Here is a 72,089-nt window from a genome sequence, read left to right as displayed (position 1 = left end):
TTCACTACCTTGATTATTTAATTATGATGTACATTTTTGTCTATATTTTTCGTTAAGAATTTAATTGTAGGCACAAGAGATCAGTAAGTAACTTGCATTTCTTCTCAAATACAACACTGAGGTTTCAAAGTAATGTCACTACTGGAGTAACTTCATGTAACAAACTGCAAGATGTAGGATGGTGGAATTCCCTTTTGTCCTCCTTCCCTCTTTCCTTCCTTTCTTTTTTCTCCCTTTCTCCTTAAAATTTTATTAAGTATATTTTAATTTCAAAAATAAATATATGAATTATTTCTCACATTATAATTTCTATTTTTTTTTGTTTTTTTTTTTTTGTTTGTTTTTTGAGACAGGGTTTCTCTGTGTAGTTTTGCACCTTTCCTGGAACTCGCTTTGGAGACCAGGCTGGCCTCGAACTCACAGAGATCCACCTGCCTCGGCCTCCTGAGTGCTGGGATTAAAGGCATGCGCCACCACCGCCCGGAGCTAAAAATGTTTTTAAGTAAAATAAAATTACATTACATCCTCTCTTCCCTCACCACATTCCAAATCTTCATGTGTTCACCACTCACTCACTCTCAAATTGTCTCAAATAGTATATATAATATACATATGTAATGCATGTAACAGATACATATACTTATATTACAAATATATTTTCTTTATGAGCACATGTCCATATTCCTATGTGTATGTATATATTTATTTTGTTATTGTTTTAAATATCTTTAGTATACCCACTCATATTTCTTAGATCTTTTTATGACAAATTCTTCTAAAAGTTTAGTTTGCTTGAGATTAAAAAGAAATCTTTTAATTAGTTAAGTACTAAGTTCTATGTATTTGATTTGGCATAAGACATATTCTACCTCTTTGTCCAAATCTGTGCTCTATTTCAAACTAAATAATTGCACTCTTTTTCAAATGCACATCCAGTTATTTATACAGGAGTTTTCTTCCCCACTGACTTGCTTTTTAGTCTTCTTTAAATATTTTAATACATTGATTACTCTATTTTATATTATTATATTATATTTCTATCCTTTTGTAACACTGCAATCTTGCTTGCATAACTTTACATGTACTGTAATAACTGGAAGTCTTGAAGTGATGTAAAATGAATTCTGCAACTGTTTCTATTTTTATTAATTTGTATTTTGGGCCTTCTAGGAAGTAATTATTTCCATAAATATTTTACAAATAGCTTGCTTGACATAGTAATAATCTTTTGGTGTTTTCTCAAATTAGACATATTTTTCTAAAATTATAAATATTTTTCAAAGAGTGAAAGAATATGAAAATTTGTGTTTAGGGAAGTAAAAGAAGATATTGAACAAGTTATAGAAAAATGAATGTGATCCAAATATATTATATGAAACACTCCAAGGCTAAATAAAACTTTGTTTTAAATTTTAGAGATGTTCAATGAAAAACATTGAATTTATATATTATTTATCTAAGATAGAAACTTCTCTGATTTGGGACCCTGAACTTCTGAATGTATTATCTATTTGTTTAATTCATCTTTAATATCTCTAAACCTTTCAGAGTTTATATGCTTAAGTCAAAAAAAAAAAATCCTTGTCCCCTTAAACCTTATGCTATTCTTTAATTACCATGTAGTGTGGAATATGTTTAAATCCCACTGATATATGTTTTCATTTCATTCATAATCAGAATTGTAGTGCTCAACTTTTCAATATTTGCAGCTTTCCCATAATCTAGTGATGTTATAACTACATAATATTCAAGGTGGTCAGAGTCATATTTAAGTCACTTAATATATGTAATGTCATTCATTATGATCCACAATAGGGTCTATTTTGGAAAAAAAACCATAAATTTTATCATTATTTATTGAAAAGGTGTCACTCATAATCAATTACAATATGTTTGCTTAGGTCTATGTTTAAATTTATTAACTTTTACCATAGAGATAGTTATTGAATTTCTGTTTGAGGCATATATGTTTTTAGAGTTATGCTTAAATGTCCCCTACTTTATTACATTATACTTTTCATCAAGGAATGCTATATTCAACTCTATAATATAATAATCTAGTCATATTTTCCATACTACCTGTATAGTACATATATTCTCTTATATTGCTTTCCAACTAATATGTATTTTTACATTTAATGTACATTTGTTAACAGATTTACCCATTCTGATATTCAACTTATGATTACTTATTTAAATATCAGAATGCATAACTGATGACTTAATTATTAATTGATTTGATCCTCTTGATTTTCTTCTTGTCAGTCTGCTTTGGTGTTAATATTGGTATTTTAATATATTTCTTTACTTCATATTTTGAATAATTGATATAATATTGTTTCAATATATTTCTTAATTTCATCCATATTTTGAATTGTTGATATTTTTATATTCATGGTTTATTTTTATTCTTTTTTTCTTTCATTGTTTTTCCTAAAACACTATACACTACTCTTAAACTGACTGACTCCTTTGTTTTTACTATGATGTCATGTATTTCCATATTTTGCACTGCCTACTTTTCTTTCTCCTATGTTTATCATATATAGTGTATCATCATACTTAGTAGTTTAAATTAAGCAATCACATCTATTTAAAAAATTATAGGGACATAGATTGCCTTTCTGTATTTACCATGATATTTGTTGTGTTTTTCTGAATATTTGAAGATCTTAATTTATATTCATGTGTGCTAGTGACATATTCTCTTTGTTTTCTTTTATCTAAAGATGGCATTGGATTATTTGTTTATTTGTTTTTCTTAAATAATGTTACTGATTACTGATGTATCAGTAACATTAGTTCTCTGTGCAAGATACATAACAACAAAAAAACCATCAGACAAGGAAACAGATCCACAAACTGCATATCTATAATGTCAACTATTCTAATACTGGGGAAAGTATAGCATTAGTCACTATAATCCTTGGTTTGCTTGGTTGCTGACCCAGGGTCTCATGTAGAACAAGCTCAGTTCAAACTTTGCTTGTATCTGAGGCGAGATTTGAAACTCTACCACATTGTTACTGATATTGCAGGCATTTGCCAGCATGCCATACTGATATTCATTTTCATTTTATACCAATGTATAAGATGACAAGATGTTTAATTAATTATTTTTATGTTGGTGCATTAACAAGTTGATTGTACTATCTTTGGTTCCATAAGTTCTTCAGTATTGCTTTCTATTTTAATGATTTTTTTTTATGGTTTTCAAGCAAAAGCAACAACAAAAAATACTATGAAGTTGTCACAAGAGTGACTTGCTTATCTTTTTTCTCCCCTGGCTTTCCCACGTTTAGAAATTCTCCACTCACTTTTTTTTAGATTTTTTTTTCTTAACCAATGTTATTTTCTTTCATTCTAAAACCCCACACTTATATGCCGAGTGTTAGGTATTGCCTCATATGGCCCAGGATGCCCTTCCTTATTTTAACTTCTTAGATCTTGACTTTGACTATTTTACTACATGTCAGAGGGTATCTTTTGACTTTCATGTTCCTGATGTATTTTTCTAGATCATTTTCTATCCACTCTCAAGCTCATCCAAATACATATATATAATTTTAGAATTACAAATTCTTACTTGAAAAACTATGATTTCTCCAGTGATTCTTTCACTGTGAATGAGTTTTCCTTTTCTTTTACTAGATGTATTCATAATTGCTGCTTTATATTAATGTACACTCAGAAACTTGGAGGTAATTTAAGAGTAAGTTTGTTGATTTTTCTGCAAAACTGAGAATGAGTCAGGACTTTCTTTCTGACCCTTCACCTGTTGAGTAACTGAAATTTCATTCTAGCTATTTAGAGTGTGGATCCAGGATAATCATCCAATGCCCATCCTGTGCTTGTGCTAAGAAGTGATTGCTTTGGAAATACTCAGGTTGTACTTGAACTAGGTTCCTTTCCTTGATTTTTGGGGTCGCATGAACAGGAGGTTTTCTGCTAAGGTTTTTCACTGTCCTTTACCATGCCACTGCTATCATCCTGTCCTCCATCTTAGCACCCAAGAGACGGTCTCTGTCCTCTCTCTGCAACTTCCCAGTGTTTCCTGCTTTTAAGATACCACTTCCTTCCAGAATCTACCTTAATTGTATTTGTAGTTTTTAGCTCCTAAGTTTGTATTTATTAGGTTTTTATGAACTGCCTTGATTAGTCCAGAGAAACAACTACAATGTCTCTCTGAATTAAGGTAATACTTTCAAAATTAACTTTTATATGTATCAGACAATACAATTTTATTAATTTTAATTAAAATATAATTTCATGTTTCATTCCTCCAACCCCTTCCACTTTACCATTTATTTATCATTTATTTTTCTTTATTGTTATTGCTACCTATATATTTACATATACATGTAATAGTATATCCTGCTTCATGTTGTCTGTGTGTATGTGATTTCAATGCTGACCCCTTTGTATTGAATAAGCAAATTATGGGACTCATCTCTAGCAAAGACTAATTCTCCCTTCTTCTCTTAGTAGTCAGTTAAGCTATACTTGTCTGTGGGTACAATGAAAAGTTTTAGAATGCAGTTAAGATTTATTTTTGTTCTAGTAAAGTGGTGTTAGTAGATTCTCTTCTCAGATCCATGATCTTGACTAGATTTTTTAAATATAAGTAGAATTTTCCTTTTATTTAGTGAACCATATGTTCAATTAGAAAATAATTAGCTACTGCCAAGATAAGATTTACACTATTCCACATTTGAATTTTTTTTGGGGGGTGGGGTTCTGTGTTAGTTCTTGTAGTTAAGAGTTAACACAGCTATATAGGACTACTAATTGCTCCCCTTTTTGGGCAGCTTATGTATGTAGTACTTTCTTTTATAAACACTAGACTGCAGGAAAGAGGTTTTTGGTCAGATCCACCTTGCATCTTTAAGTCCTGTGTTGTGTCTTCTCCAGTGATAGATAGGGTCTTACCTTCAACATCCGAGAGGTAACCAAGGGCAACAGCAATAGCCTGTATGTTTACTAGAACTACAATTGAACTGAAATGGAAGTTTCTCATGCCCAGGATTTTCTTATTAGCTAGTCTATAGCCCTAATGGGGTGTATTGCCAGTAACTGCAACAATACAGATTCCCAACCCCCAGCTGATATGTCAGGAAATATATGACTTTGACCATATAATTGTGGAAACTGATTTTTGTTTTTTTCCCCTTACAAGTAAATAAGGACACTTGGTTAGGAGTGATGTTTGTGTTTATGCTTCCTGCAGTAATTTGAGCTTATAGACTACCAAGATGGGGAACTACCAAGTGTGGGGACTCCCTGGGTCACAATGACTTGAGACATATCTGAGCATGTTTATGGTAAAGATGAATGGTACACTTCTTTCTTCAAGATTATGATTTCTAAGGCCCTGATAATAGTGACTTCTGTGAAAATAAAAGTTCCTCAATATTTAAGGCTGTCTTTCATAGTAGGTAGCACAAATAGAGACTTTCTCTGACATTAGACTGAGCATCTTCTATCATTTTAGTTTTTCAAATGTTGACTGTGTGTCTTTTAGTGGGTATAGTTGAATTATAAGAAAATATCTAAACAAGAACTTTTGAATCTTAACAAAATTTAAGGCATTGCAAAAGCACCAGTGGTGCTCTTAAAATATATCTTGTTATTCAATTTTATATTTATTTTGTTCTGCCACTCAGAGCATTTAAAATTTTCCCTTTATTTTTATTGCTTATTATATAAGTTTTGTCTGATCGCACACTCGTGTATACTAGTATATGTATGTTCTATCCTTAGTACTTCATTTAAGTGAATATATTTTCACAAATATTCCTGAGATAATGTGATCTCAATACTTATATATTTATTCACTTTCTAAGCAATAATAGGATCCTTTGAAATAACTCTGACCATTTTGTGCCCTGGATGTAATGCTGCATATTCTTTGCTCTGTCTTCCTTCAAAATTTGGCCAGATAAAATTGTGGCCAAGCTTACCATTGTTTTACAGGAAACAGAGCAATGTTTACCCAGTGAATTCTAATCCAGTGCCCTTTCTGTCATATTGAAATATTTATATTAAGGAAGTGATTCTATTCTAAACCGTGATGTTTTGACTCACTAAAATGTTTTGATTCAAACCTAAACACCAAATTAATTCAATCAGACATACAGTTAGATATTTTCTCTGATTATCTGAGTAAATAGCTACTAACTCATATTCTATTTAGCATGTAGTTGTCTGCTTATTTGTTAATGAAGATTTTAATAGTTGCCTGCAAAAAAAAAATCTGATTTAGATGTGTTTTCACTTGTTTTTGAACTTTATTTTGATTTTTTTTTCTAATATATATACTTTCTAACCTATGAAAGTTTTCTTCTTCTGAGTCCAACTGCAGATGGCTTAATTGACTTCATAACTTAAGTGAGTATGTCTTTCATGTCTGGGATTAAATAACATTTAATTTTCTAGCTCAACATTCTAATGCATCTTAATATGGTTTTCTTTTCTTCCCTCTTTAGTTATTTCAAATTATAGCTCACTGAATCTTTCAAATAACTCTGTTATTTTAAATCATTATCTTGTTTGCTGCTTTTGTGGTTTTAAACATAAACGTCTATTTTTCACCATTTTTTTTTGGGGGGGGGGCTGTTTTCTGTTTCACACATGTAAAGCAAGCATTTCATGAGGAACAATGTTCCCAGCCCATTTTCGACTGTGCCTTTTAATTTATAAAAGTACATCTTCTACATGAAGCATATCCCCTTCGCCTCCGTGTTCTCCCTTTCTCACCTTCCCCTCTCTGTTATTCTCTAAACATTGTTCCCTTAGAGAATTCATCTCTACTTTCGTGTCATATGTTTATTGATACATGATTTTATGCATCCGTGTAATATTTAGAAAGCACAAATGGATAAAACGTCTTCCTTAAACAGACTCACTTCAATTAATGTTATTATCTACAGCTGCATCCATTTTCATGCAAAGGGCTTTGTTTTTCCATGCGGCTAAAAAGAATTACAATGTCTTCATCTGTTTCTTTGTTGTTGACATCTAGGTTAGTTTTGTAGCTTAGCTATTGTTAAAGTATTGCAATAACTGGTGTAAAAATACCTGTACTACATATTAACTTGGTATTGTTTCAAGTAAAGACTTTTGAGTGGTGCCTTTGGGTCAAATGGTATATGTATTTTTAGATTTTTGAGAGACGTTCACACTGACTTCTACAGAGGACTTACTTACTTCTTTACATTGTCACCAGGAGAGTGACAATGTAAGGCTTCTTTCCACATACTCTCCCAGAACTGATGGTTATGTGTTTTCAGATAAAATAGAATCCAAATACAGTTTTAATTGGTTGATTGTTGATAATATTTATAATGTGTGGATTTGGGGTCTGACTGGGGAAGACCTCTCAGTTCTCAGTGTGAATGGAAACAATCCAGTGAGCTCTAGTGGTCTAGATGAACGAAAAAGGAAGAATTTAATAAGACATCTTTGTATAGGCGCTCTCCTCCCATCCCTCATCTCAGTTCTGGATTGTATTTTCTTTTTGTTACTGAACTTAGACAACAGAATTCCAGGTTCTTTAGCTTTAGATGCTGGAATTTATACTTGTCAACCTCCGGAGACTTCTGGGACTTTTGACTCAAGTTGACAACTTCACTGTAGACTCCCCTGATTCTGAGGTTTTCAGATCTAGATGGTGACAGACAACTCCCTTCCCTGGTTCTGTCAACTACAGAATTCCTATTTTGGACTCTCTCACTGTTAGTGGCCCCATGGTTAAATTTCCCAAATATATCTTCTCATATATTCCTGTGTCTCTGAAAAGCTGTGAATAATGCAATCTCAGTATTACAAGTTATATATGGGTACACATATATGTACAATGTGAATATCTACAGACAAATTAATATTCATTTAAACTATTGCTGCTCTAGTATTTATTTTGACAATTTAAGAAGCAATCATAATAAAAGAGAGATTCTCAAAAGAATGGTGATAATTACTTGGGAAGAATAAGCCTTGGAAAAGGGAATATATGTGTCGTAGAAAACTGTAGACATATCAGTTCTGGTTTTATAGCTGGAAACAATTAATAAAGAAAAAGATTTCCAATACTTCACCAGATAGTGTCAATCTGAAAGGGTTAAGCATGAAAAAGAGGAAGGAATATCAGTCCCAGTTGTAACATTCTGTAGCTTCAATGGCTAGTCTGGGAAGAAAAACAGCCCCAGGGGAAAGCCCCCACAGCTGTACTACCCACCCAACCCCCATCCCTCCCCCAACCATGCTGATCTTCAGACTAGCCAATCATGTATTTCCCCCCCCCATGTGCTGATCTTCAGACTAGCCAATCCTGTATGCTATGCTAATCTTGTGGGTTTTGCCTTTAAAAGATGCTTGCAGCCCATTTGCGCAAAGATCATTAAAATCCTCTTGCTGATTTCATTGACTGGTCTAGAATCCGAGTTTCTGGGGCACCCACTTGAGAATATTTTGGGTCTGCTGATCAACCAGCCTAGCCCAAAGCATCCTATCTCTAGGTTCACTGAGTAATTCTATTTTAATAAACTCAGACACAAAACCACAGAGCAGAGGCCCTATGTTCTCTGTACTCTGCATTCAATGTATGTGTATACATGTAGCCTCACATGGAAACATGTGGACACACATGCATCACACACACACACACACACACACACACACACACACACACACACACACACACACGGCAGGGGATGGGAGGGAGGGAATGAGGGAGAGAGGGAGGAAGGGAGAGGAAGAGGGAAATGGAGAGGGAGAAAGAAAGAGGGACCGTTCTTCACAACTCTCTGGCTCGATTTACTTTTCTTACTAAAGTTGACAGACGTACTCTGCTTTGCTTCTGAAAATGTTTGTGTTTCTTTTAGATCTCCCAGTGTACTGTGTCTCTCAGCTGTAACTTTCTCTTCCAAATGATTAAGATTGGGATTGCAGTGTACTTCCTGAAATTTTTAAGATATTCAGAAACACTATTTACAAGATGTTTGAATAGAGCTTCAAGTAATTATAAATTAATTTTTCTTCTTTAGACTCATTGTCTTGAAGAATTCTTTAAATATAATTCACTAGAAAGGCAGTTTAGATTCTCAATCAAAATGTATATTGGTTTGAACCTGAAATGTTGAAATTAATGGCAATATTTATAAAATTGAAGATTGGCCCTACGCTGCAAAATTTTCAAAATTGTGATTAGTGGTGAAAAGATTACTTAGATTAAAATTTTGAGTTTTATATATCACTAAAAATTCATATAGATACAAACTATACATGATTACTGACTGTCTTACACCTTCACAACACAACTCCACATTAGCATTTCCCCAGCATATATCTCTGGAACAACTTATCTAATTTATAGAAAGTTAGGTAAAAAGAAAACTGAGAAATAGGTATGATGGAGGGAAATTTTACTAAATATGATCAGTTAATTTTTACAATGTATATATGCATGGCTATACATTTTATCTGTTAGCTTTTCGAAAACCATATTCACATTTACAGTTATTTAGTAGAACTAACCCATACCTTATTTTGAATTCTGTTAAGAGAATTGCATTATGAGTTATTGAACAAAAATGTCAAGGATAGTCCTAAAACATAGAAGATTGACTTTGTTCATTTTCATCTTCCAACAATTGCTGTATCCTTGAGTTTATCATTCTCTGCTTACAGTTAGAAATGTAGTCACTCCATTTCAAAGCAATTGAACCAAGTCCTCCTACTTGACATCACATGAATCACACAAATGATAGTATGGAAGCACAAGTACAAACAAATTCCATTCTGCTAATTGGCTTCTCTTTGCATAGTGTGTTGGTGTTACAAAGAATATGTAGACGCATTTACCATTGCTTGTCTTTCTGACAGGCATTAGAAAGTGGGGAAAAAAATAGACAATTTTAAAGAGCAAGTAAATACTTTTAATATTGTTCGTGAATTCCAGGCACATTGTTTCTATAATGTCAAACAAACTTGAAAGACATAAATAACATATGAACAATACACATTCCTATAATTTAACACCTGTCGCCTATGAATAGGCTGTGGCATTTTCATGCTTAAGTGTGTACGAATGCAATATGTTGCTGTTTCCCTCTTCCCATGGAATGTCTTGAGCAATGCTGAGTGCATTTTGAACTTGGCTGTACCATGCCTGTTCTGAGGCTCCAAATGTACTTTTTTTCCACTCAGGCTCATGTTATCTTATATGCTTTCTAAATTGTAAATGTCACAGCACTGTTTAAATGTGACTACTGCAACAAGGAGAGAGTAATCATAGGTTAATAAAGAATTTAGCCTCCATCAAATATTGAGAAATATTTATAACTAGCTAAACATATTTGAGTGTAATATTCTTACAACTTGTTGATAATAAATAGAAAATGTTATTGACAAAAACTTGCACTGCCCTGGAGGCATACAGTTTACTTGTACAGAGGGTATCATTCTTTGAAAGAACTGAGACCTATATTAAAATACACTCTATTTTACAAGATGTTGACTATTTCCTTTCTTCCTTCATATTTTCTTTAGGTTTGAGTAACTTTTGATGCAAAAGGATGTGCTTAGAGTACAGATTCCAAAGATATTGGAAAGATAGAATGACACTTTCAGAACATTATGTAATCTTATGAGCTTTATTATACTCTGTGGCCCTGAGAAATTCATAGAAAAATCACCAATTCTTGGTTTTACCTTTAAAATGAGAATAATATGAAAACAGTTACAGGTCACTACTAATATTTGCTGAGCATTTACTAAATCATATTTCAGTATTAATAATAGCTGGCTTCATGAAGTGCTTACAAAGTTCCTCATACCGAAGTGTACACACCATTCATTCTCCTAACAATCCACTAAGAATGAACCATTACCTTCATAGAAAGGAAAAGGGGGCACTAGGAAATGAAAGAACATGGCCAAGGTCACAGAAGAAAAGGAACAAATGACTACCAGCAGAGAAACTTTGTATTCTTTTCTCTTTTGCTACACCTCCTCTCAAGTAAACACCACCTTGGGATGATAAGAGCACTCTGGCTCTTAGAGCTGATTTTAAACCCTTGTAAAATAGTCTTTAGATGTGTTAATAGATTCGCTTTAGTTCTTCTTATTTAGTAAAGACATTTTTTGAAAATACATAAAATTTGCTTTTAATCACAATGTATTCTTCTATTAATCTTTATAGTTAAGGATTTGGAGATGGTGCTTATTAAGAAAGGTAAATTAAAGTGCTTTGGTACTGAAGCAGAACAGACCATGCAACACTAGCATCATTCCCATAGGCCGGTGGATTGATTCTTACTTGATTTGAGGGAGGTATTCTGATTGCCTGTCTGTTTACTATTTTATCAAGCTTTGTGAAGACTCTTTCAAGTACAACTTCAAGGTTAACATGCAAGGCCCTTGTTCCTGGTGGTCTGCTAGCCAGCTTGTTAGGTCATGAGACTTTTATCGTAACAATCACAGAGGCACAGAATAGTGCCATTTTTGTAGTTACCTTCTGCCTTTTCCTCTTTTTCTTAATAAAGATGCTCAAACTCATCCTTACAACCTGCCAAAATATACTTGTGAATAGAGGTGAATTTCAGAGAGGTACTTACTGATTAGAAGCCACCCCAATAGATGGGAAACACCCATAACCTTCAAGAAAGTAGCTACCCTCTGCATTGACACTCCTGAAGTTAGACTTTATTGTAAATTTTTTTGTTGTTGTTATTTTTTTGTTTTGTTGTTGTTGTTTTTCGAGACAAGGTTTCTCTGTGTAGTTTTGCACCTTTCCTGGAACTCGCTTTGGAGACTAGCGACTTGCTGGGATTAAAGGCACGTGCCACCACCACCAGGCAGCTTTATACTTTTTAATGCCTTTCTCTGTGACAAGAATGTTTCATGTACTTCTCACCTTTCCAGTTCCTATGACTCTCAATAAATTTCATTGCTGAATTCATAAATGATCTTTCTTATTCATTGATGATCATATCATGTGATTAATATGATATAGCAATTCCAAATTGAGTGGTTCCTTGCTGGTTTATTCTATAGGTAATATACCATGTGTTCTATAATGTTAGATATATCAATTATTTTTAAATGTATTTGGCTGTTGAACTCCTAATTATAACTTAGAAAACAAACATGCTCAGATGTATGCAGGGAGATAGGAAATAGGAGTTAGTGAAAAAGAGGGGAAAAGGTAAAAGAAAGGACCACAAACCTAGTTGTAACAAATACCTCCACAGCAGATGTTTCAAGGCTGAAACAGAAGGGAAGAAAGCCAAGAGAGCTGTCTAACCTCACACCAGTGATATTTTTTTCAGTAACTATAAAATGTAACACCATTTCCTTTTTCTTTGCTAAAGTTGGAAATTAATCTTGGGTACTTTCCCTCTCCACCTAGAGAGTTGTTGGCATCAGAAACTCAACAGTTATTTTGTTTCAGTTTTACAAAAGAGAGAGACTCATTGAAAGTGCAACTTACTTGCAATGCTAACATATTTTCTTTAACACATTTCCAACATTTTTTAAAGAAGTAGTTAATGCTGAGAAAAAATGTCCCTTGACTCTGTAGAAAAGCAGTAATTTTTATCTTCTATTCGTGATAATACTGTTTCAGAGTCCACTTGTTTAGACTCCAATGTCCTCAGATTCTAAATCTTTGTCTGTTTCTCCAAACCTTTGATAGGTACACATTTGGGGTACAATCCTTCTCACTCATCCTGTTTTTGTGCTTTTTCAGATCTACTCCACTTGTATGTGATCCCCTTAAAATCTCTCTTGCTACCCTCTAGATTCTCTATAGTTTCTTTAGTTCCTACCTCAGTTTCTGTCTTGGTTCTTTTGGTGATAGACTGTGATGTAGAACTGGAAGCTGAAACAAATTCTTTCCTTTTGAGCTTGATTTTGGTCATGGTGTTTTATTACAGTAACAGAAACCATAACTTAGACACCAAACAAAGCCGCAACAAATGACTCTATGGTTCCACTTACTGTACAGAGAACACAATAGCATGCTTTGTTACGGTTGTTGTTGAGGGTTCTTGATCTCTTTCTCTTTGATTCAACTCCCATACCTCATTTATTCTCTCTCACATTTGCACTGATCCCCTGGTCCTCGGTTCTGTCTCAGTACTAGGTTGTGAGCCTTCATCAGTAATTACTATCTATGTACCATTTATCTGCTATTATATACTAGACTTCATATAAGCTAAGGGAAAAGTAAATATTCATACATTAGTGTTAGTGCAACCAACATGACTCAGAGTTGAAAAATTCCTATTAGCTAAAAACATTCTTAAAAGAATGTAGAAGGCAAGGATTGTATAACATGTCTAGTATCATTGCTACCATGGCACTCTGATGATTTTGGCTGCTGTACAGGACATACCTAGCAGACAATAAAGACATGGAAAATCATAGGTAGCTTCCCTGCCTAAAAAATGTGTTGAGCCCTAATGCTTTCTGAAATTATTATTTATTCTTTATTCAATCACACTTTTATGTTCTGTATTATTGTTTGACTACCAATACAAATAATCTCAATGCTGAAATTTATTATTGATAAGCCTTATACATCAGTAAAATTCCAAAGCACAATAAACTTTTAGAGTATAATATTAGGAGTTATTGATTTTGGTGATCTCAAATTTAAATTTAAATTTATAATTTATAATTTAGACAAAGCATAATTTGAATTCAAAAACTGAAAACATTAGTTACTAATCTTAGACTCTTCATAAAATTATTTTTAGGTATCTCCATATTTTATGTATATTATTTTGGAAACAATTTTAATAGCAGATGCACCTATAGAATTTCAGTCATGCTAGTGGGCCTATGTGTATATGTTTTAGATTCTATATAGAACTTCTTCAGAAATACATATTTAAATTCTATATGTATAGATAAACTGGTAATGTATACATATTTAACATTCATAGAAATTGTTATAATCAACTTCAAGGTAACAATTTCATTTAAGAAAAAAGTTTTGATAGACTTTTTGGAGGCATGTGAAGGAATATTCATTTCTCTGAAATTCTTGGACACAGCAATATTCTTGAGAATAATACAGTTCTGAATGCTTTGAAGATTTTGTTTTATGACAAACAACCGTTTGCAATTATTATAAAGCGGAGAAATGGAGGGCAATCTTAAAATAAATAAGAATTATATTTAATTGGCTTGTTTTGACTTAAAAAGGGAATAGCATAATTGAAAAATAATTTTTAAAATAATGGATATGGTTCTGTTTACAAGGAATATAAATTATGGAAACAAAGGAGAAGATGGGTAGCACAGCTTGATAAAAATTTAGCCAAATGCATTTCTCAGCAGCAGAGTGATACATTATACAAAATTCAATATGTTTTTTTTTTTTTTTTTGGATAGGTACTCTGCTTGATTCATTGTCCTAATATAGCATAAAATGTATATGCAACAGAATGTGAGGAGTCATATAATTACGTGTTTTCCATCATTACTGATATAGGCATGCCTTTATCTCAGGTCTACCTAGAGCAATCAAGTAGGATATAATTACTGACATTTCCACTTGTAATTGCTGTCTTTGAAACCAAAATGTAAGTACAGCATGTAAACAAAGAGATGTCTCATGTTTAGTAGATACGTTTCCAAGTAGAAACAAGTGGGTCTTTATTCATGGGAGCAGTGGCTTTTCTGTCTTTGCCCAGCTATTCAAAATCGTTTACAGTTGTTGCCTTGATGATAATTTAAGCAAGTGAGACAGAGGGACACATACAGTAGGATGTGAAGATGTCAGTGGGCATGCATGCTACATTGCAAGCAAACAGGGCTCCTAAGTCACCTGTGGCAGGGATTTCTTAACTTTTGAAGGGGGAAGCAGGGTCCACATTTACAATATGTCAATTCAGTCTCATTTAATTTCTCTCCTTAAAAGCTTTCTCATTGTCTTCTAGGTAGTGCGAACCTCAAGAGAGTTCATTAAAAGTTTATCAGAGCTGGCAAGAGAATATGGCAGAGAATCACTGAGGTACAGACAAATAGTTATCAGTGATGGTTAATTTCAGGTGCTTCTTTGACTTTATTGAGGAACTATAAAGAATTTTGGGTGTGTCTGTAAAGGTATTTTTAGAAGAAATTGGTGGGTAAGTTCATTGACTCAGTGGGTCAGTTCCTCCTGTGATTTAGCTAGGAGCTCAGGCAGAAATTAAAGGGCTCTGTAAGAGACTTTTTCCCCTCCCTCTTAGCTGGAAACTGGGACCTCCTCTTGGATTTCATAATTTTACAGTCTCTTACCTCTAGATGCCAGTGTCTTAAACAAGAATATGTTGATCTGGGTTCTCAGTCCTTTCATTCTTGACTGGGAGTTAACAATGAAAACGTTCCTGGTCTATAGACCTTGAGACCTGGACTCAACTGCACTACCAACATTCCAGTGTCTCCAGTTTATAGATGATTTGCCATGGGAATTCACAGCCTCAGTAAGATTATGTGCCAATTCTGCTGATAAATGCCTTCTCATCATCCATCCAACTATGTATATATGCATCTTTATACTGTGTAAATATGTATTTGCCTATTGATTCCATTTTTGTTATTGATCCAAAAGATTTATTGCACTGTTTTAGGGAGGTAGCAAGAGAGTCAGAAACAAATTCAATAGAGTAGCTCATGTCACTATAGTCATTAGGTGTTAGCAGATGGGTACAAGCACAGGACATGGCCCTCAGAGGTGTTGGTGTCAGGATTTTGTATGCAGGAGTCTCCCATGCCTGAACTAATTATTGAGAAGAGTAAATATCTGCTTCATATGAAAAGCCTCTGTAAGGTGAAGGACACTATCAACAGAAAAATATAGTAGCCTTACAGAATGGAAAAAAAAATTCACCATCTCCACATTTGACAGAAGGCTAAATTCGAAGTGCATGAAGAACTCAAGAAACTAGACATCAACAAAGCAAATAATCCAATTATTTAATTTAATCCAAATTAAAATGGGGAATAGATCTAAACTGAGAATTTTTAATAGAAGAATCTTAAATGGCTGAGAAACACTTAAATGTTCACCATCCTTAACCATTAGGCAAGTGTAGATCAAAATAACTCTGAAATTCCATTTTACACCTGTCTGAAGGGCCAAGATCAGAAACACAAGTGACAACTCATGCTGGAGAGGATATGAAGCAAGAGTAACACTCCTCCATTGCTGGTGAGAGTGCAAATTTCTATAGCCACTTTAGAGAACACAATGGCTGTTCCTCATAAAATTGGGAATTGATCTACCTCAAGGTCCAGCTATAACACTCCTGGGCATATAACGAAAGGATGCTCTACACTATACCAAGACTACTTGCTCAACTGTGTTTATCACAGCTCTATTTATAATAGCCAGAACATGGAAACAACCTAGTTGTTCCTCAAATGAAGAAAGAATAAAGAAAACGTAGTACACTTACACAATGAAGTTTTACTCAGTTGTTAAAAACAATGACATCACAAAATTTTCAGGCAAATGGATGGAACTAGAAAAAAAAAATCATCCTGAGTGAGGTAACCCCAAACCCAGAGTTTTATAGGCAGTAAAGCAATGGCAGGGAGAGGCTTGGGGTCTACAGACTATATAGAAATAGACTCAGGGTTGGTGCTATCCTTGGTCAGCTTGCAGCTGCAGAAAAATTATTATCTCTTTCAGCAATTGTTGTGGTTACTACATTTTTTTTTTTTTCTTTTTCATGAACCTGCCAGTTGTAACTTTTAGTTGGCTTCTCCTACCATATGGGGACATCTGGTGGTTTTGTTTTTGTTTTTGTTTTTGTTTTTGTTTTTTGTAACTAGAACTAGGCCCAAGGTCAGGGGTTTAAGGGCACATCATGCTATGTCAGGAGCCTATATCCTGTTGGGTCTTTTCCTCAACCTCTCATGGCTGTGGAATGGCCAAGGCAGGGGTCTAGGCAAGGGCCTGGGTTCCTTAATAGGGCTTCACAGAGACTGAAAGGATCAGGGAGCCTGCATGGGTCTGACCTAGGGCAGATATATATATGCAGATGTATATATATACATCTGCATATATACATCTGCATGTGTATGTTATGGTTGTGCCGCTTGGTCTTCTTGTGAGACTCCTCACGGGGGGGGGGGGGCAGGGGCTGTCACTCTTTTGGCTGTTTGGGGGATCCTTTTCTTCCTGGGTTGCCTCGTCAAACCTTAATATGAGGGAATGTGACTAGTCTTATTGCAACCTAGAATCCCATGTTTGAGTGATATCCGTGAGAGGCCTGCCCTTTTCTGAAGGGAAACAGAGGCAGAGTAGATCTGGAAGGGAGGAGAGGTGTGGCTGGGACTGAGAGAAGAGAAGGGAGAGGAAACTGCAATCGGACATAATATATGAGAAAATAGCATTTAAAAATCTGCTTTATGATATTCTGAGTGGGCAGTATTTCCAGTTTCACTTTGTTTGGTTGTCTTTCTGCCTACATCCTGGTCCTCTGGTGTCCACAAACACATGGGAGGGCAGGAGGAGTGATTGGGTAGCCTTCTACCACACAGGCTTCTGGAGGTCTCCCTTCTGCAGCAACCGCACAAGTCAAGGAAGGCTATTCCACCAGAGGATACAATTGGAGCTCGTGGGATCCTTGCAAACCTAGGCCAGGAAAAAAAAACAAATCCCTCAAGGCAGAGCCCTGCTTCTGCCTCCCTTCCACAAGCCTCTCAGAAGCCTCTCCAGCACTGCTAGGTGGCATGCAGTGAGCCTGTGTCAGCAGCCAGAAGAGGAAAGGCTCTGAGAAAGAAGAGGTATTTGAAAGCACCAGGGTTTGGTAAAGACAGGAGCCAACCTTTCCAATATTGGTAAAGGCTTTGGCATCCTTTCTCAGCTCTAAGAATGACCGAGATGCAGTGCAACCCATACTCACTTTTTAGTACAGAACAGCCTATTCTTATTGGTTCTGTCTATCTTGAAAACTCTAGCACATGTCCAGCTTTGGGAAATGGATACTTTAACCTGATGAAGAATCTTTCCTAGTTGATATGTCAAATAATAGCTTCCCGCTGTGCTCTGTAAATACCATTCAGCAAATAAGACTTAAGAGACTCGGGTCTGATCTCAGTTGTTCCTGTGTGCTTTGAGCATTTGTTTAGACCCTATTAAGTATCAATTATTTGGTTAATTATTGAAGCCTTACTCAGAAACTAGATCATAGTCTCTACTCCGAAGCCAAATCTGACTCTAAGGAAAATTAGTATATTTTTCTATCCCTTTCCGTCTAAGACATAAGACGTACCAGGCTGTTGTATCAATTATGCTGCCCTAAGCCTCCCACACTATCATTAAATGTGAGAGAACTATGACAAAATAATGAGGAAGTTGTGTTTTAGTTATTTTCTAACATTATCATATATGAATTACAGTATCAGTTTCACATAGCTTGATATGGCTTTCCTTTCGCTTTTGTTTCATAACAGTTTTTCTTTAGAACACTGGGTTTGTCAGTAAGTCTAAAAGGAAATGTATTAAGCCAAAATGAGTAGAAATATTCCGGAGCTAAAATATACAAATTGATTTTTAAATTGCTTGCATCAAGTTCTCTGAAGTAAGCAGCTGTGTCGTTTTCAAGGTAGTGAATTCTTTCCACTTTTACCTTTAGCAACAAATGGTATGGGTATAATTTCTGGGTGTCCCCCCAGGTTGCTCTGTCAGAGGTTTGTGTTGAAGCTTTAATAGCCTGCTGGGTCAGGCATACAGTAGTTAGGCTGCTGTGGGTATTGTCCTTCGAAGGGATTCCTGTAGTTCTGTTGGGATCCCTATCAGTTCCCTTGGGAGCAAGCTCTTGTAAAAGAATGAGCTTGGCCCCTGGGGTCTTCAGCTTTTCCCTTTAACATGATCTCATGGACACATGTTCCTGGCATGACCATGCCTCTCAGGCCAAACAGCTATAGCTGACTAATTTTGGAATTTTAACTTCTAAAACTACAAACTTTATAGCCTTTTTTCTTCTGTAAAGTATTAAACTTTTTGGGTACTTCATATGTGGTCTTTATTTTGCTGAAGACTGCATGCAAATTCTTAGCACCGTGTCCAAACTACCAAATCTAACTCATTCCTTTCCTCACCATTTACTTCCTATACTGTTTTGGCTTACTTTTCATCTGCCCCTTTCAGGAACAAGCCATCACACTTGTTCATATCTAATGGTAAATTACTTCACTTTAGACTTTTATGGGTAATACACTTTTTTTTTTCTTACAGAGAATTTCTTCATTGTGAAAATGGTTAGTAAAGCTCTGTTAAAAAAAAAGAAAATGTGAATGGCATGCTACATATAAGAAGGTTTTTTTTTTTTTTTAAATAGAATAAAGATTTCTTTAGATAGTGTATTTGACCTAGAAGAATATGTTTGTTCAAGGGAAGTTTTCCTAAGTTCCTCATGGCAAAATCCCCAAACTCTAACATAGTAAAGCCATAATCCAGCCTCTACAAAATACATTTGTGTATAGTGAAAAGAATTTTAAGAATTGGTAGGAGGCTGGGTGGTGGTGGCACACGCCTTTAATCCCAGCACTAGGGAGGCAGAGGCAGGCAGATCTCTGTGAGTTCAAGGCCAGCCTGGGCTACAGAGTGAGTTCCAGGACAGGCATCAAAACAACACAGAAAAACCCTGTCTCAAAAAAAAAAAAAAAAAAAAAAAATCTTGCCTGGAAGTCAGAGGGAAAGGACAGCCATTTCAAGTAAACAAAGAAGTCAGGCAGCACATGCCCTGCCAGGATTTGTGTGTGTTCAAGGCCACATTAGGGAACAGAACCAAGCATGGTGACGCCTTTAATCCCAGTACCAAACATAGAGACCTGGATGTCTGGACAGACAGACAGATGGTGCCAGAGCTGTATAGGAAGAGGAAGTGAGGTAGCTACCTGGGCTAAGAGTCAATGAAAGGGCAGAAAAGCAAGGCAAATACACATACATACATACACACACACACACACACACACACACACACACACACACACATGCCTGGGTAGACAGGAAGTAACTCTCTTTGGAAGCTGCAGAGTTGGTGAGATGAGGTTACCTGCTGACTTTCTGTATTTCCCTAATCTCTCTAAGGCTTTAACTCAAATTTCTTGCTTTGTGTTTTTACTTAATAAGACAATTTAGAAATTTGTCTATACTTCGTTGCACTGTTTGGTACCTCCAGAAATCCAGACAAAGTACTTAGTCACCATAAAACACATTTGTAAAATGTAGGACTATAATAGCATTTCCAGAATGGCTGAGAAATTCTCAAAATCTACATAATGATCTAATGAATAATAGACATGGAGTTAGCTATTTCTACCATATTAGATTAGCTAAGTGAGGATGTGACTTTTGAGTGGAAGTTTACAAATAGTAAAAACATAGCTGGATTCTAATTGTTTCCATGGTTACTGTTGAGCCAACCTGATATATGGTATTTAAAAATGACATTGTTAACATAGTTACATGATGCGTGTTTTCTGAAAGAGACTTTTGTATCTGAAGAAGATAGAACATTTTTGAGAAATAAATCTGGCTAAAGGTTTCCATGCATATTTGAAGATCATCACATCTAAGTTATGTTACCTTAAAATTATATATTTGAGGTGGAGAAGTAGATATTTCTTAAACAACATACGTTAATTGCAGGGTTTTCTGGATTGAGTGTCATAGGAGAAAAGGAAAGTGTGTAAGAGAGAAGAAAATAAATTAAATACCTCTTTGGCTTCATGTGGAGACAAGAAAAACAAATTTAAATGCCACCTACAGGTTTGTTTGTCTAGATAATTTTATTTATATTCTATGCTGCCAGTCAAGTTCTTGGTGGATAAGCTATGTAATTAAAAGGAGACAATAATAAGCTACACTAGGTAGCATCATAAAAATATGTAACAGACAGATTGCAAAAAAATATGATGGGTAGACCTAGTAAAAGGGATTCTTTTCATTCACATCTAACAGCTTTTCCTGAGATGAATGAGTGATGCTTTGCAATCCATGTGCCTCGTTTGGAGGTCTGTGTAATAGTTGGCATAGCCTTCTTTGTCCTAGTTAGGAAACATAGGTCTTAACAGACCAGCATGCACAAGTTCCCACTGAGCCTCTAATAAGATACTCAGGCAGTTAGGATAAACCATTGTAACTCCTTAAAGCTCAGCATGTTAGTGATTGCTGCCATTATCATGCAGTTATATTTCAAGCCTTTGCGTTATCAAGGCTGCTCTTTCTACAAAGGCACAAAGGTGTTTTCCCACAACTTGAGATGTTAAGAAGGCTGGCAGCCAATTGCTACAATGTTGTGAAACAAGATCAATTGTTCAAAGATGCTGTATTCAATGATTGCCCAGAAACTGAACTGGAGAAGGTATGTGTGCAATTCTGAAACATCTTGGGTCAAGAGAAAAAGTTGTTTCTGCAAGGAAGGATAGGATCTCTGTCTCTAAAGCACAAGTCAGGAGAAATGGAGATTTTGAAACCATGAAGATCTTTAAGATAGAAAAGTTAGATTTCAGTGAGTAAATGAATTGAGTGGAAATAAATGAATTTGCCATTTTGTAATTACAAATGAAAATTATTGTTTTCAATTACGAACAAATGTAAAAATGATAATACATTTGAGGAAGGACAGAAAGACAGGGGAAATTGGGGGAGATGAAAATGGGAGAATAACAGGGTTGAAGCCTCCTGCTAGCTGACATTCAAGAATCAAAACATTTACCAGTATTTGCTGGGAAGGATGCCTACAGACAATACTTCCCTGTTGCAGAGACACTTTCAAACAATAATAGTAAAGTAGTAATGAACCACGTTAACACGTGAGCCTTCATCTTCTTCAGTACAGGCTTCCTCTGCCAGCTGTTTGCTCTGAAGTTACAAATAATAATTAACTTCTGTTTACAATAAAAGTATCTTAACTTCTCCCAAAACTTCTGCAAACTTGGGTCTTACCTTATCAATCATGATCCCATTCATGCATATAAGGAATCACCCTTCCATTTCTTTCCCCCAAACAGGAAGTAACATTTATCAAATCTTTGATAGTCACTTCAGAAGCCACCAAAACCACATGGTTCAATCAAGAGTCTTAGAAGCCCATACCTAATCGTGTGGGTGTGTACTATCTTTTTCTAAAAAAGAGTGTTAGCCCCAAGCTGAAGTCTGTTTTCAATTTCTTTCTGACAAATGGCAGTTCTGCTTCATGCTGCTTTATTTTGGAATTCTTTTCTATGTCAGAGTCAAGAATCCTTCATTACCCAAGAAAAAGTCTAAAAATTAGTCCTTGGTTGGTAGAAGTGGAGGAGTGCCTCAGACCTGTCTTACTCTCCCTGACAGTTGTCATCTATAGATATATACCTTGCAAGTTTTTGAAGACTCTTTGTACCATTACAATTTAAAACATTTGGGTTTTTACTGCTGGAGACTGAACACAAAGCATCACCCATGTTCAACACTTTATCAGCAAGTTACAGTTATTGCATGTCTACCACATGCATTAATTAAACCAACCAAAACAAAGCATGTGCTACCATAATAAAATTCCAGTATCAAATGCATTAGTATATTTTACCTTTGTCCTTTGCTTTCTTGGTTTTAAATATTAAAAGATATAATTTTGACAAACATTTAAAAAAACTATCACTCTCAATATATTGGCAAAATTGAGTAAAACAAAAATTAAGCCAAGAATGTCTGATGTGTAGGTCACAGAAACAGATTCTTCAGAGGCCAAGCAAGCCATAGACAAGTAGAAATTTAACACTAATAAATTATCAGCATTATTTCTAAAAACAAGAGAAAATTCTGTACTGACATGATCTTCTCATTTAAACTCAAATAAATTAAGTTTACAAGGTAACACAGGGCATCTTCTTGTTCAAAAATATCTGTGTCATACTTAGGCTTGAAAAATGCCTGTTTCCTGACTATTATCCAGTCTGGAGGGGTATCAACATCTCTTAATATAACTATTTTCTAACTTCTACTGTAAAATTACTATGTGACTGCCATTACCTAAATTTACAGTGTTTATTTTCTCATTTGAGTAATGAAGAAATTGAACACAGTAGCTCATTCAGATTATGAATCCTACTCTAGGTGTCCACAAATCCTGAATTTTTTTATTTGTTTAGTTTTACTTCCACTATATCAAATGCCTTAATAAAGGATTTTGCTGTGTATTTTATTATGTTGATTTATTCCACATTCAAAGCACTGAAAGCCACCTACTGTTCGCAAATAGATAAAACTGAGTTGATATTGATGATTGCCTCATGTTTCCAAAACTGGTCAGATATTTCTAAAAATTCTTCCAGATATTAATTTCTAATAAAGGTTTTTCCCACAGTGACACATAACATGTGTCTATAGAATTTTAGTCTCTTATTTAGTACAAATTAGTAAAGAAATTACTTTGATCAATTATAGCTTTCACATACTGCATGGGGGGGGAGATTCTAAATTTGTCTAAAAAGCATTTTGGCAAATGCTTTTTCTCTGGTAGAGTTTTTCAGAGGGTAACTTAAGGACATTCCTAGATGTTGTTAATCTTTATCCCCTATCTTTTTCTGTTTCAGCAATGGTAAATGCACATTTTAATCTTGAAAGCTTGGGAAATTAGGAATATATTTTAGAGCTGTGATTTCACATCATTTTTCAAAAAGACATGTAAGCACTGAGAAAGTTTTATATGTGCACATAAGGTTTTCTTATGAAAAACTTCAGATTTCTTGATAACTTATTGAATTTTACACAATGACATTGGAAGTTCCATATTTCTTTTAAATGTATTCATGGAATGTGTGGTCTTCTTGTAATTATCCTGCAGGAGGCACAGTTATCCTAAGAGATGCACGTGTGTTCTTTCCTTTGGCTTTCAGACCGTTACCAATAATGGGCTGCAGAAATTCAAATTTCCTCAGTAATCTCATGATGTGAGGAGGAAAAAACCTGATTCCATGTACAACCAAGAGGGGAAGAAATTTCACAAAGTTATGTCAACTCATTAGAACACCTTGTAAGAGATTAGAGTTGAGACAGTGATGGGTCAGTGATGAGCTAGATCATACTCTTGCTCAGGAATGCTTAGCTGTGCCTACCTCTTGCCTTCTTTTTCATATTCAACTTTATTTATGGACCTTGAAGTGGAAACCAATTTTTAAGTGTGCCCTTGTGGAAAAAAAAAATGATAATGTACCATCTAGTTCTCATGTTACCTGAACCACCCATCATGAGTGAGGTGTTATCTGACCCCCAACCCATAAACTTTAATATCTCAAGCAACAATCCATCATCCAATGGAAGCGGCATATATGTGACCATGTCCTCAAGAACTATGGCCTCATAATGCATCTTCTGTGATTGGTTGATTGAGGGAAGAAAGACTAGGGATAGTTTATAGATATTTGCTGAATTTTGTGCAGGCACCACCTATAAGTGTCCAGGTGAGCATAACAGGACCATTTTTGGACCAATTTCAAAGGAATATGGTAAATGAAAATCTTCTCTGTGGACAGAATTGAAGTCAGTGCATATGGTCAAGCATTTTTATTGTGAGAATAAGTGGCTAGGTATGCAAAGTATACAGATTTGTATGATCTATAATTGGGCTGGATGGTCAGGAATTTGGAAATGTCTGCTAGGAAAGTAGATGAGAAAGAAACTGGGGGAAATAGAACTCTTCAAATGAGCAAAGGATAAGATAGTTGTGTGAATTTTTAGTATTTAGTATTTAGAATATTTAGTAAATATTCACTAAAAATGATAACCAACAGAGGAGAAATTTGACAGTCAAGTGAATAGAATGCTTCTTTCTATGAGCTTATTCTCAGCAACTTTCTCAGCTGTCCCTGTCATTGCCCAATGGCCATGAACAGTGTCACAAAGGTGCTGTGGAATGTTCTATATATTAAGTGTGTTGCTCTGATTAGTTAATAAATAAAATATTGATTGGCTAGTAGCAAGACAGGAAGTATAGGTGGGACAAACAGAGAAGAGAATTCTGGGAACAGGAAGGCTGAGTCAGGAGCAGCTCCCGGCAGCCACCATGAGTACCAACATGTAAGCCATGTGGCAAAGTATAGATTTATAAAAATGGGTTAATTTAAAATGTAAGAACTAGATAGCTAGAAGCCTGAGCCATTAGGCCAAACAGTTTATTTTATAAGTGGGTTGTGGGACTGCTGGAGCTTGGCGAGAACTAGAGAAAAACTCTCCAGCTACACAAAGGTGCCAGAGATGGTGTTTATGCATGTATTGCACTCAGAAAGACTGACCTTTCTATGACTGTTACTAATTTTCAAACCTACCAGCAGCTAACATGGCCATTGAGCCTCCAATAAATGCACTATTTTCCAGAGTTGGGGGGCAGCCATTGACCTGTTGGCATGTTGACTATATTGGGTAACTACCACTGCATAATGAGCAGTGCTTGGTCCTTACTAGAATCAATATTTATTCTGGGTATGGGCTTGACTTCCATGCATGTAGGTTTTCTGCCAGAACTACCAACGATGAACTTACATAATGCATTGTCCATGGTCATTTTGTCCCATACAGCATTGCTTCTGTCTGAGAATCTTACTTCATAGCCCACGGAGTCCTTCAATGCCCCATTCTGATGGAATTTACTATGTTTCCATCCATGCTGAAGTAGAAGACTTAATAGAACTGTGCACAATCTATTCAATGAAGTTACAGTCTCACCTAGGTTGCAATAGCTCTGAAAGCCTGCTGTGGGTTCATTCAGTGCCATGGAGCCTTCATTGGTACTTGGTAGACTTAACTCAGAAGCCATAATGCCAGATGGTCATGGTCTTGAAAGCTACCTTTAGATTGTCTTCCAAGTTCCTTTCACATGCTCAAGTACAAGAAACTGTAAATCAGAAATAAATACAGTGAATAAGGATTTATTAGGGGAAAATGAGGAAAGAATTTCAATTCTCTTTCCAAATTGGATTGTAGAAGTATTTCCATACCTGATGGTCTTTTATGGGGTTTATGTTAAGAAATAAATGGAGATTGGGATAATCTCTACTGAGATAAGTCTATTTTTAGTCCACTGAGGGTTGAACCTAAAAGGAGTTCACATTCCTTGTGCATGCTTCCTCTTAAAAGTCTTATTCTTGTTCATTCAGAATAGGTATCTTATGTGCTATGTGTCTAGTTCATAATCCACTATAGGTTCTGCTATGGTTTCCAATGGAAAGCTAACTCCTGTCTCAGGATGGGAAGAATTACTTAAAAGGCTATACATGCTCTGAATCAGTATCCAATGTGTGATGTTGCTTCTCCCATACTGGGATTTATATGTCCAGAAAAAGAGTATGTGAATTGAAATGGTACCATTCACAATCTCTCTTGGTGATCTAGCAAACTCTTTGTTTCCTATTCCCACAATCATATGCTACACCGTCCTAGAAGCCTTGTTTCCAGAGAAGGCAGACTATCTTCCAGAGGCCAAAACACACATTTCATTCAACTAGAAGTTAAGATTTCCACCTAGTCTCTGGGTTCCTAATATCTTTATTCAGACAGATGAACGAATTCGTGTTAGCAGGCATGGTTGATCCAAGCTACTATAGGGAAGTTGGAATGCTACTTCCTTTTTTTGTCTTTTGTTTGTTTCTCAAAACAGGGTTTATCTGTGTGCCCACTGGGGTTGTCCTAGAACTTGCTCTGTAGACCAGGCTGGCTTCAAACTCATGTAGATCTGCCTCTGCCTCCAAGGAGCTGGGATTATAAGCGTGTGCTACCACTGCCTAGTGGAATGCTACTTCACAATGGAGGTAATGAAGAATATGTCTGAAGTTCAGGGTATACTGTATGGTATCTGTTAGTATTATCAATCTTGTCATTAAGGTCAGTGAAAAAGAACACTAATATCCCAAGAGTGAAGGTATAGATTAACCTGTGGTTAAAGAGCTAAGACTGTTGTTGAGGTCGAGAGTATACTGAAGCAATAATTGGAAAATGTAGTTTTAATATCAGCTAAGACCATATACACAGTTTTTAAAATTAAGTTTGTAATATCCATGAGTGATTTTGCCAAGAATATGTTTATATATGTATACATGTAAAATAAGTAAATATTTGTACTTTATTCTATTTATTTACTGTATAATAAAACATCTATTGAAGTAACATCAGCATTGTAAAATCTATATTATATTTAAGTCATGAGTGTTAAAAGGCAGAATTATTTTTAAAAAAATTCCTTCTATTCTGGTTCAAGGACAGTATTTTTTTAGTTGCATGGGATAGTTTTATCTTATTAGGCATACTTATGACCTTATTACTGACTATATTTGGAAATTAAGTGCAACATAATAAAATACAATTAATTGAGTATCAAGTTGGTAAGGGATGGACTTGTTTAACAATTTGATTAGATCTGGTGTGAACTAAGAGACTTATATCTGGGTGGGTCTGTGACTGCTCACCAGAACAGATTAAGTTAGAGAGGAAGGCTTTCTTCAAGAGTATTTGGCACGTTTAGCAGTGGCCCAGATACAGAATATGTGGGTGAAAACAGTGTTGTTTTGTTTGCCTAACTTCTAGGAGAGAAGGTGACTGCACTCACTCTTTCTTTGCTGCTGCTGACATCCTCTACATAAATCAGAACTAGATTTTTCAGCTTTGCAACAGGAAATAAATACCAGTGGTTCTTCAGGAATCTTTCAGTCCCTCAATTCCAGATGGGGACTGCTGAAGCTTAATGATCTGAGAAGCTCCTTGCATTCTGGCCTCTGCAGCATGCTTTACTACAATTGGCCTACCCAGCCCATATTGCATAAACATGCTAATACATTTTTTTCTAATAATTTCCACCAATTTTATACTTTAGAGAACTAATATGGATATTTATGAGGACTTTTTTATTTATTCATCTTACCAATGTGGTTACATTGAGTAAATCCCCCTTTTACAGATTTTCACTGTATTTTTGTCTCTTCTTTTGGCCAACTGAGGACAGGTGGTTAATCTTAGTGATAGACAGAAAATTGGGGTGCCCTCTCTGGGGTCATAGTATCATTAATAAAAGAATTTAGAAATTGACTCAAATGGAAGATCAAGGACAATTTTATTAGTCTTTAAAATGAAAAGAGTCATGGCAGGCAAGCGGGAAACCTCAGTAGTGACCAGGAGAAGGCGAAAGGAGAAAAGAAGGAAAATAAACAAGTATGTCAGTTAAGACATCATGGCTGACTCCCCGTGGGAGACATTGCCTCAGAGGAGATGGGAATGGGTGGGTGGTTTGGGGAGCAACAGGGAGGAGGGAGGACAGGAGAATCTGTGGTTGGTATGTAAAATGAATAGAAAATCTCTTAATAAAAAAATTATTTAAAAAAAAAAAAGACATCATGGGAGTCAGACAGGCAGCCACACTACAGAGATGGAGTCTTTAGAGAAAGAGTTAGGAAGCACAAAATGTTGAGAAACCCCAAGGTGTTAAGTAAAACAAAACAAACAAACAAACAAAACATAGTCACAAAGAACTACAAAAAAAAGAAGGGTGTTATGATTTTTGAATGATTCAGAAAATCGAATTGACATAAGAAGCTGCATACCTGCCATCTGTAAGGTACTGTATTAGGGGGTGAGGATTCTGGGAAGAAAAAGTAGAGTATCTTAGTAAAGGACGACTTGTTTTGCCTATCCCTTTTGTAGATTAAGATGAGGGAGCTCCTTTAGGGCTGGTCTCTTGACTAGGTGGTTGACCTTCTCTAACTGGATTGTTTAGTCTCCACCCAGGCTAGAGGTTTTATTCTCTTCACTAGGCATTTTTCCTTAAGGAATCTTTATGGTTATTATCACTCTAGAATGTTAGGGCTGCCAGAGCCTTGGTTCTGAACTTAACAACCCTTATACCATTCCTGTGGAATCCATGTCTATTGTATTTGTCCTGTAAAATATTGAGAATGAAAGTTAAGTAAGCTAATGGGATTTTATAATGTCTTTAACATGATGCATTTTCATCACGTTTTCTTCCTTCCCCATCACCACCCACATAAATAAAAATTCCACTCTGCTATCAGCTGATCTTCCAATAGCTCTCCTCGACTGAGTTAAGTTGTTTGGGGGAGGGGGAGGAGATATTGGAACAGATTAGGGTCTTTTTTTAGATGCATGGAGATTATTAGTACATCATGAGTTATTTCCCTTCCTATGGCTCTTGTGTCTTGAATAATGCTATTAAAATTTTATAAAAAGTCTCATAAGTTTAGTAATGAAATAATAAACAACAAGGATAGACTTTTTTTTTTTTGCCAATGACAGGCAGGTGTTTATAATTGTTCCTTAACCCAGAGATTGCTTTCCCTTATTAATTATTTTGTGTTGGCTAAGCAAGCTGAGGATAAAAGGAATTATATAAATGTTAGACATTGGGTCAATTCTTTTTTCTTTCTTTTATTTTTAAATGTTTTTTAATTGAAACACAGTTGCATCACTTCCCCCTCTCTTCCCTCTGTCCAGCCCTTCCCAGTTAACCCTTTCTTTAGCCCCATCCCCTCACCCTCAAATTGATAGCCTTTTTCTCTTTTATTATATTTATACACACACACACACACACACAGACAGAGAGAGAGAGAGAGAGAGAGAGAGAGAGAGAGAGAGAGAGAGAGAGAGAAAGGATAAAGAGAGAGGGAGAGAGAGGGGGAGGATATATGTGTATGCACAGAAATATATAAGTAGAAACTGCTGAGTCCATTTCTGATATTTGTGCGGATATGTTTTCAAGGCTGACCACTAATTCTTCCCTCAGAGACAGGGAGCTCAGGAGCTCCCTAAAATGTTCCTAGATGCAAATTCTCTTAGAAATTTCTTCAGGGCAGAAACTCCTGAAACTGCCATATGTTGTCATCTGACCTTGTGAATAGTTTGAGAACCAATCTTCACCTTCCTTTATAATTTACTAATCACACACACACACACACACACACACACACACACACACACACACATCCTTGTGAAAATAGGAAAGGATTCTCTGCTAATGATAAATAATTAAGAAGATCTCTTAGAGAAGAATAGTGCCTATTATCCTTCTTCCTCTTTTCCCTTTGCAACCAGGACTGTTCATGAGGAATCTTCAACCATCAATGGCATCATCAATTCAACAGCAGGGGTAGCTGCTCTTGATGTGTCTCACGAGATTTGTCTGTGTCAGAAATAACCAGTTAAATACCTATGTATTCATTTGGATGTGGAATATTATCACCTTAACAGCTCTTCCTCTTAGGCATACATTCCAAAACAAAAATGAATGATTACTTCAATACAGAATTTAACCATTTCTTCATTAAATTATGTAAGTCACCAAATATATTTATATTACAATTATGAACTGATTTTTAACATTTTTTAAGTCCAGAGAAGGTATCTTAGAAGATATAACCTTTGATATGCTTATTGAAGTAAAATTAATACTTGTTTTTAGTAATCTACATTTAATTCCAACACAGAATATTGCTGTAAATACTAAAATCATTATTGTTTCAATAGAAATTCTTAAAAGAGAGTGAAAAATTGAAAGCACACCTTTAACTTTTCATTCATGTTTCACTGAAACATCTGTGTTTTTTAAGTAACTAAGTAACAGGCCTTATTATTAAAATATCAGTATAAATAAAGAAAAAATAATGTATATTTGCCCATAGTTAGTAACAAAATAAAACAGATAGGAAAAGAGGTGATGATTACTTCCATTTTTTAAAGCCTTTTAAAATATGCTTGAAAGCATCTTAAAAAGATGGTATATGCTGTCTAAATTGAATGAGAATTATTCAAATAGAATGTGCTTCTAAGGTGATACACATACTGTAATTTATTTTTCATGGTTTGTACTTGGGAAGGGAGCTACAACATTAAAAAAATAAATTGAACAAACAACCTAAAAGCCTTAGTTGATGTCCTATAATTCAGAGGAATGTTTGAATCAATAACAGCCAAATCCCTTATAAATGATCTTTGGCATTTTGGAAAGAAAATAACATTGATAAGAAAAAAAAACATAGAGATACAACCATCTAACTTATTTAATTTAGGTCTATCAAGAGGAAGCATATATAATTCAGAATAAAGCTGAGAATGTACAAAGTTATAAATAGTTTGTTAGACAACATTAGACCACAGGATGGAAAGAGCCAAAATTTAATTTAGATTTTTTTTCTCCACATTTAATAAAACAGTTAAGAGACAGAACATTTGCTCATTCACAGACATCATTTTCTGTACTTTGCAAAGTCATTTATCTCTGATCAAAAGAAGATTTACTTTTCTAGTAAGTTTTAAGTAGCAATACTGCTGGTTGTTAAGAATGTTACATCTGGTATTTAAATGGTAAATTTTTATTTGAGTAATTGCAATTACTATGTAGGACTGCCATTAAAATTGTACTGCCTTTTGTTAAACAATAGCAACTTAAATCTATGGGATCAATATTAAGTTACAAAGCAAAAAAATCTGTCTGACACACAGTTCAGAGCCTGTCTCATAGAGATAGTTGGCTGATATTACCCACTACACCTTGCAGGAAATGCAGTGGAGTGTACTAAATAAGAAAAGGTAGGCTGGAATCAGCTCTAATAAGTTCAAGTCTCATTCATACCATTTGAGATCTTGGGAAAGTTACGGCATATCTTTTTCCTTTCCATTTGCAAGCATATGAAAGAAATAATAGTGCTCATTTTTGTGACCCAAAAGTCCATGTAGTAAGTGCAAGTGAATAAAATATGTTCATTACTATAAAGTGTTATCTAGACAAACTTAAATAATATTGTACACCATACATATAAGGGTAAGACATTTTAAAAAATGACTGAGTTTTATTCTTATATACCTGAGAGATTAAAGGGTTTGTTCTACATGTAAAAATGTTCAACTCCTTTGGAGATATCCAGTTATGACATTACTAGCAATTGGACACATCAGTTGGGACTGTAGAACAGAACTGTGTACTATAATTTAAACAAAATGGTATTTGGAGTGAAAAGGTTATACTGAGAAATAGATGAAAATTGAAGTATGGGTCCTACATGAAATGGCTAAGATTTCACAGTTGGAATAAAACATGAGACTTCTGATCAAAATTTGAAGCAGAGTTTATTAGCAGAATTATTTTGAATGTTGTAAGGACTCACCTAAGTCAGCCATCATGGTGATTCACAAAAATCTACTGTCCATCATAAATATTGCCTCCAAGTCATGGTGTTTGCCCTAAATCTGGATGTGATCATTTGAGGAAGGGCTTTTTCACTTCCTTTACATCACATTGGCATCTGGCCATATGGTTGCAACTTCTCTCTTGTAAACCACAGACAACAATTCTTGAGATGTTAGACATGGAATGTTCAGAGAAATTAAGAGAGATGAGAACTTGCACAGTATATGAAAATCAGGATGATGTCACAAAATTGAACAAGAACAGCAAAGTTATGGAAGGGATGGAAATTTCTGAAAATCTGAAGTTACTTGTAGGTCAAGATGTAACTTTTGTGTAGCCTCTGGATTCTATTTATTCTCATAATCTTTGATTCTTGTCTGGGATTTGACCTGAATTCTTTCCTGTCTATTTCCTTCTAATAGCTTATATGTTAAATAGTTGTTTCTTCCATTTTTCTGTGTCTCAAATTTCCATTTTTTTCTCCTGATTATAATTATAATAAAACTGTCTTTGAAGGCTTGTTATTTCTCCATACCAAAATTATTTTCTGTGCAAAATAAGAAATAGAATTATTCCACTTCAGTCTACTTCTCTGCCCAATATTCTTCATATCTTAAATCTCTTTTTTAAACAGAAAAAATACAATGTAGAAACATTGAAATTAGATGATTTGTTAGACATGTATGTATATAGATAAATAGGTACACAATAAATGATAGATAGATTGATGATAAAATTTTATGATAATGTGTTCAATATATTGTTATACAATCTATATGAAATAAAAAGTATGGGAAATTATTGGGAGCTGTGAGGGAGAACTTTGATAGACCAGAATTCCTTGTGACAGAGGTAAAGGATCTTGGGTAAAGAAAGGATGTTTAATACTCTTTTCTCTGTTTCTTTCTTGTAATTGTAGCAGTCTACAATCAGCATTCCTGCACACACATATGCAGGCACATATACTCAAGCCTGGGTTCCATAATTGACACATCTTCATTGTCTTTTCCCCACATCCTCTAAGCGATGCCAGTGATTTTGCAATATAAGCAAGCAACCTCTGGAATTTTGTTATTATCCAAAGCCTCATTGTGAGCCAATCACAGTTTAAATGATAGTATTATCCACAATGATAACACACAATTCGCAAGTGTTCTATTACTGGTGGAAACATTTGGTGTAACTATCCATCTATTCATAATAATGAATCAGAAATTAAGAATTAGTGAGTTTTTTCTCCTGGTTACCTATCAATAAGAAGATACAGGATGCTCCAAGACCATGTGCACTACTTATTTTCCTGCTAGTGAGATTAAAGAAAAGCAATTAGAGTGTAAAAGGGCTCATTTTGGCTTATGGGTCAATAGTGATAGACCCTGTGGTGGGAAAGAAGCCACAGCAGGTGGCAGGACAAGGAGCTGTTGATCACATTTTCATCCACCCATAGGGAGCAGCCAAAGGAAACCAGAAGTGGAGTGAGGCTAGAAATGCTCAGCATGTCTCCTTCATGATGTCCTTCTCCAGAAAGGCTGCCATCTCCTAAAAACTTCATAAGCTCCCAAACTGAGACCACCAACTGAGGCACAAGTGTGCAAACACATGAGTGATATTTCTCATTCAACAAACCACCACTATCCAGGAGAATGTGGTAACAACAAGCTCAGTTTATTCAGGAAGAGGCAAGCCTTATATACCCTCCACCCCACCTTGGGGGAAGGTCTGATGATATGTATCTGCTGGTGTGACATGGCTGCCTCTCATTGGTCCAGGTCATCTCCAGATCATGTTTCAGCTGTTGTTGCTAAGGCCCTTAGGCAGACCCAGGATGGCTCTCAGAAAGTATCTTTTTTACTTGTTTGAGCTGGATGGCCTACAAGCCTGTTAGGGATCAATCATCCCACAGGAGACTTTTGAAGTCAGAACAAATTCATTTCCCATTATGAGATCTTCATAAGCCTACGGATGCTGGGGAAAGATAGTAGTGGTTTGTTGAATGAGAAGTATCACTCATGTGTTTGCACACTTGTGACTCAGTTGGTGGTGTCGGTTTGGGAGCTTGTTCTAATATCTTCTGCAACAGGTTCACCTACAGAAGGCAGCTGCAAAGGTGACCCTACAGGTTTTATTGGCTCTCAGACACCTAGATCAGAGTCCTCCCAGAGATATAATGCATATATGGCTCATTGAGATACAGAAGGCTACTGCCTAAAGCCCAGCACCTGGACAGCTCTCCAGGACTGATGCTCTTCCAGGCCTGGTAGTCAATAATTGATTCGAGCTTGTTTGGCAAGTCAATGTAACACAGACAGAATCCATTATGCTGAGCACTTCCGAGGTGGGGTCAACACTAGCTCCCACTGAGCATGTCCTATAAAATAATAAAAAGGGGTGGATATGAGAGGCAGCCATGTCACACCAGCAGATACATACTCATCAAACCTTTCCCCAGGGTGGGGTGGAGGGTATATAAGGCTTGCCTCTTTCTGAATAAACTGAGCTTATTGTTTCGAAATTTTCCTGGAGTCTGTACTGTTTGACTCTGCGCCTACTTGGCCCCGCCCCCAAAGGGAACAATAGCAAGGACCCTGCTACAATCTCCATCATCTTTAAGTCTCAAAACTATTAAAAATTTCAAATCCAATGTGTCTTCTCAAGTTCAAATGAATCTCTGTTTTTATTTTTCTATTTTTTCCCATTTTATTGAAAATGTCTTTTTTTTTCTCACAAGTATATGGGAGACTTTTCATCTTTTGATAACTAATTTACTGTCTTAAATTTTTTATCATAAAAGTATTTCACTTCATGGTTAGAGTTACCTTGCTATAATTTATTTCATGCTAATATGAAATGTATTATTTCCCTAATTTTATTCTCAATCTGTTTGTAATTTGTATATAGGCTTGTATATAGGCATGGTAATGATTCTGGCAACTTAATTTTGTATCCAGTTACTTTGCTGAAAGTTTTTTTTTAATCAGTTATAAGAGTTTCCTGGTAGAATTTTAGTGTCACTTATGTATATCATATCATCTGCAAATAATAAATATACCTTGACTTCTTCCTTTGCAATGTGTGTTCCCTTGGTCTCCTTCAGTTGTCTTATTCTCCTAGCTAAGACTTCAATAGGTCTGGAGAGAATGGAAAATCTTGTCTTTTTCCTGATTTTATTGGAATTTTTTGAGTTTTTGTCCATTTAAATTGATGTTAGCTGTGGACTTGATGTAAATTACTTTTATTGTGCTTAGGTATGAATGCCTAATTTCTCCAGGACTATTATCAGGAAAAAGGGTTGAATTTTGTCAAAGGCCTTTTCTGCATGTAATGAGATCACCCTATACCAGGCAATTCACAGATGTCACACTCCTAAGAACTGAAGAGGGCAACAGTAACAAAGGAACAAAAACCTATTGAACAAAGGCCAGGTACCAGCACCTAGAACTACAATCTTCCCAAACCTGGATGCCTAGATGCCAATGTAAAAACATAATCAACAACAGCCAGGAAAACATGTTTCCACTAGAACCTAGCAGCCCTTCTGCTTCCCAGGGAATGCCTGCTGGAATCAGCTGCTGGAGTAAAGTAACAACTGGGAGGAGAGAATTTAGGAGGGGTGTGATCCATTGGAGATGGGATTGGAGGAGAAGAGAAGTCTCAGCAAGCTGTCTGCTTTACATCTGCGATATGACTAGGGAAGTTGATATGGAGGACAGGAAGGAAGGGTAGATTTCTACAAATAGCCTACCTTGTTTCCTGGCTGTAATGTTAACACAATTTCTCAAATGTAACTCTCTCTAAATAAAAAAAATGCATTTCTTATATAAAACAGCTCGAAAATATCCATTACCTTTCCAGTAGAGAAGAATAGGTGGGTCGTAAGAGAATATTGGAACAGAGCAAGACCACATCAAAGCAGAGCAATCACCAAACCTTGAAACTCCAATCTTCTATATAGTGTTTCAGTTAGGAAGAACTTAGGCAACTTCTCCAGTTTTGCTACCTATGGCATGTATCTCTCTTGGGTTGGTTCCACTCCCTCTATGCAGCTTGACTTGGTTGATGTCCCATAGCTCTGGCATCTCCAAGATCTCTAACTCAATCAAGGCTTCACCTCCACAGCTTTATACAATGCCCTTCAGAGCTTCCTTGCAGTGACTCCAATCCAGCTCTATATTCTTGGGTCTTCACAGCTTTCTAAAACCATGGAAGAGGACCGCATGATTTATTCAATCTTGTACATTTCTTGTCTCCAGATCTTGCAGCACATGGATGACACTATAAAGGTTAGCTGTCAGACTGGGAAGGACCTTGCCCCTTATTCAAAAGACCAAAATGCAGCAATTTCTGTATATTGAAGTAATTGCATTCTATAGAATCAACCAACCATTTAGGCCTTTTATTTCATTAGTTGAAGGCTGTTGGATCTTGCCATTAAGGAACAGTTCCTGTTGTTCAAGAGGAGGCTTTAGGCTTCTCTCCAATGACATTAATTTCTTTAACAATTATTTTATGCATTTAAGCACATGACTAGGATGCAATGTTAAGCTTTTTAGTGTGAATCTCCAAACTGCACATTTTCATTTTTTTATATGCTGTTTTCTAATGTAACTAATAATTGAGAGTAACTAATAATAACCATGACACAGGCTTAGCCCATTACTTTGCAATTCAACCTTAGAACGTTCTCAGGACATGTGTAGAATGTATCAAGATTCTTTAGCAAAATAATAGACAAATAGCTTCTAGCCCTGTTAATAATGGAATACTCATTCCCCTCAGAAACCTCATGAGTTAGGCCTCCACAGTCTGTTGTGCTAATACCATCTGTCTCCTTCTAGGACAGCTCATTGCTATCACCTTCAGGGCGCAATCTCCTTCCTACATGTTCCACAGCCTCCCCAAACAGTGCCACCACCTGGAGACCAACTGTTCAGATATATTAGCATAGAGAGGACATTTTTCATTCAAACCCCCATACAGTGGAGAGTTTGTAATTAAAAGTTAATCATTAAAAATATTGGAAATCTGTAGTAACTTTGACTAAGTTAATGTATCTGCTTTTAGCAATAAATTTTGAAGTTAACTTTAAAAAATTGTAATTTTTTTTCAAATTTTTTACTTCAAATTTTATTTTTTTATACAGATATTTGTGTATCAATTTTACATATCGGCTATGGGTTCCCCTGTCCTCCCCCCTCCCGCCCTTGCCCCTGCCTTCCCCCCAGCTCTCCCACTCATTCCCATCTCCTCCAGGGCAAAGTTCTAACACATAGTAACCTTGTTTGAGGTTTATTTAAAATTGAAAATGCTCTGTAGAGTTCATTGATTACATCGTCTAGTATTTCCAAATACAATGATTTCATACCATTTATATATAGTAGATAGAAATAAATAAAAATCCCAAGTTCAAAACTGTAATCACACACAAAAATAATTGTAATGGTAATTACTTGCTGTTATTCTTGCATAAGTAATAACATAAGAGATAAGAACACTGAATCTGAAGCTGTTAAAATATTTAGAATGTGTGGATACTGAAGTAATAGGTTTTTAACAGAATTCCAGACATAGATATGTGCATAGATACTCCCATGCAAAAAGAGGGTTAGTATTTGCTGTTTACTAGTTTCTATAAATGTTTCTCTTCATGTGATAATAGGAGTAACCTTAAAACAATAAGTCTTGTTTATTTTATAGTGCACATCTCTTGTTCCTCCTTTTCTCTTTAGAACCTTGTTACCCCCATATACTAATAAAATGTGTATAGTCACTTCTCCCTGATCTTTCATTGTTTCCTGAGCACCATCTTAGCACATGTTGTAGAAATATAAATTCTAAGAGAAACTTTTCCATTTTCTTCTCTTAACTTGCCATCTTGTCACAACCTACATGTGTTCTTTCATCCATTATGGCCATTTCACTTTCTTTAAGAAGAAAGAGAATGACTCTCATACCTTATTAACATCATGAGTAAGAAAATGAAAAGAAAAGACAGGAAACATAAGATCATAATTGGAGTTTTTACATTTTCTATATTCTCCACCTTGGGCTTATTGCCATTTTGTGGGACATTTTCTACACTCCCAAATAAAATTATTAAATGCTTATAGAAACACCATTTTTTTCTAATGAATGTCCTTTATTTTTCTCTTCCATTTTTACGTTGTCTGTTATTTTTTAATGTACATTTGCATTTTCAAATGAAGCTAGCCTACCATAAATCACTGTCACAGAATCTTTTCTTCACCCCCTACAAATGTTTGGGTAACATGGTATTTTTTTTTTCTCCTATCATTCACTTGAATCCCTAGCATTTAAACATTCTGCTTGACTATGTCCTACTTGCAATTCCATAAGTTTCTATCATAATCTCATTGTGTCAGAAGCCCAATGTTTTGTTTTGTTTTGTTTTGTTTTGTTTTTTAATCAAAGTTTTTCCTTTTGTTCTCAATCTGTTTCTCCAAAACATTGCCAGGTAATTATTTACAATGAGTAATAGTAACTCTTTCTTCAATTAGAGTTATTTGAAGCCATTCATGAATGTTTAAGATCCAGGAGAAAGGAAAACTCATAGTCAAACATTGATGTATGTAATCACGCCTGTATATGTGAGGCTTTCTTGCTTTCTCTCTCTTTACAAGATCTTTTTTAGACAATTAAGCTTCACCTATAACCCAAGCTAGCATTAAAGATGTTGACTTCTTGCCTCAGCCACCTAAGTGCAGAGATTATTACAGGTATATGCTATCATATAAGCATGACTCTGACTGCAAAAACATAATTCACTTTGGATAAGATATTATTTTATTCATATTTCTCTTAGGTTTTTGCTCTGTACTTAATTCTTAGTATTAACTGACATACACTGAGGTTAAAAAAATTAGAAAGTTCTTTAATATGAGAAGAGGAGTAAGAATTTTATATAAAACTTTCCTGTTTGTAAACAAGGGGCTATTAGATGTTCAGGCATGGTTAAAATTAGCAGATTCAATGACTCTTCACCATTCTAATTGCCCCAATGTGTCTAGATCAATGCCTACACTTTAACAAAGAAAAATAACCTCATTAAAATAATCACATACTAAGTATAGAAACTCTAGTATTTGTCTATTATAAAAGCTGCCTTGGAGAAAAGAAAACAGTTCTGATACCATCAACATTGCAAATAAGCCTTACTTGCAGTTATGAATAACGGATCCCATTTATTTTTATCATTATTTGTTTTATTACTAATAGTAGGCTCTTTGTGCCTACCCTCAAGAATGATAATAGCCAAGGAAATAATCACTGTGAGAAGCTCAGACTATACATAACATTAACATCATCACCACATATTAAATGTAATCGCAATAAATTATTATTACCCTCAAACAAAGTCTTTGTCCCAGTGTTCCAGAAGGAAGAGCAGGTTTATCAAATAGTTTCTGCTTTGCAATGAAAGGCAATCATTAGCAATTTAGCTAGACCACTTAAACTTATTTAATAGTCAAAAACTGTTAAAGTACCTTAGAGATTTTGTAGTTAAAAGAATTAACCTATCATGTAATTAGACATGTCTGAATTACAGTCCTTTTTCAGTGATAATACTTATACCAGAAATATTCTCTGGGGAGAAAAAGATTAGTATTCACATTAGTGGTAAATTCATTATGAGGACCACATTTACTCTTGTGATCTCTCATCCCTGAAGGATAAGAGCTGTATAGATGCACATGTTTGCCATTGGAAGGTGAATTTTTGGCTTGTTTATAGCTCAAGGAATTTTTTTAATCATCATAAATGCATGATATTAATTTTAAGGAAAACATTTATGTGTTTTGAATTATTCCTGGGCCTTTTGGAAACGTAAAAACAGTACAGAGTTACCTTGGTAAATATGCGCAAGAAGTCACTTAGAGATATGGCATCCTTCATACAGGCTTTTTGGAAGATGGAGTTCAATACCCCTACCCAATCTTCATTCTTGAAGACAATTTTCTGAAACTAGGTGTAAGAGCACTGATAACTTCATGACATTTTATAATACTCCCACACCACTCATGTACCTTTTCATAATATTTACATACATAGGAGTACAAATGCAAATAATCTCATAGCCTTTTTATGCTTTTTGCCTTCTAAGATTAAAAACAGAAACCAATAAACTTATGTCTTCACTCTATAAGTTCTCTCTAACATGTCTATTTCTATATTCTCAATGCTTGATGCTTAATTGCTGCTATTTGCCATTGTGAGTGACATAAGTCATAGATTATTGATTTTAGAAAATGTTAAATGAATGTTCTTCCACCTGTTTGACTTAGGAGAGCCCTGCATGGCTCACAGTCATATTTTTATTTAGCAAAGTAACATAGACTATTCATTGGCAATGAAACTTCTAGTTTACAATTCTTTGAAGTACAGTTTGCTCTTATCAGTTAACTTTTGGAATTTATAACTATCTTAACTGGTCAGTGAGGAGTTGAAGAGTTCCTTTATACCTGCAAGTTTCAAGAAGCTTTGAACTTAGATAACAAAAAGGGATTTGAAATGATTGAAGGAAATGGAGTAAAAAATGCCCAGAATATAAATTATGAGTTATTTTTTTAATAAATAATGCTCATGATGGTTCCAATCACAGACACAGATACCATACAAGACAAAATCCTCTCAGAGAAGGTTCCACAGGAGAATGTACCTTTGGATTTTGGATGCTGTTCATTGTCTCTTGGGGATTCTTCTCAAGTTTGGTTAGAAATCTGCTTGTTGTAAGCAGGTGACTTTTATGGTAACCACAGGGTTCTGATTCTACAGACATATAGAATGCACGAAGTAAAGAGTCAGGCAGAGGATTTTAGCCTTGTAGCCATCTCTACCGGAAAGTTTCCTAGTGGAGTTATAGATGAGGAGTTCCAACTGAGACCTAAGGATGTTTAAACAAACAACAGTTTTTCATTCTTGCCAGGAAAGCTACAGGGAGTGTGAAAAGTCATCTTGATAAAATAACTATGCAGAAGTATAGAAACAATGCTTCCTAAGATTCTAGAGGCCCAGACCTCACCATGGTGTTCACAGTATGTTAGACATCATGATTTAAGAGTTAATGACTAACCTGCTGGGTTATGGTCTTTCTGGGATCAATTATTACTTTTGACTTCTCTATTTCTACCTTTTAGAAAAGGCATGTTTATCCTTTGCCTTTCTTCCTATTATGTAAATATGTAATTGGGACAGAGATATTGAGGAGTAGGTAAGAGCACTTAACTCACAAATATGAAGACCTGACTTTGGAGCCTAGAACTCATGTAAACATTGTTGGGCATGACTGTATACCTATAACCCAGCTGGTCAGGGGGCTGAAATGGGCAGATTTCTAAGTATTGTTGCATCCAGCATAATTCCATGCTCAGTAGGAGATCAGTCAAGGAAATAAGGCAAATAGCAATTAAGCAGGATACCCAACATCATTGTCTGTACTCTTCATAAAAAGGTGCACAGACACTCAGACACATAGACACATGTGTGCACTTAACATACCTCTTTGTCTCTCTTAAACCCATACCCACACCCATGTCTGTACATATTCTACACCAGCAGCTCTCCATTTCTCTGTCTTTCTGTCCCCTCTGTATCTGTTTTTCTGTCTGTTGGTCTGTCAGTCTGTCTCTTCAACCCCTCTCTCTTACATAGACACATGGAAAATATTTTTAATTGTTACTTTAAAAGTTATGTTTATGGGTTCAAATGAGAACATTTTTCCTTAACCCTCAGATGAGATTTTAGGACAGGGATTTCTGAATGTTACATATTCAAATTAAGACAAAGACTATTAGGTATAAAATCAATTAATTTTTTTCATTGTAAAAGGACAAATGTAAAAGTTGGGAGGATGTGATGATACTATATTTGTAAAATGTGATTTTATTTGTATATTAATAAAGTTGCCTTGGGGTCAGAGCAAGCCATAGCAGAGGCTGGGTTGTGGTGGTGGCCGTGGTGGTGGTGGTGGTGGTGGTGGTGGTGGTGGTGGTGGTGGTAGTAGTGGTGCATGCCTTTAATCCCAGCACTTGGGAGGCAGAGCTAGGCAGATCTCTGTGGGTTGAAGAACACAGCCAGCATGTCAGACACACACCTTTAATCTCAATACCAACCATAGAAGACCTGAAGGTCTGTACAGACAGGCAGTGATGAGGAGGTCATGTGGCTGGGTTTACAACCAATGAGAAAGCAGAACAGAAAGTCTATAAAAAGAAAACACACACAGAAGTAGGTCTCTTGTGGAGAGGAAAGACAGCAGAAGCAGTGAAGGGTAAGGTTCTCATCTATTGCTCTGACCTCTTAGTTTTTAATTCTGTGTCTCTTATTTAACAAGACGGTTACATCTACAGGAGGCAAGACAGAAAGATATGATTTAGGATGATTTAATTATCTTGTTAATGTTAATTAAAAGGCCTATTTAAAGAAAATGAATGTAAAATCATTTGCTTTTTAGAGTATTTGCCTACACGGAGGGTTGAGGTAAAGAGGTTTAACAGCGATGCATGCATGAATAACTGATTGAGTATAATTATCTAGGAGATCACTATGTGTTAAAACCGAGTATCGCAGGCTAAAAGCGATGTTCACCCACAAGTTTGAATTCAGTACAACTAAAAGAAAGAAATGAAATGCAGTAGAAAAAATTTGAGGTGTGTTAGGTTGGAAAATGACCCTCTTGGTAAAGTGCCTGAAGCATAAGAACAAGAACCTGAGTTTGTATTCTTGATGCCCATATAAAAATAGCTAGACATGGTGGCAAGTGCCTGTAGCCATAGAGATAGGAGTGCACAGATAAATGATTGCCAAAGTTCATTGGTTAGCCGGGGCAGACATATCAGCAAACTCCACGTCAGTGAGACAATGAATGAGAACGGCCCCAGAGGCACTTATATTTGAGTGACTGGTTCCCAGTTGGTGGGGTGTGTAGCAGAATTGTTAGAAATTCTTACTAATAAAATAAACTCAAAGCCAAGTATTAGGCTGAATGCTGGAAGATCAGAGACACAGAACAAGCCACAGCTTCCTCACCTTGCCAGTTCCTCAGCTGGTCTTGTTTCCTCAGACTGTAGGTTTCTGAGTCCTCATCCAAATGAATCTCAGCTGAACTGTGCTGCTCCAAAGCCTAAAAGCTTAACCAGCCACATGCTTCTAGTTCCTGGTCTTCACACCTTATACACCTTTCTGCTTGATAGCATCACTCTCTGGGATTAAAGGCTTGAGTCACCATGCTTGGCTGTATCCTTGAACAGATGGCTTTCTGCCTCTGGAATGTTAGGATTAAAGGCGTGTGCTACCACTGCCTATCCTCATGTTTAATATTGTGGCCGTTCTGTCTCTGATCCTAGATAAAGTTATTAGGATGCACAATATTTTGGGGAACATAATACCACCACATTTCCCCTTTTTGTCTAAAAATTTAAAAAGCTTATAACTAATACAGAAAAACTATTCAATAAGTGTATACAATATATACAGTCAAGAACTGCATTAACAATCTAGTCCACTAACATTTGACAGATTCAGACAAAAAACTCCATTATATATATTAACAATGTCCAGTCCAGTAACATTTGATAAACTCAGACAAAAATTTTCATTACTTATCCTATTTAAAACAAGTAGTTCCTTTTTAAAAGTAGATTCAAAAATTGACCATTTTATCTTATCATATCTATATTCTTTTTTGTTTTCATAATAGATTCAGTATATCTTCCCCTTTTTCTTCTTATAGTAGATTCAGTGATCTACCCATTTATCCTATTATTCTTTATCTTTTTTCTCAGCTACCTCATATCTATATTCTCTTTTTTTTCTTTTTTTTTTAAATAAAACCTCTGAATCTAATCTTCTTGCTTAGCTTTTTTCCTGAACATTAACAACTAACAAGTTGTAACCAACCATCATAAACAATAACAATTATCCAAAAGCCATTGGATGATCAAAACACACCCACCCCACCTCTTGGGAATATGGGCGTTGGTTGTTTTCTTAAAATTACTTCCTGCTTTCTGGGGGTGAAGACATCTTTAGGGGAATCCTGAAAAGAAAATTTTGGAATTAATTGTCAAGTCCTGTATCATTTGTCTAGTCGCTACATAATGAGAAGGTGCAGGGCTTGTTTCAAGTCCTTGTTCAAGCAGTCTGTCAGGCTGAGTCATCTCAGCTAGTCATCTTGAAATTGTCCTGAGCAGTTTGTAGTCCAAAGTCAATCTTTCCATGGTGTTAATCAGCTTAATATCTTTATCATAGTCCATGTGGAATCATCAATTGTGGGCTCCTGTCATCTTTTTGAAGATTTCAAAGTTACTGTTAGGCATGGTCATGGTTCCCTGCTTTTTTTTAAAATTTTTTAAAAAATTTTTATGTATTTATTTTTTTGGTGCCCCCTCTGTGGTTTGGAGTAATCACAGTCTGATAAATATCTGTCACTTGGAACCATGAACGTTCTTCCCCAAAGAGAATATCTTCACAGCAATTTCAATTTCTCCCCACCATTTGTCTTGCCAAACTTTTCCAAACTGACCTTTTCCGATGCTTTCTTCTAACATGATGGTCTTGGCAATTCTTCTCTGAACAAGCAGCAGTAAACTCTTTGTCCCAGGTAGCAGCATCACCTCAGTCATCAACATGATGAGAAACAGCCTGTAACTAGGAGCAGCAGTCACCATTTCTGGCTGTGTCCTGGCCGAAGCTTTTCTTTAGCAAGCTTCCTAGGCTGGCCTCAAACTCGGGATCCTTCTGCCTCTGCCTCCTTCAGTAAATCCTACCAGTATGTGCCACCACAACTGGCTGAGTGTAACTTGGGTCTGAGCTGGGGCCCACAAGGCCACAGGCATGCAGCTTTTTCATGAAGTCGTACCACGAATGTTGGGCACCAGATGTAGCAGAATTGTTAGAAGTTCTTATTAATAAAATAATCTTGAAGCCGAGTATTAGGGTGAATGCTGGAAGATCAGAGACACAGAACAAGCCACAGCTTCCTCACCTTGCCAGTTCCTCAGCTGGTCTTGTTTCCTCAGACTGTAAGTTTCTGAGTCCTCATCCAAATGAATCTCAGCTGAACTGTGCTGCTCCAAAGCCTAAAAGCTTAACCAGCCACATGCTTCTAGTTCCTGGTCTTCATATCTTATATACCTTTCTGCTTGATAGCATCACTCTCTCGGATTAAAGGTTTGCTTTCTGGGATTAAAGGCTTCAGTTACCATACTTGGCTGTATCCTTGAATAGATGGATTTCTGCCTCTGGAATGCTAGAATTAAAGGCATATGCTACCACTGCCTATCCTCATGTTTAATATTGTGGCTGTTCTGTCTCTGACCCAGATAGCTTTATTAGGGTGCACAATATTTTGGGGAACATAATACCACCACAGGGGTGTTTAAAAAGGATTAGAAAATGTTATCTTATTGGAGGAGGTATGTCACTGGTGGTGAGCTTTGAGGTTTGATAAGCCCACACCAGGCCTAGTGTCCCAGCCTCCTCTCTCTCTCTCTCTCTCTCTCTCTCTCTCTCTCCCCTGTCTCTTTCTCCTCACTGTGGATTAAATGTCTCTTTCAGCTACTGCTTGCTGGCCAGCACATTTCCTACCATGATGATTATGATTTTTAACAGCCTGGGAATCCAGCTCTCAAGACTGCTACCCAGGGTTACTCAGAGAAAGACTTCTAAAGAGCAGGGATAGAAAGTTTTCTCATATATAAATATTCACACACCATCTGAGGGAAAAATAAGAAAGCACATACTCTTTCTGATGGTAACTTTCTCTTTTACTTCACCTTTTTTGATTGAGAAATTTTTTATTCATTTTACATACCAACCACAGATTCCTCTCTTCCCTCTTCCCAACTCTCTAACCTCCTCTCACTAAACCACCCCTTATTTCCTCCTACAAGAAGGTAAGGCCTCCCATGGGAAGTCAGCAGAGCCTGATACATTCAGTAGAGGCAGGTCCAAGTGCCCCCCTGCCCTGGCACAAGGCTGTGCAAGGTGTCCCACCATAGGTATTGGGCTCCAAAAAGCCTGGTTATTCAGCAGGAATGGATCTTGATCCTATTGCCTGGAGGTCGATTAAAAAACTTTCTCTCTGAAAATTCTCTGTCTGCACACAGACACATTTCTTTACACATAGCTATATATTTCTCTACTCTGTTACATCACATGCTACTGCATCATTCATTCACTCTTTGCTCATTTACTCTCCATGTTTATATAATGTGTTAATTCCATGACATGACACAATCATCCACTAGATATATTATTGATATAATCTGGGATATTTTCAGATTTAGAGGATTGTAAATACTGCTACAATGAAAATTCTTATATATGTACTTCATTGATCTCTCTCTCTCTCTCTCTCTCTCTCTCCCTCTCTCTCTCTCTCTCACACACACACACACACACACACACACACACACACACACACTCATTCACTGCTCTGCACTGCTCTTTTACATGGTTCCTTCACATCCCTCCTGTCACAGCCAAACTCTGCACAATATGAGTTACATTTTCATGGGCACAAAGAATTTCTTGAATAAACAATCAGAGACAGAGCCAAACTGATACGCGTAAGGAATCACAAGGTTTCTCTCAGCTTAGGAAGGTCACATTGACCTTCCAGTGAGTAATGTTTGACTAAGCACATAGCCTGAGTGGTTAGCATTCGCAGACAGAAAATGACATTGAAATTCAGGACTTAACAGTAACAATTAGTTGGCTAAAACTTGAGTGGTTGGGGTATGTGCAGAAAGAGAATTACTGCAGGGGGTTATGTTTACCAAAGTTGCTTCATGTCTGACCTTGATTTACCATTAAACACCTGGGAATTTGCCCTTGGGTATCCTCCACTAGTTTGTTTTGAATTTTTCTGAAGTCCAAAATTAGCTGTCTTTGTAATTGAGAATACTGTTACTTTCCTGTGTCAGTTATGAAAATTATTCTAATATTATTAGAATTTTACAGCTTGAGTAGAAATCATCTTCCTGACTATCCACAACTTTAAGTGTGCCCATAGATGTAAAACATACCACCAACTACCCGTGGACTGTGGAAAGAACCCCACAGCTGGTTTTTTTTTTTTTTTTTCTTATTTATTTTTAGGGATGTAAGTGGTGGCACTGGAGAACCTTACAGACAGAAAACAGCTGGTTTCCACAGCCAATGGCCCAAGAGACTTAACCTAGTGGGACTCCCTAACAGAGTTATTCAGGGTGTGTCACCCTGTTAAATACTAGTTGTCACCTGATGTATATGTTTGGTTATGCTTACCAAAGTTGCTTCCTGTCTGACATTGATTTAGCTCCCCCAACCTCCCACAATGGTCTTACTCTCTGAAACTATAAGCAAGCTCCCAATTAAATGCTTTAGTTGCCTTGATCACAATATATCTTTCATAGCAATAAAAATGTAACTAAGACAGCAAGTGCTTGCAATCCCGCATATAGAGAACAGGATAAATGATTGCTGAATATCTTTGGATAGCTAGTGCAGATAAATCACTAAACTCCAGATTCAGTGAGAGATCTTATCTTAAAAGTAAACAAGGAAAACACCCAGTGTCTACCTTTAGCCTACACACACACACACACACACACACACACACACACACTAAACACAGGCACAAGCATATGTGAACAAAAGTAAAAATAGATAAATGAAAAGTAATAAGTAAAAATTTAAAGTTGAAACAGAAAGCAATTTTGGTTAATAGTAACATTATGTTTGTAAATATAAGAAAGCAATACTTCCTTATTATTATTCTGCCCCATTAGTCTTCCTTCCATTTGAAGAAGGCATTCATAGATTCATAGTTTTTGAAAAATTCAAGGTGGTACAGAAGAATAGCATTCTAGTGTACACTTTATCATGCATGTGTTTTTCATCAGGAGCAAGTTAATATTAGGATGTATTTGAAAATGTATGAGGCCTGCATTCATTTTGACAAAATTAGTCATAAATATATTTGGCATTTAGGAAGAACGACCAGCAGGATGAGTACCTAGCACTTTGAGGAGAATCCCACTTAGTGATTTTCACTCCAAAATTTTGTGTGTCTCCTTTGAAAATTATCATTATTACAAAATCAAAGAAGACTAAGAGAAGCATGATACTTTAGTTTTGTGAAAAGTTGCAGAATATTTAGTTTCTGGATAAGTGTACATTCCCACAGTAGGTGATGAATAGAGATGAAATAGAGAAGCATTTTGCTTAGGATCAGCTGACTGACACTTGTGGGAAGATGTAACCAGGACAGGGAAAGGAGGATTTTACTCAGCATAAAAAAAAAAAAAATCAATACAGATTCATATTCTAAGATGGTACCTGGGAAAATGGTTATTTCTAACTCGTTGATATTCCTCTAAAGGAAACCATTTTATCAATGTTCAATATGCCTTTCATTTGTTTATGTGTGTGTGTGTGTGTGTGTGTGTGTGTGTGTGTGTGTGTGTGTGTGTATGTGTGTGTACATAGATACAAAATGTATATATCTATAGCACAAGGTTGCTTTGAATTTCCATTGCAGAGAGGGTGAACTTGAACATCTGATCCTTCTGCATCCATCTCAGAAGTTCTAGGATTATAAGTGCGTGTTATCACATCTTAGTTATTAAATGCTTAGAATTGAACCCAGGGCCTACATGTTAATTTTGATTTGACATACACTTTCAACAAAAATTTACTTATTCGGTTTCAATTTTTCTTATGGAATTTGAGGTATTGAACTAGAATTCCTTAGTCTATTTGACATTTGACCATTTGCAATGTTTATGTCCATTTATTAATGATGCTGTAACTATGTAATATCTGTGGCTTATCATCATTCATGATTATGTATGTTGTAATCTTTATTTTTATGCCAATTTTACTCAAAGTGTGATGTATATCAACTTATGCTTAATGCTTAAAAAACATTAAATAAGAGTCTAGCATGATGAACTGGTTCTAAATTCAAGTTTTTAATTAAATTAAGGATTAGTCATGGACAAGAATGTCTACCAAAAAGAGAATCTAAAAGAATATAAGAAACTCAAAAGCAGTCCATTACATCTGAATGATACACAGATGCCTCTTAAGCAAAACTTGTCCAAATGCTTTTGGGGGACATCCTTTCTAGAGGTTAATTAAATACATGCTGGGTATGACAGTGCTTTAGTGATGTAGAATATCATGAAGGTTATTCTTTTTGAAGGAGTTAATAAGAGTTTTCTAGAAGATACTGCTTGCTTTACAACAGAATTCTTTATATTCTTGTTCTTAGAATCTTTTTACCTGTGGATATTCTGTGATATTCTCTGACCTACATAATCAGGAGCTGTGATGAAGATGTAACCAATATGACTCACCATGATCTGATTATTTTTGCTGTATGTCCAGTTGTGGTTTTCTGTGATGATCTCTGTTTCCTGTAAAGAAAAGTCTCTTTGATGAAGGGTGGCAGCTATACTTATCTACAGTATTCAGGATAGTATGCAGAAATATGCTGCTCTAGCAAAGTACAGTAGTAGATTCTCTTCTAAGATCCATGTCCTCATTATTCCTAGGATATTGGCTAGGTTTCTAGTTTTAAGGATGCTTTCCCACTTGATTGGACCTTAAATGCAAGCAGATAAAGAAGAAGTGAATAATGGCATTCTCAATAGACATGCTAATATGGAAGGAGTAATTTCACAGGGGCCTACCCTTAGACAAAGAACTACAGGCAATTAATGACTACCAGGAGAGGGATGGACCCTGTTATTGGTCACCCAATAAGGAGTTGTCAGCTCTGAAACCATATGACACAAACAATAAAATGGAGTCAGTGAGTTGTAAATATATATTTATGTGTATGCATGTGTATGAATATATATATACATATATATACATATCTATATATATTGCAACAATAATAACAAAAGAAAAATAGGCTATCAGTTGCAAGGGGAGGATTCATAGGGATCTGAAGGAAGGATACCAAGGAGGAACTATAATGAACAAAAGGAAGGGGAAAGTGATATAAATCTATTTTGTTTAAAAATGTATAAAAATCTAAACAGCATTGGCCAGAATCCTACCTCACCATGAATTAGTTTGTGATTAAGAAATGGTGCAAATAGGGCATGGAGATCTTTGTGGAGACAAAAGACATCTAAGAGTGCAATCTTTCAGGAGATATAATCCCCCCAAATCTTCTTTCTGAAAATATACTGTGAACAATCACAAAATAAAGTTTACTTTTTTGTTTTAAATTATCTTCAGCTTTCAGTATGCATCTTTCCTTTGGTTTTTGGCCATTATACCACTTTTATCATCAGTATAAACATGCTAACATTGAAAGTCTTCAAAAACCTAAGACAGTATTAAATAAAATGTGTGTTCCTTTAACTTAAATGACACATAAATTAAAAACAACAACAACAACAACAAAAACATGCCTTAAATATTTGGTGATTTTCAAAAGTATATTCCAGAAAAAGATCATCATACACTCTCAAGAGGAATTTCCACAGAGGGATTTCAGAAATGTTTTGAGCAACACCATTGTACTCTGAAAAACTGTGCAAACTCTGAAGGTTTGTAATTTCAATGAGAAACATCATTTCAGTTTTATGTTTCATAATAGACTTGCAAAGTTCTTTTGCTTGACTTTACATTCATTCTCTATATCCTTTTACTCTAAATTTGGAAGCCTATCAGGAGATATGCTACTTACAGCTGAGATCCCCCAGAAGGAGCCCCAAAATATGTCTCTTTTACAAATTAAAAAATGAAGCTAACAAAAATAAATGATCATTCTATATGGTCCCACCAATAATTCAACTTCAAAATGATGTTCCATTTGGCTTCATTAACACAAGTTAGAGGAAGCAATTGATCTCATTATATTTCTATACTATTCAAAAAAAATAACATTTTTAAAGAACATTTTCCTACATGTGCATACTGTATCTAGCCTAAGAGGTCACTTTATTTGGTCTGCCATTGTACATTAACTATAATATCTAAAGAAATAAGGCTTCTATATTTTCAACTTATCCTTAATAAGCTATACAAGTAAATTTCAAACATTACATGAGTTTGGATTTAACACCCAGTTTTGTTCCATATTTGGCTTTAAAAAGATCATGTGTTTGTATCTTCTAAAACAGTAAAAGAATCTTTGTTTTCTTTTTTAATCAAATTCATTTTTATTTTATCTGTATGAGTGTTTTTGCCTGAAACCATGTACTATATGTATGCCATGCCTCTGAAGCTCAGGTGAAGGTGTCAGATCTGCTGATACAGGTGACAGCGAGTTGCCCTGCTGATGCTGGAAATTGAACCTTGACCTTCTGAAAGCGCAGCAAATACTCTAAACTGCTGAGTTACGTCCGAAGCCTCTATTTACAATTCTTATTTTTTCTTTTACTGGAAAGAGATTTATTTTCACATTATATATCAATGTTTCAGTTCCCCTCCCTCCCTCTACCTCTTCCAGTTCCTCCCCACATTCTCCCTCATCCAAATCATCCCCTTTTCTGTACCTCTTTAGACAACAAACAGGCTTTGAAGAGTTAATAATAAAATAAAATAAAAATATAATAAAAGACAATATACAAAGATAAAACAAAAAGTATCACACCATTTCCGATCAAAGGTTTGTATCTGGATTAGTGTTTATGTTTCTCCTTTGGTAGCATGAAGAGTACCTTCCTTTACCTAAGACTCTAGCACGTAAGAGTGAAGGCTCTTTGTAGGCATCAGCTTGACTTCTCTGTGTTCACTGAGTTGTGTAGGCATTGTCTTTAGTGATCAGGACTTGCTGTCAGTGTGGGGAGAGTAACCTATAGTCTTGGCAACAGCCTGAGTTGTTTGGGGGTTTCCCAGGGGAGCCCTTAGGTCAACAACTCAATTAGTTGTTAACCATTCCCAGTGTTGGAATGTTAATTGGGTGAGAAGGGGTAACAAGTCACAGCTTTGCCTCCCCCATTTTTTGGTGATTTTATTTAGATTGCCCCCTCATGTATGTATGGAAATTAGGAGTTTCTCGTGTTTCCAGATTCAATACTACCCCTCAAGTTGCCCTTAATGTTTCTCCACACATTCCCTCCTCATCCCCATATTTCTTAACTCATTATAATTGATCCAGCCTTCACCACCCATCCATAACTATATATTCTCATTTCCTTTCATAGAGAGATTTACCTGCTCATCCCCAGTCCTTTAGGCTCTTTCTAATCTTTGTGGTTCTATGGATGATAGTTTGGCTATCATGGACTTAATAAGTAATGTCCACATATAAGCAAAAACATTCCATATTTGTCTTCCAGGGTCTGGGTTACTTCACTCAGGATAATTTTTTTTCTAGTTCTATCTATTTACCTGAGAATTTAATTATTTCATTTTTTAAATAGATGAGTAAAACTCCATTGTGCAAATGTACCACATGTTCATTTATCCATTCATCTGTTGAGGGACATCTAGGTTATTTCAAATTTCTGGTTATTGTGTATAGAGCAGCAATAAACATGGCTGAACAACTGTGTCTTTAAAAGGATGAAGCATTGTGGTGATATTTTGTGGATGCTCTAACAAATAAAGCTTACCTGAAGATCAGAGGGCAAAGCCAGTCACTAGTTAGCCATGGAGGCCAGGCAGTGGTGATACACATCTTTATTCCCAGCACTTGAGATCTCATCCCTTTGCTCCCACTACTTGGGAGGCACACATGTGCTGTGGATATCACTCTGTATAAATAAAATGCTGATTGGCCAGTAGCCAGGCAGGAAGGATAGCATAGGTGGGACAAGGAAGAGGAAAAGGCTGGGAACAGGAAGGCTGGGAGGAGACACTGCCAGCCACTGCCATGAGAAGCAACATGTAAAGATACCGGTAAGCCACAAGCCATGTGGCAAAGTATAGACTAACAGAAATGGGTTAATTTAAGATAGAAGAAATAGATAACAAGAAGCCTGCCATGGCTATACAGTTTGTAAGCAATATAAGTTTCTGTGTGCTTTCTAGGTTGGGTCTGAGTGACTGTCAGACTGGCGGGTAAGAGAGATTTGTCCTGACTGTGGGCCAGTCAGGAAAAATCTAACTAGACACATGCCTTTAATCCCAGAACTAGGAAGGCTGAGAAAGGAAGAGATATTGTTGGGTGGAGAAAAGTAATATAAGGTGGGAGGAGACAAGAGCGCCACCCTTTTTGACTGAGGAGATGGTGAGGTGAGAAGTGGCTATGACTTGTTCCTTTGTCTCTCTGATCTTTCAACATTTACACAGATATCTGGCTCCAGGATTTACTGAAAATAATTAGGATTTATGCTACAAACCATCCTTTGGATATATGCTCAATAGTGGTATAGGTGGATCTTGAGGTTGGTCAATACCCATCTTCCAGAGAAACTTCCATACTGATACCCATAATATCAGTAAAAGTATTCCCCTTTTGCCAAATACTTGCCATCATATTCTTTCATTTGTGGGGAGCAGTGAGAGAAAAGGGTAAAGACGGGGTATAGATATAAAAGAAACTACCTCAAAAGGTCTTTTTTAAAAAGTCATACTGTAGAAGCCTCCCAAAATATATACTCATGAAAAGAATCTAAATGGAGTTACTAATAGGGGGGAAAGTGTCTAACTAGTTCTTTGCTGCCAAAGAAAACCTTTAGTGCCAGGAATGAGTTATATCTTGTTGAGTCACTGGTAAAGGGGTATAAAGGACCCTACACAAACATCTAGCCTATTGCCAAGGATGTTGATTATTCTCTGCAACTTGATGGTAAGACCCTATTGCTAAAGACACAACTTATTTATGCCATGGAATATGGAGACATCAACTGGTGTCCAACTAGAAGCTTCACCCTTACTTCATGATACTGGAAGATACTCTGTGTGATATTAGAAGAGAAGTTAATCATCCATCACGATCACTCAGCTACAAATCTTGTGACCTACAAGAGAAATCTGTTGTGTGGAATTGTGGCACAAATGTTATACAATTAATCTAAACCATCACTTTTTGAAGGATTTTAGGTATACTCTGTGAGATGGAATCCATACCTGACACTGCAAATGTGGCCGTGAACCTGAGGCTAGGTAGAATATGGGTCTGTGGAGAAAGCAAAACAAACAAACAAACAAACAAAAAACCCAAGCACTAATACTACTACAATGCTAAAGGAACATAGCAGTAAAATGACTCCTAATGATGTAGAATTATACCTGTGTAAGTGTCCCACACAATTCTCATGAGAGAAACTTCTTATTGTAGGTGGGAATTAGCACATAGACCTACAGTTTGGATAACTTGCAAGGAGTCATAGATTTTAGAATTCCCTGTCATAAGTAGGATGCCTTTATAGAACTTCTACCCTCAAGTATCAAAGAATTATGAGGAAGAGGAGACAAAAAGAGTTTAAGAACAGGAGGCGATACACAATTCCAAGAAAATAATGTCTCCAAATACAATAAGACTGCCATGCATATGAGCTCACAAAGACTGTAGCATCCTCTGTAAGACCTGCACAGGTTCAAAGAAATAGGGTTCCAGCCCTAAGAAGAATAAGTGGACATTGGGTCTTGCCTCTTACCAGGAAGCTATTTTTAATTGGTACCTTGTGGGAAAGGAAAAAAACAAAAACAAAAAAACCCATCAGTTTTCCAAAACAAAGTGTCACTGAATGTATCAACCACTCTGCAGGGCAGGCAGGAGTTGTTGGCCCACAGAAAAAGAACTCCATATAGTCTTTTAGTGGACTTTTAGTTCATTTTGTTTTGTTGGGTAATTTTTGTCTCATTGGTTCTTGGTTTTTGATTTTCATTTTGGGTGTGTATATTCATTTATGTTTTATTTATTTATTATTGACACACACACAGGGGGAGAACAAAGTGAGGAGTAGCTGGGAGGAGTTGAAAGACAGGGAAAGCATGTTCAAAATATATTAAAAATAAAATCTTAAGTCACACACAAAGTCATACTTATTCTTTCTGTTACTTGGAGGAAAAATTTTAAAATCTCACATGTATCCATTAGAAGTGGAAATATGTAGAAGTTATGTTTTGTGTAGATGTTTTTGCAAGTAGTTAAAAGATAACCACAAGGAAGGAAGTAAACACCAAGGTATGAAAAAGGAAACATCAACACACCTTAGAACAAATTTATGACAACAATATACAAAGGAAACTTCCAGGAAAAAGGAGTTAAGAGAAAAGAGAAATGATAGCATTGTATGTTAAGAGAGAACTTAATGTGACTAATTTACATGTAGTTTTTTTTTTCTTTCAGAAAGGAGTAGCATGCAAACATTTTAGGAAATCACAGTAATTCTTAAATCTTATAAAAGCTACAATCAACTAGAAGTGGTTCACCAATTCTCTCTCTCTCTCTCTCTCTCTCTCTCACATACACACACACACACACACACACACACACACACACACACACACACACACACATGGGGGTGGGGGAGAGCCAGAAGAAACCTTGAATAATATACCACCAACATTTCTTATAATCAATCTGCTTTAAATCTATTTAAATGTTTAAATTCTATGGAAAGATTTCACAAGGAAACAAAAGAATGAAAAACCATTTAGCACATGAATAGAAAATCACCAGTGATGCCAAATGTCTCATCAGGTATAAGACAGAACAGTATAATGATCAAACATTCAGGAAGATGGACAAAGATCATCTAAAACACTTGACCCTTCATCCTCGTTAGCCTTAATCATCAACTTGACTCAGCTTAGAACGACCATAGAGAATATAATTGTCTCTGGTTGATCTATGGACATGTCATGGAGGGATTATACTGATTGGTAATTTCTGTAAGTGAGTCCAGCTTTTTGTGGGCAACACCTTTCCTTGGAGAGGTGATCCAGGCTATATACAGTAGTTAGCTAAGCATGAAACTAAGAGGTTCTGTTCTGAAGTCCTGAATTCATTCCTGCTTTGGCTTTCCCCAATGATGAACTGTGACCTAAATTAGAAGTGTAACCTAAATTAGTTCTTTCCTTTTCTAAAGTGCTTTTGATCAGAGTGTTTTATTAAAGCAACACAAAGAAAAATGGAATATCTAGGAACAAATGTTTTCACACATGAAAGTACACCACCTATTTTCAGACAAATTAAGTCTGGAAAGATCAGTCACATTACACCAAATGCTTAAAAATTAAAATTCCAGCAGTAAATTTTGATATATAGACTATAAAATCTTAACATATACTACACTATTAGTACTGGGCATCACTAGATTTAATGGAAATTAGTTTACAAACACACTTTTAGTACTTTAAAGAAACTAACTTATAAATAAGGGTAGTTAACATATGTTGAGATTTATAATATATGAAGAAATAAATGAAGGACAGTAACAAAGGTCAGAGGAAGAAATGTGTAAATACACGGTTCTAAATCACTGCCTGATAGAAAAGTGCCAGAATGATGTCTAAGAATGGCAAAATCCCAAGGAAATTAGTGATACAAACATACCAGAAAGCATATTTTATACGGGACCAAATGAAGTAGAATAGAGACATAAATATCACTCAGTAACTCTACAAATGCAGAGAAATGGAAAAGTGGAATAAAGAATAGATAATATAAATCTAGAGTGGATAAGAAATGGTGTTTTTAAATCACAGCAATAAATAACTTCAATAAATATAAACTAGTTCTTATAGTGATATTTAAAATAAACATCATTTATATTCATGCATTTTGGAAGATTTATTTATTCTACGTGTATATATGTATATCTAGGTGTGTGTGTGTGTGTGTGTGTGTGTGTGTGTGTGTGTGTGTGTGTGTGTGTGTGTGTGTGTGTGTGTGTGTGTGTGTGTGTGTGCATTATGTGCTTGAAGTGCTTATGGAGGGCAGAAGAAAGCATCAGATCCCCTAGAGTTTGATTCCAAGAGGTGAGCCTAAATGTTTGTGTTTGAACCTGAATTCTGGTCCTCTGGAAAAGCAGCTAGTCCTCTTAATGGCTCAACCACCCCTTCATCCCCTAACATAATTTCAAAAGACAATTAATGTTTCATTTATAACTATTATAGACACCAAAATAGCAGGTCAGAATGATGTTTTGTTTATGTAACCCCACTTTGGTATGCAATTACTTTTAAATCCAAGTGTGATGTAATTTGTTTGCCAATTATATATAAGAAAACAAACTCACATATGATAAAAAAGAGAGCTTACTCTCAATTTAGCTTGGAAAAATAGAAATTTGCCATAAATTTAAATTCCAAATGCTAGTAAAGTCCAACTACAAAGAACAGCCTTTTTCCCCCACTTAAGAAAAAAATACTAAATTGAGGAAAAGCTGTCTGAATTTAAACTGAAGACTAATTGGTCCTCAGGGTCTTTGTGCTGCTGAGAAGTGGTATTAAGTATATAGCAAGCAGCTCACAAATTCTTTGCTCTTTTATCCCTTAGCAAATGAGCCATTTACATTAAGTACATACAGAAGAAATACAAAAGCTATAAATACAGAATAGAGCCACTCCTGATTTAAAAAAATTAGGGTTATCACTTGATGCTTTCAAATTGGAGAAAAAGAGAGAAGATATGTCTCCAAAAAGAAGAGGGAAGAAATTCTACTCTCAGGCTTGTCCTCAAAACATTCATGGATTTATAAGGTATTCATATCAAGGGAAGAACAATAAAGTCAAACATAAGGGAATTATTATAATAAGTATAGGGCCAGCTAGATTCTCAGTTGATACAGGACTTCCTAAGTTCAGTCCCCAGGACCTACATAATGGAGGAGAGAATTCATTCTCCCATGTTGTTCTCTGCTCTCCACAAATGTACCACAGTACAGCATGCTCCCCTATATGTGTGTGTGTGTATACACATTCACACACACACACACACACACACACACACACACACACGCTAAATAAGTGTAACATTTTAAAATATATTAATATCATTGGAAAGGAAACAGTTAATATAATATAGGCACAATGTACAGAATGAAGAAAAACAATTACATAGCAGGCATTTTTAAGAGGTAACTTTCTCACAAAACTGAAGTCAAATAACTCAAACAATAGCAAGGAAGACTAAAAAATGGGCAAAGAACCTGAGTAAATATTTTTACCAAATTAAAAACAAAATAAAAACACCTCATATAAATTACAACGCCAAATGAGTTATTGGAAGTAAATAGCCCAAATCACTAAATATCAGTTAATGGAAAAATCAAAACCAAGACATTTCTTTGCATTTGTTTCTGGGGGGATTCTATAAATCATGACATGGGTTGAAAAGGATTTAGAGAAAAGAGAACACAGTTTTGAATTGGAAGTAATAATACTATGGAAAATAATGTAGACATTTCCATAAATATTAAGGATGTAACTACCACATGAATTCAGCAAGTGTAGGTGGTGTGTGTATATCTAAAGGGGATGAAGTCAGTATTCTGAAGATACATCTGTATTTCAGAGTTCTTGCAGCAGTATTTATAATAACTGATGTGTAAAAACAACCCCTGTATTCACCAAAATATGAATGAATAAGGAGATGGTATTTAAACATAATGGAATAATGTTGAATTTTGTTTCTGCATGAATCTAGAGGCGATTAAGGTAAATTGATTAGAGCAGACAAAGAAAGAACATAGAACATAGTGTATCATTTTAGTTACAGGAGTAATTTTTAAATGCCAAACTCAAAGCTCTATAATTTAGAATGTCAATTTTCAGTTTTGAGAATGAAAGAAATGTAGATGTGCTGGTCAAAAGGTGTGTTAATTCAGCTAGACAGGAGGAATAAATTGGTAAGATATAGCATAAAACAAGGCAAATGGAGTTAATAATTGTTATATGAAATTTGCTAGAAGAAAGTATTTTAAACATGACAACTCAAAATGTAAGTATATAAGGTGATGAAAGCACTACTTTGTTGTGGTCTCTGCAAACACCCATGGCCAGTGTAATGTTGACCCTCATGAGGCAAGAAGGAAATCTGGTTCACAATGAGTCAATAGCCTGAATTGGTTCAAATTCTAGAGTCTGACCCTGGTTGGTTTATTTTAGACATATGTAAGTACACCACAATTTGGAAAAAAAAAAGGCCTGGTATAACACAATATCATGTGCACAGTAAAGCATAATTACATTGAAACTATTCTCAAAATACATGTCACCTCTTCCATAAAGATTGCTATAGATTGATTGCATGTGTTTTCCTAAGGGCCTGGGAGAGGATCTAGTGTGGTCTTGGATACCACAGTGGTCATCTATTAAAAACTTATAGTCCTGTTTGGAAGTGTTCAGGGAATATTCTGTGTTCATACAGATAGCACAATGTTCACCAAGCTATTAACTAATCCATTCCCAGCCTTCTGGGCAGAAGTCAGGTTACACATTTCTTTTCTTAAAGAAACCACCCTTCATGCCTAACATTCTCAATTTCCCTAGTGTGTTGCCAAGCAGAAGAATTTTGTATGCTCTACATCACTTGATTTATTCACCCCACAGTGTGAATGTATCTCATTTATATTGTTCTCCATAAATCTGTACAGTTTTTTATACAGACAAACACTGATAATGATTTTGTTGTGGCAATGTCCTGATAAGTACATCACTAGTGAAAGTAAAATCAAACACCCAAAACCAATTAAATACACCTAGGCTACTGAACATATCAGTATGCTCTAGCCTATGTTAAGCATGACCAAGAAACATGTACTATCATATAGTTGTAAAGAGTTATCTAACACAATTGTGATTTCATAATAAAGTGTTGAATGCTTCCTGAGTACATACAGATAGGTATTTTGTAGGCATGATGGGCTACAAAAATGCAACACAGTACAGTGAAAATACACCAGCACCACAGGAGTCTGTACACTTCCTTGTTAAGTGTAGCTGGAAGTTTCCCTGTCTCCTGCTTGGTCTGCTGCTGCTCAGACCCAAGTAAACACACACAGGATTACAGTAATTAAAACTGATTGACCATTAGCTCAGGCTTACTACTGGCTAGCTCTTACACTGAAACTCAACCCATTTCTGTTAATCTGTATGCCGCCATGTGTTGTATGGCTTTACCTATGTGCCATTACATGCTGCTTCCTAGATGGTGGACTGATGTCTCCTGACTCAAGTTTCCTCTTCCCTGAATTCTCCTTGTCTGTTTATTCCACCTATACTTCCTGTCTGGCTACTGGCCAATCAGCATTTTATTAAACCAGTGCACAAAAGCATTATTTGACAACAGTTCAGAATCCTACTTACCTTCTCTCACGACTCTCATTGTTATGCTGGTTGCCTAGAAGCTGTCATTACTCTACCCCTAGCACTTCCTCATTAAACATCAAAGAAGCTTCTTTTTATGCAACAGCATACTGAAAGATATAACTAGTCAGAATTTAGTGAACAATTGACCCTGGGTACCTAGCCCTAATTCATACATATACAACACAATTCCTGTCTATGAGTCTCAGGGTGCTACATGGAAAAGGAGGCAGAAAAATTCTAAGAGCTAGATGAACAGGACAGAAGATCTTTTGTTAGATTATAGATTTGAGCTATGACAGGGGAGCTACAATAATGAAATTTCAACAACATGGCCGCCTAGACAAGAGACAAATAATTTTAACACCAATTGACATGACAGTGTAACAAGGATAAATTGTACAGGTTGCCACCTGCAGATGAAGAGATACAAGCAATTAACAAGTGCTTAGAAAAGGAGGACTAGGCTTCCCTAAGGATGAACCCTCTTATTTATTAGGGTTACCAAGAAATACTCAGTGTTCAGTCCTAGAAACAAATATATGCAGGAAACATGGAACACACTCACTAGGCTGAATTTTCTAGTTAGTTATTTAGATGTGCATGTAAAAAAATGGTTGAAGAAGAGGAGGCCTTGAATTTTGAAGGGAGGAAAGCATGAGATGAAAGAAGGGAGGAGGAATATATGTAACTATAATTTTAATTACATGAAAATAAATAAGATAAAAATTTTAATTCATAACAATTTATACATATTGATTTCACCATTGTGCTTACATAAAGTCACAAAATCTTAAACTGATTTTGTCCCACTGTAAGCTAGAAATTGTATGTGTAACTAATGAGAGTCAAACATAAAACAAAAAAATATAAGCAACAAAATTATAACAAAATTATTTAGACTGAGAAATCAAATTTTAGATTAAAATGTAAATAAACCTTTTTTGCATACAAATCTAAAATCCACTTTTGAAATTCATAATTATTAATTAATTGAAACATTTTTTTCATATATTTTACTTGTTAGCTGGAAGAAAATTAATTCTCTAAAATGTCTCCTGCGAGTTGGGACAGATGGCTCATCTGTTAACAGCACTGGCTACTCTTCAGAAGACCCAAATACAAATCTCAGAATCCACATGGCAGTTCACAAATGCTCCAGTGTCCAGGGTCCAATGCCTTCTTCTGGTCTCTCTGGGCATCAGGCATTTGTGTGATGCATGGTCAGGCATGCAGGCAAAGCACTCAAACACATAAAATTAAATTAAAGTAAATTAAATTAAAATGTTTAAAAATGTTTCACATACTGTGTTACTTTTTAAAACACATTCAAGTTAACATGATGAAATTACTTGGACACTTGGACAACAGAAATAAGCCTATATACTCATTAATTGTTCTTAAACATTTAATCTATAATTTTATTTAATTAAATTATAGCACATAATTTAAGCTATAATTTTAATAATTAATGTGTTTTCACTCTGTCTTTGTGTGTATATGTGCATGTAAAGTACGTGATGTGTATGTGTTTATGTCCATGTTCTAGTGTGTGAGTTCATACATTATATTTGGAGGTCAGAGGACAACCTATGGATGCCTTCCTTGCCTTTCTACCTTGTTTGAGATAGGGTCTCTTCCTGACAGCTTATCTAGTTTAAAAGGCCTTTGTGCATTTCATTGGTGGTGTTGATTCTTGTCTCTGCACCTAGTGTTTCATCAGTAGCTTGGTGACTATTACATAAATCTGCACTGTTGCGGCTAGCTTTTACATGACTTCTGAAAGAGTGTAGCTGTAACTATGACCTATGGAGCCATCTCCCCAATCCCTAATCAATGCATATAGTGTATATATATTTATGAGCTATAAGAAAATACAGAACATTGGGGTCTTATCAGAAGTTGTTCCAGACTAAGAGTTATGAGTATGAATCTTCATAGCGTCTATCACCAAACATTTGATTAATTTGTTTTAAAATAAAAATTGAAGGGATAAATGCATATTGACACGATGCTTATAAATTTGAAGTTTTTCAAAAATGATTGTTTGTAATATTAGTTTAATTCTATTGTTGAAATTTAAATTCTGGTATTATAAGTGCTAAATGATTCATCATCAAATCAATGTGATATTCTGTTCATTCTGGAATAGTTTTCAATGTCTGTTAATGAAGTCATTTTTTAAGAATGCAAGGTTTTCTTATGGAATTTTACCTTAACTTAGGCCATTGATGTTTCATGATTACAGCACCATACCTGTGACAGGGAGTTGAGAAAAAGCTACTAGGTCCTCTGTGTAATCAACGGCAAGAGTTGGATTATTTCATTATTGGTGGTGTCAAATTCATCACAGTTAAACTTTTCCCTACTAAAATGAATTACTTTCCTCATTTTCTAATAAATGAATGATTTATACAAGATGCTTGATGCTGTGTAAGTGTGTATGTCAACTTTGTTCTATGAGTTTCAATGATGGTTGGTGATGCCTCTGAATAATTGCTACAAGGATGCTTAAAAATTGTCTACAGGAGTAAATTTATCTAAATGAATACATGTCACAAATTCTATTTTGGTATTTTTAAAAAACTCTAAATCAATTTTGAGATACTATTTTAAAAGAAGCTTTTTTTCCCCAAATATTTGAAAGAAGATATAAATAATCTTATGACTATATGGTTCAGGTAGAGGAATTAAAGGAATACTGTGAAAATATTTGAACAAATATAAAAGGAGATAGAAATATGGATGTAAATTGTCAGTTTTGTTCATATATGATTTCCTGTGGAGAAAGAAGCGAACTGATAAAGTAGAAACATTAGCTGCATTATTGGCTTCATTTTCAATGGTATTGTGAGAGTATAATCAGTGGTAGGAAGGAAAAGAATGAATAAAGTGTCTCCCCTCAAAAAACAAAACCAAAAACAGAATCAAGACACCTTTTTTAATTTTTTTCATGAAAACAGATAGCTCTGAACACACCCAGAGGGGATATCAAATCTTATAACAGGCAAGGCGGTGGTGGCACACACCTTTAATCCCAGAACTTGGGAGACAGAGCCAGGCGGATCTCTGTGAGTTTGAGGCCAGCCTGGTCTACAAGTGAGTTCCAGGAAAGGCACAAAACTACACAGAGAAACCCTGTCTCAAATATATATATATATAATAACAGCACAAAGGGAGAAGAATGCAGAAAATAGTTCCAAAGGAAGCACCAAAGTGAGACTGGAGCCCATGTTTATAACAGCAAACTATGAAATACACCAGTCAAGCTCTTAGGAATTCATAGGAATAAGGATATGGAGCTCATCACGTGTCTCACTTGGGAGGAAAAGTTTTCATGGATTTCCAGAAAGAGATACCACGTGTGTTAAGACACAAGGAAAAGGAATCTGATGTGTTGCACTGGTAGTTAGAACTTCATGTACAAGGGTCGAAAGTGAATGCATTGAGGTCCAGACACTGCTCTAATCAGAGTCCTAATATGTCATATCCCCTAGCACTGTGTCCAAGCCAGAACATGATCTAAGCTACATGGAAGGGGGAACTGATTCAAAAAGAAGATAAATTTTGCAAGGAACAATAGCAAATTTGTTGTTATCTATATTAAATGTGAAGGTTATGACAGGAGTTTCTCTAGGTGAAGACTAATTGGCTCAAAGAAAGGTTATATGTTTTAACAGGAGTCAACTGAACATTACCAGAGAACCATGTCTAAAACTTGTGTTGTATTATTAATCTAGACAGGTATATTTCTTCTTAAACTGGAAATAATAGTATCTCTTCAAGGTATGAGATGTCTAATGAAGGTAACTGATAAATCTGTTTAAACTACAAATTAAAAGCAGTTATTTCACTTTACCTATTTTAAAGATGTTTTCCATATTTATTTTTCATAGAGGAAAGTTTATCTTTAGTTCTAAAAGAGCAGTAAAGACCTTTTACCTGCACTACACAACTCTAATGGTGTCTAATTTATTCTTGAGTTCTATTTTTTTGTTTTTTGGAGCTGAGGATTGAACCCAGGGCTTTGGCTTGCTAGGCAAGTGTTCTACCACTGAGCTTTGAGTTCTATTCTTTACTACTCATGTATTCATTACTATTTTTGATTTTAGTGCAGCTTCACACCTCAGCTTATGCTCTCCTCAATTTACCAAATTCCTGATAAAAGTGTATATGCTGGGTCTTTCTAGTCAGCTGAATTCAGCATGGCACAAAAAGGGACCACTGTGACTGAGATGGCAATCAAATGAAATATTATAGGCTTTCTGTTGGAGAAACAGTAGCATCCTAGAGGTTCAGCATGTTTGTTACATCAAGCAGAATAGAGAGAAAGGGTTATTGCATGCAGATAAAGAAGGAAGCAAGGTTTATGGTATACAGCTAGATCAACAGGACAAGTTTAGCGTATCTTGCTAGTAACAATCTCTGTAAGGGAGCAGTCATAACCACCCAAGGACAGAAATCTTTGGTGGATATTTTCTGCACATACTGTTCCCATTTACACTTGGACCAGAAGTGAAGGCTCTTCCTTTTCCCTACGCACCTCACTTCTAGGGAAAATGATTTGTGGTTATTCCGAGCATCTAAAGCTTTATGGTCCTTGACATTACCAGCTCATGTCAACAGCACATATTCGCTCAGGATTTCACACATTCAGGGATTTCTCCATTTCATACACTGCTGTATGAAAAAGACCTTTTCTATGTCTGATAGTCAGAGAATAGAAAAAACAGAAGAGAGGACAGTTACCATTATTCAAGTCCCCTTTCCACTGACTTCAGTCAGACATTGTATGTCAGATTTGTCAGGAAGCAACAGTGGGACTCAGGCTCTTCTAAACACTACCTCATTAATGCATGCTGATGTTGGATTTATTTTTTTCAGATATCACATGTTATTTTGTATTTATCTCTGCTTTCTGAAATCATCTGCCAAAAACTAACTACCTCTATGTAATTTCTCTATCATACAATGAGGTTCTACCCCATGTTTTCATAAGAACTCATTTCATTGTTTATACATATATATGTAGTTTATATATATATATATATATATATATATATATATATATATATATATTGTTTATATTCCATTTTAAAATGTGAGATTTCACACCCTTTCTAATATAATCTTATCTACCAGATTATTCTTTTTTAAGAAAACATTTTTATTCATTTTACATACCAAACACAGATACCCTTCTCATCCCTCCTCCTGCTCCTCCCAGCCTTTCTCCCCCTTTGACCCCCCATCCTTTTCTCCAAAAGGGTGAGAGCTCCCTTGGGGAGTCAGCAAAGCCTGGTACATTCAGTTGAGGCAGGACCAAGACCCTTCCTGCTTCATCAAGGTGAGCAAGACATCCCACCATAGGTAATGGGCTCCAAAAAGCCAACTCATGCACCAGGGATAGATTCTGATCCCACAGCCAGGGGCCCATCAAACAGACCAAGCAACAGAACTGTCTCCCACATGCAGAGGGCCTAGTTCGATCCCATACAGGTTCCACAGCTGTTGGTCTTATTCTTTAAAAATACATTAATTAAATCACATCACTTCACTTCCTACCTTCTCTTTCCTCCCTCCTGCCTTTCCTATGCTCTTCTTTATCATCATTATAATCCCTCTCATGTCTCCACTTTCAAATGAATAGGATTTTTCTTTAAGTTATTGTTATTACAAAATAAACTCACACTCTCTCTTCTCTCTCTCTTTCTCTCTCTTACACTTATATAGACACATATACACAAAAGAGAGAATGTACAAATATATAAACACAAATGCAAATTGCTGAATCTATTTTATATATATATATATATATATATATAATTTTTAACATGTGAGTGTGTGTGTGTGTGTCTGTGTGTGTGTGTGTGTGTGTGTGTGTGTGTGTGAGAGAGAGAGAGAGAGAGAGAGAGTTTGTTTCCTTTGTGTAACAGCCAAAGAGCTCCTGGAACTCACTTTGTAGATCGGGTTGACCTTGAACTCACAGAGATACTCCTGTTTCTGCCTCCTGAATGCTGAAAGTGCCCTGAAAGACTGACCACTTTTAATTGGATAACTAATTAGGGGCTTCAACCTTAGGATAGATGAATTCTGTCTCTCAGCAGTCATTGATTACTAGTGGTTCTTTGTCTAGGGGGCTGGGAACTTAAAAGATTTCCAACCTCAAGTGCCTTTCTCATGGGGGAGTGAAGTAGGGAGAGAGAGATGGATGTGTCAAGAGTGGGAGGGAGAAGAAAGAAGGAAATAAAGAGTAAAACTAAAGAGAGAGATGGGAGGGGAATGAAAGAAAGAAGAAAAATAAAGGAGAAGAGAAGGAAATGAGATACTTTCAAAGATGACATTTTCAGCATTGAGAGCATTTATTATAACCCATGTGTTTTCTTGATGATGTGTCTTCTTCCTATGTGAACAAACTGCTAGCATATCAAATGCTGTTCTGGAAATAGCATATATGAAAACTTACAGTAGGTGTTATGCTTTTCCTGCAGTCACTGTGTCTGTATGATTTGGGCCAAAACCAGTCTCCTAGTTGCTTCCAGAGAAGTGTGGAGATTTTGCTAGTGAGTCACAGGGTGATAACCAGAATTGGGTAAACCAAAATGGTCAGCAGAATATCTAGTGTGCCTGGTACAACCTTGTAAACCTAGGGAATTGTGGGAGGGATTTGCTCTCATCTGCCTTCATTGCTTTCTATATTCTACATCACTTCTATCTCTCTCCACCTATACAAGCACATGCATAGCAGAGGCTATTTTCAGCTTGCTTACAAAGACTGAAATCACATCCAGGCACAAAAAAGGTAGGAGAAGAAACTGTTAAGAGAGTGGACCACAGGTCAGGAAAGAGACCTTTAGGCCACATTTTATGCTTTAGTAATAGGTCTAAAATAGGAGAAAAAAAGAAAGGAAGGAAGGAAAAGAGGGACATGAGGGTAGGAGGGGAGCTGTTGGAAAAAAGGAGGAATTGGAAGGAGGGAGAGGAAGGGAGAGGGCAGTAAAGAGTGAATGTGATCACAGAGCTTTGTAGGCAAGTATGATATTGTACATTTTTAAAAATTAAATGCTATATACAAAAGTATAAATTTCTAAGATGTTTCTCCCCATTAAAATGTGAAATTGTAACCATGTGAAGGGAATTTGTCAACTTGGAATACATTCATTTCGTTAAACAAATCTTGAGAAAACAAATATTTTCAGAATTTTGGACATTAGCTGAATTGTAATAGTTTCCAAATGTGAGACAGAGTGCCCCCATCAAAGAAAATTCTTTCTCTGAAATGTAGTTGAATGTTTACTGTGTGTTTCCTGGAAACCAGCATCAGCCAACTAAAGCTTGGGGATGTAGTCATGTGCTATTCTTTTTTGATTCATATGTTGAGGAGGAAATGAGTCATGTTGATTAAGGGGCTGAAGCCACCTACTCATGCAAATTATGAGTGTAGCCAGGAGAGAGATGGAGCAGACTGCTATGAGATGAGCAATATTCTTTTTCCCAAGGTAATGTGGGCCTTGCAGACTGCCACTCTTTGTTTCTTGGACTAATTAGATCTATAGTCAACTCTACGGAGAAATGATGTGTGTGTATGTGTGCACATGTGTTTGTTCACCTGAGCTGGAACTTATAGTCATTGAAAATATCAGACATGTTTATATAATCTTTATTGACTTCATTTAAGAGTCTGAATGTCAGACACTCATTATAGCAATAAAAACAATGGATATTTAAAAAAGTAAAAGAAAAAGATTTCAAACCTCATACATTAACATATATGCTAATATTGTCATTGTTAAGGTTTTTGTTTTTGCTGTTATTGTTTGTTTGTTTTAATGCAGCCATTTCTAGAAGAAATAGTCTCACAGCAGGGTACTTGATATTCTGTATCTTAACAGCCACCTACTCCAGGATGTCTCCAGGGCCATAGAAGCAAGAAGAGTACTGTACTGATGCAGAGAGTGGGGCTGGTCTCCCCAAGCTCTGATGATCTCTGCCTCATGTGCTGGTATGGTATTCTGTGTTAACTTCTATTTGCTAAAGAATAGCTTCATTGTTGAGGGATGTTAGCTGTACTTGGCTATGGATATAAGGATAAGATTTAGACTACAGTTAGTGATTGTGCTGATCTTGCAAAGTGGTGGAAGTAGATTCTTTTAAGATCCAAGACTCCTTTAGCTCTGATTAAATGGCTAGATTTCTAGTACCAGGAATGATTTCCCTCTAATTGAGTAGGCCTTAAGACCAATGGATCTAGCTGTTTGTTACCACAAATATGTGAGTTTTGCTATCATGCCTTTAGAGATCTCTTCCCATGCTGTCATTGTTGTGGTTCATAGGTGTTGCAACTGGTTAGGACTAGTACTTGCTTTCCATCCATGGCAGCTTCCAGTACTAAAAATTACCAATCGAATTAGACTTCAGCAATGCTTCTATATCCAGCCAGAGTATGCCTGATGTATATGGATTCTTCAGCTGTAAGGACTTACCTTTAACCTCTAGATGTAAGCAAGGACAACAGCTATAACCTATATTTTGTCTACCCTGTCCAACTAATTGAAAAGAGATTAATCATGCCTGATACTGTACTCAGAGATTTGTAAGTCTATAGTTCATGTAGGATGCATTGTCCGCCCAAGTAGAATAACTCCATTTAAGCTGTCTCTCTCTCTCTCGTGTGTGTGTGTGTGTGTGTGTGTGTGTGTGTGTGTGTGTGTGTGTATTGGTATGTACATCCACTAGTATTTATTACATGTAATTTTAGGTAAGTACAAAATAGTCATATTTTTAGGCTCTGTCACACTACTTTGGTATTATTTGTCCCTCTAACCTCCTTCTTTCTCTTCTGCATTGGCCACATTCCCTCCTTCGTAGGCAGAATCATTCTCCATTTTTCTATTTTCCCCTTTATATTACCTATATCCTGTTAATCCCCTGTCAAGCCTGTTCCTGCCATGGTCTCTTCATACCTTGCTGGTTTCTGCATTTACTCTACATGATGTATACACATCTGAAGATACAAACTAGAAAAAAACAGATGAGAGAGCTCTGTAATATCATAACCTCTTAGACTTACTGAACATCAAAAATTCCTCTTTTCTTTATCTCACACAATTATTTGTGGAGCTATATCATCAATTTCAAGAGTTTTCAATTGTTTGTTGATGATTTTAAACATTAAGATTGACTGAAATTTGATGTGTTTAGACTTTTACTCTTTAGTATGAATTTTGCCCTTACAACTTGCCATTGTTTGCAGGAGACAATAGGGTATCTCAATTGGAATGATAGGTTGGTATTACTATAGCCCGCATGTGCCATGACTGAACATTCATTTTGTCCTCCAAACACCTTTCCTTTTACTCATAAACTCATGACATTTTAAAGAAAGAGACCCAAACCCAGTGATCTAGGAAGGGTAAATACCAAAAGAATGAATAATCATTTGAATAAATGACATTTCTCTCTTCTATAATTGGTTTTAAAATGAGAACATTTTAAAATGAGAACAACAAAGAAAGTCTACTGGAAACAGATTTTGTTCACCCAGAAAGAGACAGGGATCTATCATTCTCCACAAGGAAGAATCTTCCTTTCATTTCTTTTTTGTTCCCACCTTTAAAAATGGTGAAAAAACTTGAAGTTGATAATTGGGAAAATGAGAATTGTTGTATAACTTTAGTTTAATGAATAAAACTCATTATTTTTACTTAAGTGGAAATTCACACATAATTAGATTTGGAACTCAGTTCTGTGGTGCTTGCCTACCACACTAACCAAATCACTTTAGAAAAGAAAGAGAAGGCAGAACATTATGTTTCCTTATGGGAGATGTTCATAACTATAATTTTATCTTGCATATTTATGTTGTAGAGTATTTGAAATCTTGGATACTTTAGCCATCCTATCATGGTTGGGCAGAAGACTGAGCAATGGCTGAGGAGTCCATAGAACCCTAGTGTGTTATCTACTTGAAAGAGAGCTTATTTTAAGTGTTGGGATTTCTGATAAAAAATACCACTCTGCTTCTGAAAGTAAGATGAATCATAATCTTCTGAATTATATAAATCTAATAAAAATAGATGTTCATAATATTAACCATCTTGATCTTTTGGAAAGTTAGTTTGTTTTACTTTTATCTGTCAGAAGTTTTCTACCTATTCTTAGATTAAAGATTGAGATGACAGAAGGAATTTGACCTAATTACAGAGAAATTTATTTATGACATTTATGAAGCTCAGTAGCAATGAGCTGGAGGAGTTTTGATACTGTTCCAGAAATTCCTTGCTGGAATTTAAAACAAGACTGATACTTTAACACATGCAAAATTATTTTCTTAGTTCAGCTGTACTTTAAATACTCTGTCTTGATAGAGAACTCTTTAAGTATTTAAATTATCACCTAGGTAGTAGTTAATCAAATATGTGATATGAAAATACTTAGAAGAAAATCATTTTTAAAAATCTGCTCTTATGACTTACAAATAATAATCTATTTACTGAAGGTCATTTTGGGGAGCATATTTACATGCACAGATTATATTTCTTCTTGACAAAGCCCTTTCAATCATTAATTTTAGGAAGTCTATGGCCTTAGGAAATGCTTGAAGTTCACTTTTTCTCTATTAGAAAAACTTAAGTAAGACTTAAATAAAACATAATGCAAAACATTTTATAAACTTAAAAATGTATAAAAATAAGTGTCTAATTAATATCTCTGAATTTATAAAAGAGTTACTAGGTGTTGTGTGGTTGCTTTTATGAATGTGTAGATCTAATGATGTAAGAATCATTTTCATGCTCAAAGGAAACATGCTTTTACTCCTAAAAGCTTATTGCAAAAGAGATTAGAAAGCTTAGACTTCTCATATATGCCTTCTCTGTCATTATCTTCAACTCACATCAACATATCATACAGAAATGGTGCATTGTGTCAATCAATATTCTACCATCGACAGAATTATCCCTCAGACTCCACATTTTATATTTATAGCTCAGTCTTTGAGTTACACATTTTATTTTACAATTCCATACAGAATATCAAAATAATTTAAACAGTGACCAACAGAAATGGAAGTGTATACTGATCCATTAAAACCTAATTATCAGAAAATCAATTTAGTAATATTTCAATATACCTACAGTTTATTAAAAAGTTGTATATGTTTATGCATATGTATTCATGTGTGTTGGAGAGTGGTGTGCATGTGTGGCTGTGTGCATGTGGAGGCCTGGGGTTAATGTCAGGTGTCTTCTTAACGTATGCTCCACGGCATATTTTCTGATTGGATCTCTCACTCAACCTATAGCTCCCTGATTCAGCTAGATTACACAGCCAGTGAATCCAGGGTATCTTCCTTTCTCTATCTGCTATCTCAAAGTGTTTGCAACCACACTCGGCTTTTTGCAAAGTTTTGTTTTTTTCTTTTTAAAAATGCACATTACCAACTGAGATTTTGTTTCAGTCCAGATATTTTAAATTATTAAGTTGAACTACTTTTTGAGTCTGTATACTTTTTAATTGAGATACAATAAGACATCATGAGGATGTCATTTGTTAAAGAGAACACATTGCTGGTATTTAATATTTTTCAGTTTCATGGACATCCAACAGTTCATCAGCTCCCAAAAGCATCCTGCCATCCATTCATAAATCTTTATTTCTTTTCTGCTCTTTCCTTCCATGTTCTGTCAATTTCTAATA

Source organism: Onychomys torridus, chromosome 12, assembly GCF_903995425.1.
Source record: "Onychomys torridus chromosome 12, mOncTor1.1, whole genome shotgun sequence".
In the NCBI taxonomy this organism is placed as follows: Eukaryota; Metazoa; Chordata; class Mammalia; order Rodentia; family Cricetidae; genus Onychomys; species Onychomys torridus.
Note: the sequence above shows the minus strand (reverse complement) of the source record.